Source organism: Adiantum capillus-veneris, chromosome 30, assembly GCF_014529385.1.
Source record: "Adiantum capillus-veneris isolate H3 chromosome 30, ASM1452938v2, whole genome shotgun sequence".
In the NCBI taxonomy this organism is placed as follows: Eukaryota; Viridiplantae; Streptophyta; class Polypodiopsida; order Polypodiales; family Pteridaceae; genus Adiantum; species Adiantum capillus-veneris.
Window position 1 is genome coordinate 43,526,024 of NC_140960.1, and position 72,089 is coordinate 43,598,112.

General features: G+C 42.4%; 2 protein-coding genes and 1 pseudogene across 4 annotated transcripts; 1 reads left to right on the forward strand and 2 right to left on the reverse strand.

The window, feature by feature from the left end:
* Positions 1 to 4,943: 4,943 nt before the first annotated feature.
* On the forward strand, positions 4,944 to 7,205 carry LOC147417863 (uncharacterized). The gene is made up of 2 exons (XM_086506848.1): positions 4,944 to 6,269; positions 6,970 to 7,205. The coding sequence occupies exons 1-2, from the start codon at positions 5,013 to 5,015 to the stop codon at positions 7,063 to 7,065; spliced, it is 1,353 nt and encodes a 450-aa protein (XP_086362974.1). The 5' UTR covers positions 4,944 to 5,012; the 3' UTR covers positions 7,066 to 7,205.
* Positions 7,206 to 10,602: 3,397 nt separating this feature from the next.
* LOC147417864 (Rab3 GTPase-activating protein catalytic subunit) lies at positions 10,603 to 45,357 on the reverse strand. 3 transcript variants are annotated; one of them, XM_086506427.1, is made up of 17 exons: positions 44,958 to 45,357; positions 44,700 to 44,866; positions 44,391 to 44,483; positions 25,608 to 25,708; positions 25,443 to 25,508; positions 25,105 to 25,278; positions 23,995 to 24,098; positions 23,722 to 23,912; positions 23,487 to 23,644; positions 22,807 to 23,196; positions 22,631 to 22,695; positions 22,501 to 22,549; positions 22,236 to 22,386; positions 22,061 to 22,145; positions 11,563 to 11,632; positions 11,341 to 11,484; positions 10,603 to 11,240 (listed from the first exon to the last, which is right to left on the reverse strand). In XM_086506427.1, exons 2-17 carry the CDS (start codon positions 44,758 to 44,760, stop codon positions 10,902 to 10,904), a joined length of 2,241 nt encoding a protein of 746 aa, XP_086362553.1. In that variant the 5' UTR covers positions 44,761 to 44,866; positions 44,958 to 45,357; the 3' UTR covers positions 10,603 to 10,901. The 3 variants fall into 3 exon arrangements, with proteins under 3 accessions (XP_086362553.1, XP_086362554.1, XP_086362555.1); XM_086506428.1 differs by having other exon boundaries at positions 44,700 to 45,357; XM_086506429.1 differs by lacking the exons at positions 25,608 to 25,708; positions 44,391 to 44,483; positions 44,700 to 44,866; positions 44,958 to 45,357 and having other exon boundaries at positions 25,438 to 25,508.
* Positions 45,358 to 56,127: 10,770 nt separating this feature from the next.
* LOC147417865 (guanosine deaminase-like) lies at positions 56,128 to 67,786 on the reverse strand (annotated as a pseudogene).
* Positions 67,787 to 72,089: the final 4,303 nt, after the last annotated feature.

The following is a 72,089-nucleotide window of genomic DNA, read 5'->3' on the forward strand; positions in this document are numbered from 1 at the left end:
TTAGCATGGTAGAGGAGATGAGCATGCATTGAAGCTTGGCTCTTGATTGGATTTGCATCACAAAGCCAAGAGTTGTTGGTGTAGGCCTCCCTTCTCACAAGCTTGGAGTAGGTGGTAAGCTTTCCATTAAAGTTTGAGAAGAAGAGAGAGAGTCTTCTTGCTCCACACATAGAGATTGTGATTGGATGTGTGTGAGCTTCTCTCTTCTCTCTCTATCTTCTTCTAGCCTCTCTCTCTCTCTCTCTCTCTCTCTCTCTCTCTCTCTCTCTCTCTCTCTCTCTCTCTCTCTCTGCTCTCTTGCTATTGGATGCTCACTCCCTGTTGGACCTCCCCAGGCTCAGCCAATGGAAATTAAACAGCATAAGTGATAGCCTTCTGACATGTGTCCCCCTTTCCCCTTTTGTGAGAGCTTTTGCTAATTAATTAATGCAACTAAAGTCTCATTGGACCCCTTTGTCTCTTGGCCAATAGGAATCAGGCAAGCCATTGGGCTGCTAAATGCTCATTGGACCCCTAGGGAGACTGTCCAATAGTCTTCTAGAGATCTTAATTCTTATTGGTTCTTTTATTAAGTGTTTTTAAATTAATTAATCTAGATTCATTCTAGCCTAATTCTCATTGGTCCACTTCCAAGGCCATCCAATAGGATTTGAGTACACCCTTGTGGGCATCTAGGCTAGGGAGCTGACATGTGTCCCTCTTTCCCCTTGTGTACAAAGGAAGCTTGTGTGTGTGTGTGTGTGTGTGTGTGTGTGTGTGTGTGTGTGTGTGTGTGTGAGTTTCTCTCTCATCGCCTGCTTCTTGGGCTCGCCCCCTCCTTTGTAGGGCTTGAGAAAGACTTTTGGGACACACACAAAGCATCCAATTTCCCTAGGCTTTTGACCTTTGGACACAACCTTTGAATTTTGGAACCTTAGCATTTTGGAAGACTTAATAGGCTGAACCTTAGGGTCTTTTAAGCCCATTGTTGCACATTGCTCTTTTGCAGATGCTCCCCCCCCCCCATTTGAATCCCTATTTTTCCTCCTTTGGATCCTTAATGTGGTTGGTCTACCAGCTTAACCAATATTCTAGCTTTTTCTCCCCTAACACTTCACCATATTAAATAATCAGTTTAACATGAGAAAATCATTTAGGAGAATTAGATATTAGTTATTATGACATAGAGTGTCTTGTGCAATAGGCACAACTCATGTATTGACATTGTGGGAGCTTTACACTAATTGATTCCGATAGAGGGATTCCCAAATTGTTTGCCATTGTGTTTGGCATCGTGGAATAGTGTTTTGGCATTGTTTATCTCCTCATTTTTTTGGTGACATTTGATCTAGTTACAAAGGAGACTTTGCTCGATTTTTGCGAGGTTTTATGCACTTTGTGACAGGTGCTAGAGAGTTGTTTTAGCCAAGTTTTGGCTTGTGCCTATGCGGATGGTCAACTTGCTTGCGCTCTCATTGCATATGGTCATGATTAATGCATGATTGGTTCTTGGTTTTTGATAGAGGGTTATGCGCTTTATGTGATGGTTGCCATAATTTTGGTGGCAAGTGTTTGATCAGCTGGTTTTCTTTTGTATTATGTTGAGTGGTTACGCTCTTGCGGACAATGCATTTACACTTTGTGTGGGTTGAACAGTAGACTCATTTTGCGCTCAGTTGTGGCATCTTGCAGTGACTGTCATTGAATACACATGTTGGCATTGAGGTGCTTATCATGAATAGATTGACAAAGACTGCACTAAGTGTTGATACGGATTACAAGGAATAGCTGGTAGATATCACGCAATTATCAGCGACCTTCGGGAGTCTCATGTATGACCTTCTAGTGTTGAGACCCAAAATAGCACCTGCAACTGGGAGTGTTTGTAGTTGACGTTGTCAATCATGCCATGATTGACACTAGCATGATACACGCTATGCAGGTCATTACAGGATACCTGTGGAATAAGCATGCACACTCTAACAGAGATACACGCTCTGCACATTGCTAGAGCCTGCACAATGGCATGGATGTATTTCTCGAGAGCGAGTGGACATAGGTTGAGATCAGATTCTCCCTTTGTATTTTCTACTAGGTCTAGTAGCTCCATTTATTTTCACACCTGCCTTAAGTGGGAGGCTATTGGTGTAAAGGTAGTGTGCCTTACTTTGGGCTAGATACAATGCATGGTTGCCCAATTATCCACTCATCTTATTCATTATAGTACATAGAATATGGGCTCCTCTCATATACTGTGAGGTTGGCTCCACCCACACACAATGCCCATCTTCTTCTTCTGTCTTGCATGCGTGCGTCCTCACACGTGCTCTTTCATCAAGGACTCTCGCTCCATCTCCCTCTCTATTGTTTCTTGTTCCCTACTCACATTCACCAGATAACCTTGACATTGCTCAAACTCTTCAGAGAAAGATAAAGCTTGATACAAATATGACCAATAATCCTCTATGTATTGCTCTCTCATTTTGTATCAACCAAAAATTACTAAATGCTCTTGTGCCCCCCCCCCCCCTTCCCCTTTCCATGGTAGTGTTTTGCACGCTTGACAACACTTGGCATGTAAAGAAAAAATTGTGTTCTTACGAAGATATTACCACTTGTGTTTTCGAGGACGAAAATGCTTCTCCAAGGGGGGAGTAATGTCATGCTAAGGGCAAACCCACGCGAGTAGGACTCGGGCTAAGGGCCGACTGCTAAAGGCAGACATGGAGATTCTATTCAGTGGCCAAGGGCTATATAATGGGGGGTTGGACGGAGAATCTTCATCACACAGCTCCTGGGTCTTACAAGATACCAACTCTACGAGCTTGCACAAAGGTTATTTCGCACGACAATGGTATGACCTAATATCACCTTGACCTAACAAAGTGATCCAAGAGGATTTTAAAGATATTGGTTGGGATGCGAGACCTTGCACTAATACCACTTGTTGGATGTAGGGTTAAAAAATGTAGACAAGGATGAAACATTTGCATGTGGGGTTGGCTTGTTCCCACCCTTCAAGCCCGGTGTACCTTTTTTCCCCGGTTGTTAATAAAATTTTGCGTGCCCCCCCTCCCCCCCCTCAAAAAAAAAAAAGAAAGAAAGAAAGAAAAGAAAAAGAATGCACATGAGTCTTTGAGAAGAATAAGGAGAAGCTCATGGACAAACAACACACAAAATAGTATTACTTTGGTGGCAAAGATACATGATGACCTAGTGTCATGGGCGTACATACCAACTTGGAAAAGAAGCAACCTCATAATAAGGGAAAACAAGTGATGAAATCACGAGGCCTGCCTATAAATGTATAGCTTCAAAGTGTATGATGGGTACACGCATGCATGAATCTTGAGGACAACGGACGTCCAACAAAAATGCATTGATCAATACCCCTAAATTTGAAACCGCCACCTAGGTTGTGGCAACACAACGAGCTAACCATGCAGACGCATGCACTTTGTTGTCCACAAAGCCCAAACAAAACCCTATAAAGTAATTCCTTGCAAGGGAAAGTAAACTAGGACAAAAGAGATAACGCGGACACGTCCCTTTAAAATCGGATGGCCGAGTCTACCTTGCACCTTGTGTGTCTAACTCCTTGCCGTAGATCCCATGACGAGTCTTCATTGAAGACCTCGTGTTCTTTAGTCTTGATGCTTGCCCACCTTCATCCAAGCAATCCATAGTATACATTGGTATGTACATAGCACTGATAGGTTTTACACAATTAAGCGTAGATTCTTATGCTAGGGTGATAGGGGCCTCAAGAGTTAAGCTTCCCTCACTCATCAAAAGAAAATGATTCATGAAGACATGCATAATGCACTTGTACCATATGCACTTGAATAGTTGCATGCTAATTTGGGTGCATTCTTTTGAGGTATTATACACATGAGTGAGTGCACCCACAGGGTGGGATATAAGATATGCATTGACGTTAAACAATGCCTCTAGGTTCAAGTAAGTGACTATCTATCTTTCTTGCTTAATTGCAATGCTACTATAGCATGGTCTCAAACAAAACGAAGGGTCAGTGTCCAAAGAGAGTAACCTGGTCAAAAGTGTCATGATGAACTCCCTCCTTTAACTTGGGGGGTCTTTATCTGCCTCCTTGCACCATAGGCTATTTAATGAGTACTTGGGCAGTATTCCTCATGTACAAGCTCCATGATAAACACCCACTCTCTTACTACTAAAGGAGGAACACCCCCCCCCCCCCCCCCCCACCCCCAAACAAAAACAAAAAAAAACACATACACACACAACAAACAAGTGCCCCATTGCCCACACAACCAGACATCAAATGCACTCTCTCTCTCTCTCTCTCTCTCTCTCTCTCTCTCTCTATATATATATATATATATATATATATATCAAACACACACACTTAAGTGGATATTTCTTTGCCATGTACCCTCAACTTGGAGTACTAGCCAGGACACACACACACACTCTCTCTCTCTCTCTCTCTCTCTCTCTCTCTCAAACACACACACACACACTTGGGTGACTATTTCTTCGCTACGTACCCTCCACTTGGAGTACTAGCCAAGAAGAGTAAGGTCCTTGTCAGACATAGCGAAAACTGAGTTGGACGAATCAATATGGGCGCCATGGTCGAACTACAGTCACATGTCGGTGGATGCACACAACAAAGCTGAGCTGGCTTGCCAACTCATGACGGCTGCTCAAGAATGATGGGCGACCCCCCCACCCCGCCCTCCTCACGTCCAAAGCTGGAATCGCTTTGCTGGTTGGCTGTGCAGGCTATGGATGCCGCGTGTGTGTGACTTGCATCCCGGACTGCCCATCTACGCAAGAGAAAGGACTGCCGCCCTGAGGCTGCCAGCTCAGTCATGGCCGTCGGCCATGTGTGACAGGGGCCTAAATCCCTAAAACGTTTAGGTTTAAAAAAGCCCTAAAACGTTGTACATTTGCAACGTTCCTCTCTCTCTCTCTCTCTCTCGTTAAATATATATCTTGCAAGTTAGGTTTCTTTCAGTAGCGTTCTCCTGTGGGTTCTTCAGATCGCCATGGATGGGTATCGCGATCTCCTCCGTGTGCCTGTTTCTGCAGGTTACTATGCCTCTTCTCGCTACCCAGTTGGTTATAGCGACCCTCTATACTCATATTCTCGTGCTGCCCTGGATGCTTATGCCGGCTATGGAGCCCCCGTCTCCTACCCGCCAGAGCCCGTCCCTCTACCTCAGTACGCTCAATACCCCTCCCCCAGGCGCCGCATGAACCCTAGGCGTCGCCCTCCTCCACAGAACAACAACAAGCGTAGGCCTGCGCCTTCAGAGACCCTCACGCCAAAGAAGAAGTCCTTCAAGAAAACGCAGAAATCGTTGCATGTCGAAAGTTTCTCGTCTAAGGGAGACCTGCGCAAGGGAAAGGCCCCTAGCAAGCTGCAGCAGAAAGATGTGGAGAAGGCCAAATCTCCTGCTTCAACTCTGGCGAAGGAGACCGAGGAGCTTCACAAACTCTTCAGAACTGGGGTAGACAATGGCAAGAAAATAGTGAAACCAGTTGCAAAGCAAGCTGCTGGATCACCGGGCAAGAAGGTGACCTCCAACGGTGTTGGGCAGAAGAGAAAAGCAGATGAGGAGAGGAAAGAGGCTCCCTCCAAGAAGAAGAACAAGGGAAAGAAGAAAAAGAAGAATGCAAAGGGGAAGAAGCAAGAATCGAACAAAGAGGAGAAGCCTGTAGAAACACCTAAGGTAGTGAAGCCAGAACCTGCGCCCTTGACGGATGAGCAGAAGAAGGAGATGGAACTTGCCTTGGAGCTTCAAGTTGCAGCATGCAAGGCTGTTGCGGAGTTTTTGGGGATCCCTGAGAAGGTTGCAGAGCCAGAGGCTGAGAAGAGCGAACCCGCAGAGGCAGCTGGAAATGAGGCCCAAGAAGACACACCCACTACCGATGCTCAAGATGATGCTCTGCCTGCTACAGAGGCCCAAGATAAGCCTGAAGAGGCTCCAAAGCCTCCTGCTTTGACACCTGAAGAGGAGAAAGAGCTGGAAGAGAAAGCGTTCACCTTCTTTTCTAAGACTCTCGAAGAAAATAGTAACCTACGCAATCTTTACCTTGAAAAGAAGGACGCAGGGACATTCGAGTGCTTAGTATGCCACAGTGTTGATGCCGAAACAAGCAAGAAGTTTGCCAATTTGACAGGCCTTGTCATGCATACAAGCATGCGGAGGCAAAAGCGACCAGAGCACCGCGGCTATGGAAAGGCTATTTGTGACATTCTTGGTTGGGAGTCGTTAAGACCAAAGCGTCCTGCGAAACAGGTTAGAAAAAATTCTGAAACTTTTCTTGGCACAAAGTCAACATGTGCTGGTTGCGTGGCAGTGTTAGTATTTTTGTGGTTTGTGACCCTGTTTAGTGGATGTTTTTGAGGCTTTGTTGATATCAGTTTGCCATTTAGTGTAGAAAGATACTAGTTGATTTTTTGTGGGCCAAGACATCCCCCCCCCCCCCCCAAACACACAAATGAACTTACAAGAGACGTTTATAATTGTAAAGTGTATTTTGATTTCTAGCTATGATGAGCTGCTGGTGTCTCAGTCTAGGCACTTAAATTATTAATTATTTTAATGCGAGTATCATGTAGCATTAAATAATCTTTAATTTACCTAGGGCAGTACACATTTGAGGCATGAAATTATTGAATATTGTCTCATTGTGATGATTATGAAGCAATAGATGAAGTTGGGAGGGTAGTTTTTTTCCTAGCTACTGAATACACGAATGCAGTTATTATAAGTGAATTTTGATTATGGAAGATTATTGTCATTCAAAATTTTTATGATGAAGGATGGGCACTGTTGCATAGTTAGTTGATTTTACTTCAGTAATCTGCAGTTTTCTGGTAAAAACTTAAAAATATTCTTCTTTGAAAACTTAAAATTTAAAAGTTAAGAAGTAAAGTAGTATTAAGAAATTATAATATTGAAAAGAATGCTTTATTTTTTGCTTGTTTGGAGCCAGGCTAAAGTTGACGGTGAGGACACAACGGAAGTCGAGGTTGAGAAGGCTGTTGAAGTAACTGAAGAAAAGCAGGATGGAAAAAATGACGACAAGTAGGGATTCATCATTCGACGGAATGTGGGTCTTATTTCCGTGGGTCTTAATTCTTACAACTCCAATTGAACTATGTACGTTGCTTTGGGGATCATTACAAGGTTCTCCGCCCTGCCTAAAAAAGTCCAGGAGACTGCTACTCTTTAAGACCTTGCTATTGAAATCTTCTCAAGCATTGACTGCTATATTTTGTTAGTGTTCTCGTTTGGGGCTTGAGGCTCCTGTTGTGATTTTCTGCTTTTTGTGCTCGCATTGACATTTTGAACCTCGATACTTTTTGAATAGATTCAAGTTTTACTGATCCTGTGTTATTGCTTAATTAGTTCTCTTGGTATCACAGAGCCTTCAACGTTGTATCTTCCTATTTAATTGAAGGTTGTCTGTCGATACCCAGAGAATAGTAGTGCATTGTGAAATACCTCATTAGCGAGGCTCAATGACTGTCTCCATTTTTTCCGGACGCAGCAGATCGAGGAACCATACTCCCAGACCCGTCAAAAGTCTGATCTTAGTATTATTGGGTTTGGTGGACTTTTACTGCTTTTAGGCTCCATGCTTTGGCGGCCTCATTTTGGTCATTGCTTAGATTCTGAAATTTCTATGGTCTTTCACAGCATTCTATGGTTTTGTGCTCTGTGTTAAAAGTGTTGTAGTCAGATTGTTTTGTAGTGCTGTATGGAATTCGACGCATGTAACTTCAGGGCTCTGGTCTCTGGTTTATTATATGTCAGTTCTGTTTGTTCCGAAAATTTGGGGGGTTGCAAGATATTGCGGACTTGAGGCATTGCACTGCTATTTATCTTGCTCTTTCTTTGCAGTTCTTTTGTACTGCAAGACTCTTGAAGTGCTTAGAATTACAACTCTCATTGAAATAATCTGAATTACAGTACGAATGGTTTAGGTCTGCCTCATGGCAGAGAAATGAGTAGTTTACCCTCGTGAATGTTTCAATCCAGTACAGCTGTGCATATGTACGCAGACAGCTGATCACCACTTCAATTTACGGGTCATGGCTCTATGAATGAAATGCTACTTGACAACATGCAATTTTGTGGTTTATCTGGACTCTGTGGGGGCCACTTGCTCCTGGTCTGCGTGTTCCAGAAATGACTGTGTTTTGTGTAGGCATGCTGTTGACTTTGATGTCTATTTTTAGTATTTGCCATAAGCTTTTGAAGTTCTGCTTCAATATGTGGATATGTGGATTTGCACAATGCTGGGTTTTGTTAAAAGTGGGTGCATCTCATTAAAGTCAATGTTTGCTATGAAATGTCCCACAGCTCGGCGAGTGCACGGGTAGCTCTTTGTGGAAGTGGATTCACCTCATTCGATTAATGCATTTATTATGAAATGTTGCAGAGCAGCAGAGCTGTCAAATTCGAACCTACCTGATGATATATACAAATTTAAAAGTAGACAAGTTTTGAGAGTGGAAACTAAGTTGTGGCTATTGTGAAGCATTTTTGCATTATTGGTGGGTCACACCCCTGTTTTACGTCACCCAAATAGTCTCAGCTTTTCCTAAAATCCTTACTATGTTATGAGAACTAAAGAAAATGGTTTATAAAAGCTTTTTTGAAAGCCCGGTTGCATGTCTGAACTATTTTGATTTATTCCCAGTTGATTGGAATTAATAAAGATCGCCTTATATAGGAGGGAATGATGGAAACTGGTTGAATTTCTTTTTGGGAGAGCTAGTAGGTATTGTACTGGGTTTAATTACATTTCATAGGTGGCTTAATTCATTAACCAGAACTATAGCTGGTGTGTATTAAGGAGGCTTGTATTAGAAAACGTGACTTGAGAACTCAGGACCTTAAGCCACAAATGGCCAGAGATGCAAACAAAAGTTCAACACTACGGCACCAAGTGCCAATGTAATATTTTCATGAAGATGTGAGTCTTGGCTGAAGAATGCATTGGGGGAAGGAACATTCGGAAGGAATGATGGAAACCCATTGAATTTGCTTTCAAGAGAGCTAGTAAGTATTGTAGTGGGTTTAATTACATTGGTGGCGTAATTTCATTACCCAGAACTATAGCTGGTCTGCATTAATGGCACGTAGGCGTGAGAATATTCAAGCTTTTAGAAAACATCGACTTGAGAACTGAGGACCTTAACCAAGTGCCAATGTAATATTTTCATGAAGATGGACAAAGAGGTTGAAGGCCTTGGGGGAAGGAACATTTTGAGGTCATGGAAACTTGTTGAATTACCTTTTGGGAGATGTAATGGGTTTAATATTCAAGCTATTAGAAAAAGTTGAATTGAGAACTCAGGACCTTAGCCAAGAATGGTCAGAGATGCATGCAGACAAAACATCAACACCAAGGTACCAAGATGTGACTCTTGGTTGAAGAAGGCCTTGGTCTCTTCTCCATAAGCCGGATTGTCAATGTCAAGGTGAGATCACATTGGTCAAGTGGAAGTATCCACTCGGATAGCAAGGCAAGGTCAGCTTAGCTAGCAATTGTTTAGAATGACTACAGCCATATCATCGCTTTGGTGGTCAAATTACTGCAGTTAATTCAAAGAGACATGTCTGTGAGAATGCGGATTACCCCACTTAGACAAAAAGACTTGCTTCATTGTTGTTGTGTAGCTTGGGATAGAAGGCAAAAAACAAACTTCTACGACACGATTCACTTTAAATTCTAGAGTATAGAGAAAAATTTGAAGTGAGAATCTTTTTCCATTATGAACCTTTGATTTTTAGTTAGTCAGGTTGACCAAATCAAATTTCTAATATTGATTATGTAGTATATTACACGATTAGGTATGCAATACCTTTTATGCCGTAGCCGAGTATCATACCTTCTATCTTGGCTTGATCTTAATTGTTTTGGCCTTTCCTATAGAAGCAAACTCTCCAAATTTATGACCAACCTTTTTGCTTATAACCCTCACAAGGTGTTCTATATGATATTTGGTCAAGAAATTTCTATTTTTGTCAATTGCATTTTTTCTTGATTCGCTATCTCAAGATGTTTTGGAACCCTCTTTTGCATGTGTGTGAGAGAGAGAGAGATGCTAGGGCAATAACTACAACTTTAGTTTTGACTCAAGAAAGTGATGGTATAAGTTGACCATTGCCTCACATTAGACTGTCGTACCTCTTTAAAACTTTATTGGACTTGCATCCCTAGTTTACTCATGTACTTCCCCAGTTCAAGTGATGCATACTTTGTGTATTGTGATACACATTTGTGTGAGCATGGGTAATTTGATGCAGCTAATAAGTGCAACATGAGCCTATGCTAGGATAACTATAGATAGAGAAAAGTCCACAATTAGCTTCTAACAATGGATAATTCATTTTGTTAGAAGACATGACTGTTTTCATTAGAAGCTGACTAAGAAAGGATTGTTTTGGTAACGTTTGAAGGGTTGTATGAATGAAACTGGCAAAAATCAATAAAGAAACCCTCATTGTATGTGTAAAACATTGCGGTAGTAATTAAGAAAATGATGAATGGGTGAGTGGCATGGAAAGACACAGACTAGTTTTCAATTGGAACTATGTCTATGGACAACCACTCCAAAGAAACTCCACTATATCTCAAATCAGAGTTGTTTTCATCACGTTACAATGAATCTCAGCTGTATAATGTATTGTGAAAGAACTTGGCAGTGAACAATGGTGTTCACAAGATATATGTCTTTCCCTTACAATCGACATCACACTTCCAACAAAGGAAAGGATGGATCTTCCAGGAGTGAGAGTCAATCCTGGAATTGTTTTGGTGGCTTGCCTCTTCAATTTCCTCGCATATCATTATGTACATTTGTACGAGGAGAACAAGGCAAAACCACATAACACCATTTTTTTCAGGATAGTTCAAACAACAGTCCATTCACTATCTTGTGCAACCACCCTCCCCTCATCTTCAACAATTGTGGGTACCTGTGAGACTCTCTTTTCAAAAAGCGTTGATTTGGCTTCTAATATGCGCGATAAGAGGGTAAAGCCTTGCTCCGATTTCGCATTGATGGAGCCCTTCTGCTCGTTTACCGACCGCTTTTGTATGCTCCTCTCATTTGCAACCAAATTGTGACAATATTTGCTTCTCTTTTCACTTAGGGGAGCACTCTCATCATTCCGAAAGAAACAAAAAAGCTTTGACACTTGGGCATCCTCTGATGGACATTGTAGCATGGTTTCCATCATTTCATACACCTGCAAGAGTAAAACCAGTTGTTTCTTGAATGCACCCAGACGTGTGGGTGCATGCACACGTGCACACACAAAAGAGAGAACCAAAACCACAATGAAGTACCTCAGACAACTGTTCTAGCTCTTCTGCAGTCATGTCCTTACGACAGGCTGAAGTGACAAAATTCTTGCACTCCAAAAACTGGGCAGAGACAAGTTCTCCCTTCATTGCCATGGATGATTCCGCAATAGCAAATCCTGTCCCCAGCTGTTGGTAATCAAAGTATTCCATGTTAGAATACCAAATGCACAAGATTGTGAAAAGAAGAAAGCTCCATAAACTCACTATGGCTATGAATAGCTGCTCAAAAAGGGATGCTGGCGAGATATCCTCCAGTTCATTCAACGTGCTCTCTCTGCCATGTATTAGCATTGCACAAGAATAGGAGATGATGCTAATGCCAAGACAAATCCACCATGCAGACTGCTTATGAAAACCCAAAATATTGTGTTAAAGTTCTTTCTATCTTTTGTGGTGTGTATGCCCTATCAACTACCTTAATTTGTGCTAATTTTTCCTATGAATGCTTCTTTTAGTGCTACGTTTCATTATGGCTGAGTCTGCCTTGCACCTCTGGAGTTATGGAAGAAACTCAGTACACAGATCTTTGTATTGATGTATGCGTGCATGCATGCGTGTGCGAGTGTAATTGAAGTGTGCTCGTTCGTGGGTGCACGTGCGCGCGTGCGTGCATGTGTGTTCGGGCAGGGAGTCGCGCATAGCAGATTCGATACACACACGCCTCTCACACACACAAACACACAAAAAAAAAGTGTGTGTGTGTGTTTGTGTCTGAGAGAAGAGTCCGAACTCCAACCCTTCGTCCTGCTCCTGCCCTCGGGTGCTGACTGAGTGGTCGCCCTCAGCCTTGCACGCTCTTTCCAGTCCCTCACGTTCCTACTCCAGCCCTTGTGCACCTCCTGTTTTGTTAACTGCCAGTACGCTTCATAGCCTTTGCTTTTTGCACTCTTCTTTTCTGTTGGTCTCGGGTGTGTGGTGTGTGTTACCTTTTGTACTTACTGTACTTACTCGTCGGCCCTCTCAGTATAGATAACATTTTCCTCCTCCTTCGCCACCACAAGCTTCAATTAGCAGATTCCATAGTGGATCATTATCAATGGATTTTTACAGCCCCCTGAGTATAGATAACGTTTTCCTTCTTCTTCACCACCACAAGCTTCAATTAGCAAATTCCATAGTGGATCATTATCAATGGATTTTTGCAGCTCCAGTGGCTCCTTCATAGGAGGTGTTGCGAGCCTGGCAATTATTATTGTCACATGTACATAGCAGCTTGCTATATCTTGGTCATTGGAAATCTCTTGAATGGGATGGTCTTATTGTTGATTTTTCCTTTGCTTTTGGGATTCTCTAAAGCAGCCTTTACTTTTCGTGTGAATCATGCATGGATTACACTTTCTTTGCCAGTATGAGAACAGTCACCTTTGTGTTTCACCTACATACAGACAACCCTCGGTGTTTATTTTAGTTTGTCCCGACAGATTCAGCAATAGATTATTTTCATTTCATGGCAGACAAAGTAGTGTATAAACGCAGGAAACAGATAGGTATCACTTTGATGGACTCGGCGAAAGTCATCAAAGAAAATGTTTATATGAGGATTTTGCGGATGTTAGGATTGCCTCAGAAGGCCAAAAACTTACCACTGAGGTGCTCATTCCGGTTCAAGAACTTATAAATCTGGTTGCCCAGTATGCATTGAATGCAGTGACCTTGTTTGTTTTGGGCAAAATGCCCTCAACACAAGATGTGGGTCAATGGGTTGATTTTCTGCTTAAAACAACAAGTTGTCAAAGGGGGTATATTTTGGTGCGAGGTCTTGTTGGCAAACATGGATGCTCGCGCACAATTGTTGGAAATGTCGCCTTTGTTTTTCAGTATGCAAATGACACATGTATTACGGTGGGCCCTTTTTAAAGATTTTCAAAGTTTGATCTGCCATAGATGTCCAATTTCGGTGAAAATAGTGGGATTTCCTCGTACATGGAAACATTTCCTACATGTACTGGCCGCTCAATTAGGCAAAGTGATATGCCCCCAAATTTGGACGCCAACTCCAATTGATTTTGTGTGCTTTGGGATAGAGATAAACCTACACTCACTGGAATCATGGTCAATTCTGGCGATCCATCGGTGGGAAAAAGTCCATTTAAACTCAAATGGGCAAATTTGGAGGCTCATGTTTTTGTTGTGGTAGATTTGGACACATGCAATCTGAATGCCCAGAGCCTCAACTCCAAGCACCTCTTGCTGCTATTCCTGCATTAGAAATGTTGTTTCTCCTTCTTCCTCATTCATGAAGACAAAGAAGGGGGATCAAATGGAAACTTACAGCCTCAACAAGATAAAGCCAAAAATAAGCTCGTGCAAAATGCACAGTCTAGCTCGAAGATGGACACCAAAGGCAAAGCCAAGTTGGTTGATTCAAATAAACCCCTAAGAAGACAGCAAAGCCTTGAATTCCGCCTACATCAAGAAATTATGTGCCTTCATTAGAAGGAAAAAGTGGTGGACACTTTGTATCTGCTTCTCATGATCACAAAACGCTGGTTGAAGCATGGAATAGAGTGGTCCACTCTTACAAAGATGCCTTGCTTAATACTACGACCTTGTCTTCAAGTTTACACCTCCCTCCTTCACAAGGAATGCATTGCTGGCTGTTGGCATGGATGTAGATGTGCCAATGGGCACCACGGATGTCATTTACATATGCTCAGTTCTGAACGTTCTTCTTGGGATAATATGGTCAGGTCTTCTGGATTTGTGGACCCTCACTCAGTCTACACAGAGTGGTTATACTTTCCCTCATGATGCACACTCAATGTATCCCGCATGGCTGGATCGCTGGTATTTACTGGGTGCTCAACAAAATGATATGTTTGTATGCAAGATGAGGACTGATCATTCCTTTACCCTATCTGAGCATTTTCCTCTTTGGCATCTCCTAATTTCTTTTGATGCATCTCCGCCGAAAACGGTTATTGCATATCAATAATGCATATCTTTCGCATCAAGTCTTCCAAAATATGGTTGAAGCAATGGTTCCTGCTCTTTATCTCTTAGATGTCTATAGATCTAGGTGTTGCTTGGCTTCGTTTTATTATGCGTATTTATGTAGTCATTCAAGATTATAATACATAATACATGCAATGACAAAGAGCCAAGTGCAAGAAGCTAAGGCCGTCAATCACCAACTCCTTGCAGATTCTTGTCACAAAAATACGGAAGCGTAAACTGACTTTTAATTGACTTCAAATACTCAAGAGAATTAGAGAGAGAGAGAGAGAGAGAGAGAGAGAGAGGGAGAGAAAGCTTGACACTTCATTGGGGACCAGAAGATGGGCTGGTCCCCCCCCATAAAGAGATTATCTTTATTACTAAGGGAGAATCTTTACAAGCACAGGAACGGGGCAATTGCCCGTCCTCTATTCTTTCTTTTTTGCTTATGACCGAGAGAGTGCGAAAGCTACTCTCAGAATACTAAGAGGATTTTCCCTCTGCTATGAGATTTTGGGAAGCTCTTGAAAACAAGAGTCTATCTTCCACAAAACTCAACGGAAGCTCTCTAAAATGAGAGTCTACCTTCCGCTAACTGTGTCCCTTTATGCTTAATCATTCCTGCAACAAAATCAAGGAAGAAACACGCAAAATGCACGCACACATGCTTGCTGTAATTTTCTGCACATAACCTGAAAATGTTACCTGAGCACCCTCCAAAGCCGAAATAGAGACCTTTTTCGCGATGGAATCGCACCAAACTTTGTGTACGCGTAGTGTAGGTAGAGAAGAACTAGATTCTATGTATATTTTGCTGAAATTCACCCTAAAAGAGATGATTAGGGACTGGAAACAAGGAATTTATAGCGACCACACTCTACAAAGAGAGTGCCCGCTGTTGCAACTTCTCGCGATGAATCATGAGACTTCACCGAAAGCTGGCTATGGCTATGAGAACCCTTGTTCTAGACAATGGGAGCACGAGGCCACCACATATGTCGCAAGGGGCTGCTCTTGATCTTTGTAGTTGTCAACCTTTAAATTCAGCTTCCCTATGATTGGAGTAGAGTTCGAGTTCTGCCCTTTGAAAGCAGATTGTGATTGAATAGAAACTCCAAAACGGTTGGGCTGTAAATTCAAATCATCGGCTAACTTTGTAGAGATGAAGTTATCTGTACTGCCAGGGTCAAACAGAATAAGAGCGCGCTGGTTGTTGATGCTACCCCATGCTTTCAGAAGAGCTCTTTCTTTTCCATCCTTGGTTGTATTTCCCTGTACATCTGGGACTGCATTGGAAGAGGGTGGTTGCAGAGTTTTAGTAGGACAATCACCCTTCATGTGTCCAACTTGTCCACACTTGAAGCATCTTCCTTCGCTGATGTAGGTTCTCAATTCCGCAGGAGAGAGATATTTCCCTTTCTTGGGCTGATTTGGCTTTGCTTCTGCTTCAGAGGCGGTTCTTTTCTTCTTTTGAGAAGAAGAAGTAGAGGTAGGTTGCTCATGGAGAGCCTTCTGCTTGGCATGATAAGTGCTTTGCTCCATCTTCCTAGAAGTAAGTACCCTTGTCATGTATTCCATCAGCTATACGAGCTGATTCCATAAGTATCTGCAAGTTACCTCGAGGGTAAAGCTTCATAGCCTTTTGCAAGGCTTCATGCAATCCTGCTTCAAACTTGCACATCTTCTCCGAATTGTCAATCTTCTTGAATGGAGTGACTTTCAAGAGAACGTCCCAAAACCTATCCACATAGCGTGGAACAGTTTCGTTCTCTGACTGTGAGAGTCGATCCCATTCTTTCTTTACCTCTTCCTCATAGTCTGGAGGAAGGAACTATGCATAGAACTCCTCCTTGAAAACAATCCAATCTTGGGGTTTGCGATTTTCTAAGATCAGGGTTGACCACCAATTGCTGGCGGTGCCTTTCAGGTACATACTGACATGGCTTGGATCTTTCTTTAAAATTCCCTTCTGCTAATGCAACTTCAAATTGGCGGATGAAAGCCAAAGCTTTGTCATTATCACGCCGTCCATTGTAGGTGTCGAATTTCACATCTTTGTCTCCCGACTTGAATGTTTTCTGCCTGTGGTGTTTCTCCTTATGGTGCTCATTCTTTCTATGCTTAGACTCCTAGTGGACAGGAGTCCTTTCCCTTGAATGCACTTCTTGCTACGACGGATCATCAAGAAACATGTCTTCCGGAGCGACTATGTCATCCAGACACTTCATGAAAGAGAACTGAGGAGAATCAAGAGGATTCTGCTCTTGAACCTTTGGATTAAACCGCTGTTCTCGAGGTTTCCTCTGCCTCTCGTGCATGCGGGAGGTTCCAATTAAAGGATCTTTCCTTGGTTTTGGTGCCTTTGGGTTCTGTGGGATTTCTCCCGATCCCATTGGCACTTTCTCCTTTCCTTTCTCAAGAGTATGGAGAATCTTTTGGACTTCTGGATGGGAGAGAGCTTTTTGCAACTCTACCACCTACTGTTGAAGGAGAGAGAACTCTATCTCACGTCCTCCCATTTCTGCAGTTTGCCAAGAGTCGTCGATCCCTTAAGAAAGAGAGAGATAACCTTGCTCTGATACCACTGTCACAAAAATACGGAAGCGTAAACTGACTTTTAATTGTACTTCAAATACTCAAGAGAATGAGAGAGAGAGAGAGAGAAAGCTTGACACTTCATTGGGGACCAGAAGATGGGCTGGTCCACCCCATAAAGAGATTATCTTTATTACTAAGGGAGAATCTTTACAAGCACAGGAACGGGGCAATTGCCCGTCCTCTATTCTTTCTTTTCTGCTTCTGACTGAGAGAGTGCGAAAGCTACTCTCAAAATACTAAGAGGATTTTCCCTCTGCTATGAGATTTTGGGAAGCTCTCGAAAACAAGAGTCTATCTTCCACAAAACTCAACGGAAGCTCTCTAAAATGAGGGTCTACCTTCCGCTAACCGTGTCCCTTTATGCTTAATCATTCCTGCAACAAAATCAAGGAAGAAACACGCAAAATGCACGCACACATGCTTGCTGTAATTTTATGCACATAACCTGAAAATGTTATCTGAGCACCTTCCAAAGCCGAAATAGAGACCTTTTTCAAGATGGAATCGCACCAAACTTTGTGTACGCGTAGTGTAGGTAGAGAAGAACTAGATTCTATGTGTATTTTGCTGAAATTCACCCTAAAAGAGATGATTAGGGGCTGAAAACAGAGAATTTATAGCCACCACACTCTACGAAGAGAGTGCCCACTGCAACTTCTCGCGATGAAACTTCACCGAGAGTTGGCTATGGCTATGAGAACCCTTGTTCTAGACAATGGGAGCACGAGGCCACCACATATGTCGCAAGGGGCTGCTCTCAAGCTTCCATGGAGGGCTCCAATGCGTAGAGCATACTCACAATAGGGGGGGTAGGAGCACTGCCAACACTGAGAAACAGGGAAGGGGGTGCTCCTAATAGCCATCAGGAAGAGGGGGCGCTAGGAAGAGAGAGAGGGTGAGAGTGAGAGAGGTAGTTTTGCATTGGTAAGTGTGCCACTTGGCACACTTACTTAATAACTTAAAAAACCCTTCAACTTTCACTTTTAAAAGTCCCTAAACTATTAATGAAATGTGCAAATTAACTCACAATTACACACACAGATGCTACTAATGAAATTGTTAGTTGCTCCTCAACGCAATGCCGTACCAGCACTGCTCTAGCATTACCTATCGCACTTGTCCGGCCATTTGGTCCAGCGTAGACAATCTAATATAATTTAATTGACTTATCCTAAGGCCGTAAAATAATTCAGGCCTTAAGATTACTGTTGTTCTAAGGACCCCATCTCATTCCTGTGCTTGCACTAGCGCGCGTAATTTTTCTGAGCCTGAAATCTGAGGCTACTGCTTACCCCTTCATTGAAGAACCGATTTCCCAATCACTAGGTCTTCAGGGTATTTTTTTGCTAGAGTCTCCTTGAGGTGCACTGCCCAAACTTGGGCGCACCTGAGGCCCAAGAACTACTAGATCTATTCTGATGTGTACACAACTAATTAGATAATTCTTTTTCTCGTAAATACATTAATTATTTACAAAGTCTGACATAGTTACAATTCCCGATTGCTTACTCTTTCTAAGCAAGAGACTTTATGTGCTGCTAAAACATCTTTGATGCACAATAACACGTGGAAACTAGAAAACAGAAAGTTAGATTGTGCCAATCTGCTTTCATAGACAAATGCTATTCATCAAAGGAATTCTTCAAGAATTTACATCATTCACGACAAACTATGGCCATTAAAAGATTAAGAATGATTTTGGACAAAGGACCACCACAAGCTTCAATTAGCAAATGCCATAGTGGATCATTATCAATGGATTTTTGCAGCTCCAGTGGCTCCTTCATAGGAGGTGTTGTGAGCCTAGCAATTATTGTTGTCACATGTACATAGTAGCTTTCTATATCTTGGTCATTTAAAATCTCCTGAATGGGATGGTCTTATTGTTGATTTTTCCTTTGCTTTTCGGATTCTCTAAAGCAACCTTTACTTTTCATGATGAATCATGCATGACTACACTTTTTTTTGCCAATATCGTGGAAAAAAGGCTTGGTGAAATTATTGCCTAAACAAGCATTATGTGAATCCTTCTCTTATTGGTGTTCTATTACAATTATGCTGGTCGTTTATAAATTGATGTCGAAAATGCTTGCTACATGCATTAAAGATCATTTGTTTTCCCGCATACATGTAGCTCAGTATGAATTCATTCGTTGTAGACAAATTATGGATAATCGTGCTAATGCCCTCCTCGGCATTCAATCTTCGCCAAAAACACAAATCAAGATGTACTCATCATGCAGGTTGATATTGAAAAAGCCTTTAATATGCTTCATTGGGATTTCATTGCACAAATAATGGAGTGCTCAAGCTTTGGTACTAGAATGCGGTGTGTGGTCTACTTTCTTTATGAACATAGTCAATCTTTGGGTATAGTTCAGGATGTCCTTTGAGTGCCATGTTATATGCTATTGCTACTCATCCTCTAGTGCTTTATTTGGATGCTTTGACGAAAGTTGGTCATTTACATGGATTGGTATTACCATTTGGAAATTATTTCGTGGTGCAAGCTATAACAAACTTGGACACCCCAAGTCTAGATTCTGTCGTGACACAAAAGAGATTCACTTCAAAATACTTCACAATTCAAGAGTCGACATGGCCCGGCGTAGTTCCGTGCCAAAAGAGATTGGCCCCAAAGATTGGTGCCCCTTTCATTATTTCTTTTTATATTAATCTTTGAGCAAAGTACAACGCTCTCAAACTTTGCGCCCAGATGCTCTGAGAAGTGAGACCCTTGGGACTTATTTATTGATACAAGGGGTGCTAAAAGCAGAGCCCCAAAAGTAGTTAAACTCAAAAGCAATGGGTTCCCAAAAGCTACTGGCTTTCAAAGCTGCCAAAAAGCACAGCGCTTTCTGCAGAAATCCGTACAACTGCCACGTCAGCACGATCAACGCAAAGAGGGGGCGTTCGTACAATGCCACACCAGCAGGTCCGTACAGTCCACATCAGCAGTCCGTACACTGTCTGTCCGTACAGTGCCACCTCAATGGGGTCGTGCCACATCACCACTTTGTGACACAAGTGTATGCTGATGATTTCATGTTTTAGCCCAAAAATCAACCAATTGATGTAAGATGTATCATGGATGCCTTACAAATCTATGGGCTGGCTGCTGGTCTTAAGGTCAATTTTTGGAAATCCAAACTCTTGCCACTGCATCAAATGGATTGGCATTCTATAATATGGCCAAGTGAGATTGTCAAGCCTGATCAGATTGTGCAACATCCTGGATATCCTTTAGCTTGGTCAGTTTACGATGCCAAACGATTGGATCGGGTTGAGCATAAATTTATATCCAAATTACATTATTAGAAATTGTCTACCTGGCCATTACATGTACGCCTCAGAATAGTTCACTTCATCTTGATGGCATACATGCAGTTCTTTCTACCGTTGTTACATTGGCCATCTTGTCGTCTTCGTGCTCTCATGTCTCGGATCTTCGAGCAATTTGGTCCACTTGCTCACACAAAAGAGGATTGCAACTACTTTCTATAGATAAAATATGTACTCCAAAATTTTGTGGTGGCCTGAATATGTTGCATATATGCTCTCATGTTCTTGCTACAAAGGCCACGTTGTTGTTATTATTAGTGGAGCTAAAACAGCCCTCGACTTTGATATTTGCTTATTTATGCTCTCATGCGGTTTCTAGACCCGTTTTTGGTCATTGTCAACCTTTACACTAGGATGTGGTTTTTGAAAAACTTGAAGCTACGATTCCAGGTTGCCCCCTTGTTTCTAGTCTTATAGCTTATTGGAAACAAGTAACCAAGCATTCATCTTGGCATGGTTGGGATCGCAATCATGGCAATTCGCTCGGGCTAGAAAGTATACAGTCTTTGATCAGACCTTAGTCCAATGGCCGCCAAGGTAGGCATTTTTCCTCTCCCAAATTTTTTTTGCTTTGATATCAGATGCTGTCGACACTAATGGGAGTGTACTTTCATTTCAGCAACCAGCTATTACTTTTGGCCTTGGTATGCATTATAGACACGCATGGAAGATTATTCGAGATATTGTTGTTTCTAAATCTCCCATTCCACCACTCTTTGTTGAGGATCGACTCTGTGATTGGCATTATGATGGTTCCTCTATGTGTTCTTGATCTGCCCGGAGGGTCAATCACCATTTGCAATCATCCTCCTGGATAGCAAATCATTGCAATATGATATGGAATATGAATAAGAGTACTGCATGGTGGTGCAATAAGGTCATGAATGTTTGGCATGCTAAACTTCCCTTCAAAGAGCGATTGCTCATGTGGAGATATCTCATTGGAGTTCTCCCAACTGGCAAATTTCTTCATACTTGAAGAGTTGCTTCTTCATGATGCGCTCGTTGCACTGCAAAGAATGAGACTATTTCGCATTAGTGTGTATTGCTCTCATACGCATCTGTTTGTTGATTACATCTCTACATGCCTTCGTATTCGTTTCCCCAAGCTATCGTTTGGTCCATATTTCTGGCTTTTTGGAGTGCTTCCACCTTTGCTTCGGCCGTATGCATACTTTTTTGCTTGGGTTCGTTTTTGGGTGCTCTGGACAGTTTGGAGAGCATGGACTCTTCTCATGTTTCAACAGGTACAAGTGGATTACATATTCCTCTTCAAAACCTCTCTTCGTCAATCTCTTAAATTTGCCCATGACTTGGATGAGCTCTCCTCCCTTCAATATGAGCTCTACTTTCATTGTTTCCGATTTCCCACCTGTAATGTTTTCTATGGGTTTTCCTTGTTTTGAGGTTCCAATTAGTAAATTTAAAAAAGAAAATGTGTGCGCGTGCGTGCGTGCGTGCGTCTGTGTGTGTGGGTGTGGATTTATAAAGAAGTGTATGTAATTGTGTGGGAGCATATATTAGTACCGAATTCTACACCCGCTATTGGGCATTGACGATGTTAGTTCGAATGTCGTAGTATTTAGTCAATACTATGCATGATGGAGCTGATGGTTACATTGTGTTGTGTGTGACAACCATGAGTCTCTACTTCACACTTTCCTTAAAGGTGAATCTGGGCTTATCCTGGATTCATCTAGGTATATGCTTATGAAAACCCAAAATAAATAAACTCACTGCAAGTTCTTTATCAAACAACGGAGCTAACGCCAAGACAAACCCACCATGCAGACTACTTATGACAACCTTAAACAATTAGACTTACACTGCGAGCTCTTCATCAAACAATGGAGCCTGCCTTGCCGCAGGAATCGGCCTTGCTGATGACCAGAGCTCCTGCCAAAGGTTACCTACATTGTTGAAAACAACAACAGAATTACCAGCGTCAGAAGACCGAATTTTGAGAAAACCACATTGGCAACTAGCTCTCTACTTCTCACCTTGTGACTGCATTCTTGCACTCAAATAACCTCGACACTCTGTTCCATGCTTGGTTTCTTTCGCTGAGGACTCCAAGCAATGGCTTTGTCTCCAATCTGGCGGAGAGTACCACCTAACAAAATCTTCTAGAATGCATCCAGGATTTGCAGCCTGCAATTGATTGCAAAATTCGATTAAAGAAGACTCCAGGAGAACTAAAAGATATGATACATGTTCAGATTGATGCTAGTCGTACACACGGCCAAAAGGCAAGGGAAGTCTCACTTGAAATGCCTGCATATCTGATAAGAGCTGAGAACAGCCGGCACCAACGCTGAACACCCAGTGATTTTACATGATTAGTTGAATTGTCTCACTCCCACACACATAGAATATGGCAGACTTCTGGACTAACCTTCCCGTACGCAAAACAAGCTGCTCTTTTTCCTCTATTAAATCTTCAGTAAGCACATGTCCTTCCTGCAGGATACATCAGCAAATAATTGGTTTAATGTGATGCTTTTTTGTACAGCAAAAGAATGTATGTCTCGTAACCAGCATGCAAAGAAAGCTCTGAAATGCTAAACATGCCTGCATTTTGGGTGCATATACTTGTTGACCTGTCTCCAACATTGTTAAATCTGGAGCTGGAAAATCCACTCCAAGTCTGACAAACACCTCGCCCTCTTTCCCACAAGCAAACAATCTGGCAGCATCGAGCATTTGATGATGCTCAGCAGAAACTTTACTTTTCAGCATTGCAATAAAGTTACCCAGATCTGTTGCACTCAAGGCGTCGAAGCTCTCAGTACACTCATTTAAGGCATCCAAAAATGATAGGTCTGCAGCATGCCTTTTCTGCCTTGCAACACAACAATTGATGACTTGCAGTTTCTGAAGGATCAGGCAGTATCGCAAATCAGGTTCACCATCGAGTGGAAGCTTAGGAATCGGCATTTCTTCATCCCAGTGGTGGCGCAACTGCAGTGAAACCAATCCCAAACAAGGAACTGAGAGTTTAGCCAAAAGAGATGGACACTTAAATATGTACAAAGGGTATGCTAGATATGAGCTAGGTATGCCCTTGTCAAACACGACAATCCTGCTGATTCTATACAGTATTAGCAGACTCCTTTACTAGAACCTTATAAGAAAGACAACATGAATTACATTACAAAGTTAGACCAAAGATTGAAGGCAATGACATAACAAAAAGAGAACACCTTTGATTCATGTAAATCATAGACCTAACCTACAATAGTCTTGCCTACCTCTAATAAGAGTTTGCACCAGAACTCTGCCATTCTTTGATGAGTCCTTAAGCTGCCCATAATCTCAGCGATATGTGAAACAAAACTTCTGGGGGGTGCCCCATGTATGTCTTCTACTATCTTTGTATGGGAGGCATTGAGATCGTATTGCCGTGTATCTGCAACAGAGCAATACAAAACTCATTCACTACATGGTCCCAATGCATTGAACTCAAACCTTCTTCTCACTGCTTACCAGGCTCAAAGAGCGACTGGACACAAGCCTGCACTTCTTCTTCTCTGGAGGCTTTAGAGTCCTTGCTTTCACGAAGAAGCGAGTTTTTCATAGCTTTCATGCCCGATACCAATGCACCAGCACTCTGGGTGAACTCTTTTTCAGCTTTGATAGAAATCAAATCTTTCACATTGTTTACCGACCTGGCAATCCTGCAATTATCTGTTTCAATACAACTTCGGCAATCACAGTAACCATTTTTGGCACCAAATGCGAGTGCAAAAAAGGACTGACTCAATAACTGCAGCAAGTTTCCTCAACAGTTTTGAAGATGGAACCACAATGAGAGACATGGCCCTTGCGTATGCGTCCTCTTCAACTGGATCCTTCCTTGGACTCTTCATAACACGAATCAAACACAAGTACATAATGCCAACATAGTTTGAGACTTGTTTCTGAAAAGATCAGATGATATAAAGCATTCACCAAGCACACATGAAAACTAACAAGGCAAATCCATCAAGTGTGTTTCAACACCTTCTGCCAAAGTACATTTTGGCTTGCCTGTGGCAAAGGCCTTTGTATTTGGTCATATTTTTAAGCTTTGGAGATAAAATAATGATCGATTGAAGTGGTGATCCCCTAAATCATTGTTGGTTTCTTTTATGCTCAAACTTTGCACTTGAGAAAACCAATGCAAATCATTAACCCTTGCACTCATTTCTTCAACATCTGTCACACTGATCGACCAAGCGATTGAGCTGGGGAGATCCAGACGCCCACGACTGCTGAGGACTACACAGCATCGACGGAGGCTGCATCAGAGGATTCGGATCACTTTGGCCCGACATGCACGACGCCCGGTCAGACTACTGACCATGGAGGAGATTGATGAGATCCGCCAGCGACCAATGCTGGATCTCTTGTGATCTAGATATCCCAGCTAGCTGCTTAGTTCACACCTAGCAGTTTAGGATTCCATAGTATTTTATTTTGTCATTCTGTCATTTCATTTTTGTCATCTTGTTACTTTGACTTTGTATCAGATCCACCACATTGTAACTTTCTGGTCTCATAGGTCACTTTGGCCTTTTGAAGACGTTAATATAACATTTCATTTCATTTCATTTCTTAGATAGTTATATATTTAAATACTTTCACTGGTTCCTTTTGCGCATTTATCAAAGTTATTAACAGCAGGCCATCTTAAATGATTTAACATTTCTTATGCTTGTTTAAACTCTATGAGTGGCTTACTACAAGGTGACCAAGAAGTAAAATCCAGAAGATCATTGTTCCAGGAGTGCTCTGTGCACATGACTGTATGTTGGTTTATGCTCATAATAGCTCTGAGTTGGAACATTCACGTAAGAAATTATTTATTTGGAAGAAAAAAAAACTGACCTCAAGGGCAGGTTGGTCTTGATCAAGACTACCATCGATGCCTGCTAGTTTACTGACATGCGTAAAATTTTGCTTTACACGATCAATTGCCATCATGTAGTACTTCCAAAACTGATGCTCCTCCATCTTATTTGGTACATAATCGAACCTCAAATTTTGAAAATCCTTATCATCCTGCAAAATGAAGAAAACCCACAAAACAAGTCCCCAGCTTCCATTAGTTTATGTGTACCTTCTGAACCACACTCCGGTGCTTCTTGATATTCTTATCAAGGTATGGAAAACCTTCAGAGTGGATGCTTCTGTTATTCCAAAGTGGTCAAACAAACTAACCTCACCTCAAAACATTCAAAAGGCACATCACCAGCATCCTTAAACCACAGAAGATATTTTTTTTCTGGATCCTGTATCATAATTAGATAAGGTGAAGCTACACAACCTTTGAACTCCAATAAGAATTTTTCCATAACAAAAAGAAAAACTTCAAAAAGAGAGAAAAGGACCTTTGAAATGTTCAAAATACACTCATAAAGCTTCTCCTGGAACTGCTGCTCGTTTTCACATTTGATGCTGTGACTCGGTTCATCTGCTGTTTCATCGGATCCTGCCAATCCAAACGTTTTTTTTTTTTTAATAGAAAACTCCTATCAACAAACAGAATAATAACCCCAGACACCTATTCACTTTACAGTGATTTTAAAAAAAGCAGAACAAGAAATGGAAAAATGGGAAGTGAAAAAGCCATATTCTGTCAACACATAGCAATATGAAAGGATTTTTATCATTTTCCTGCCTGACAATGGCCATTTCCTGTCAGTAAAACTATTCTCTATAGCTGTGAGTTGATTATCAAACCTCATATGTGTCAAATTCTGTCAACACAACCAAGGAAAGTACAATGGGCACGCTCTCAAAAAGAAATTGAGCCCTAAACAGTGTCAGGACTTAATGCAAACAGACAAAAATGTGTCCTTACAACCACTAATAGAAGGAAGTCTGATGGTTCCATGACAGGGCAATAAAACAATAATACCACCATTCACCATGAATCTTTCAATCTAAAACCTTGGTGGGCAATCGTGTGTATATGTACAACAAAGGCAGAACCTTTCAATCAGGGAAGCAGAATTCACAAATCGGACATTAAATAGGATATGATATAATACATGCATAGATTAGGTGCATGAGGACAATGTATATGTTAGTGCAGTGGAAGGTTTGGTAACATGGGAGCAGAGAGAGAGAGAGAGAGAGAGAGAGAGAGAGAGAGAGAGAGAGATGAAATGAAATGAAATGTTAAATTAACGTCTTCAAAAGGCCAAAATGACCTATGAGACCAAAAAGTTACAACACGGTGAATCTGATACAATGTCCAAGTACCAAAAATAAAAAGAAAAGGTACCAGGGTAGTTAGGTACGTAGTGTTTGGTACAAATTCGGTTGGTAAGGTACGTAGTACAGAATGGATTGAGTTTTTAGGTACGTAAAAATTTGTACTTTTCTCCACAAAGCCTAAAACTGAGAGTTTTTCATACGTTTATATATGCATTCACCAAGACTTCTACTAAAAGCTAGCAAATCAACAAAAGACCATTGCAAATGCCAAAAACTAGAGTCCACGACTCTAACCGAACAATGAAAACACAAAGCTGAGCTTAGCTAACCAAATATGTCAGATGTCTGCTGTCATGGTCACATAAAACTAAGAGCATCAAAATAAATACACAATGAATCATGATAATCCAAGACTGAAGTCTGAAGTCCTAACTCTAATAAGTAGTAACTACTACAAACCGCACACTGCACTCAAAGCTGGCACCTGCAAGAGAGGAGCACACACCGCACTAAACCTGTATCTCTGCTAAAATCAGTCGCTCTTAGCCACAATAAGGCGTTTTTCGAAAAGAGAGGCCTAATCGGCTGAAATAGAGCTGCCCAACCCTCCCCCCCCCCCCCCCCCCCCCAAAAAAAAAAAAGGTGTACGGATCTATACTGTACGGATAGAATCCGTACGTATGGATGCAACCTTGAAAGGTACCGAGAGAGAGAGAGAGAGAGAGATGAAAAAAAATGAAATGTTATATTAACGTCTTCAAAAGGCCAAAATGATCTATGAGACCAAAAAGTTACAGTGCAGTGAATATGGTACAATGTCTTGAGTACCAAAAATAAAAAAGTACGAAAAAAATGGGTAGTATAGAATCCTAAACTACTACATGTGCACTAAACAGCTAGTTGGAACTGTGTAGGATATGAGTAGGGCGGTGAAAGTAGTGAATGAGGGCTAATACAACACAATGTGAGACCTGATACAAAGGTTGGTACAAGATGAGCAGGGTGTACAATCCTCAGAAGAACATATCACAGGAGATCCATCATCGGTCGTGGTCAAGCCAATCGACATTGAAATCGGAGCATTAAAAGTGTGTCTAGGCTCAATTCAAAGTCATTTAGGCCCCACGCTACACTATATAAGTTGGAGGGTACTAGGAATTTAACTCAAAGGAGGCAAACTGAACACACGGCAGTAAGAGGGCATTCTAGGCACTGACTTCCCGGGTTATTTGGGTCGTTAGTCAACATTTGATAAAGCAAAGAAATAGAAGAAGCGTGTTCGATTTGAAGAAGTACCCAATTCTTCTTCTTCTTCTTCTGACAGTTCTTCTAGCTCTTCAGATCGAGCGAAGAAGACAAAAAAGGTAAAAAGCGAAGCAAGAAACAACGCTTCGGAAAGGGAAGAAAAAGGCGAAGAAGTCTAAATCTCGCCCAGTGAGTGACAGTTCTACAGAGGACTTGTGTACAGATAGTTCAGACTTTGATGACGGAAAATTTTATGCGAACAAGAAGAATTTTTATAAAGCCAACAAGTATGACTTTCTGGAAGATAAAAGCAAGAAAGTTCGAGAATTTAAGGAAGGTGGACAGTCGATCAAATTTGACACTTTTTCAGGATACAAAGATGCTTCGAAGGCTTTGTCTTTTATACAGCAGTTTGACATCGCTTTCGCGAGAGGACGCTACTCAGAGCACTCCAAGATTCGGAGAGCTGCCTCTTATTTTAAGGGGAATGCTCGAACTTGGTGGTCCACGCTTCTTTTAAACAAGATTGTGCCAGTTAAATGGCTGAAATTTAAGAAGATTTTTATTTCTTCTTGGTTGACGCAAGAGTATGAACGCGATCTACGAGCTGCTTGGAACCATCTTTGGATGACCAAGAGAGATACAGTGGATGCTTACTGTGAGAGATTCTGGAGCTCTTTTCTACCCGCCTCTTCATTCAAGAAGATCTCGTTCAGAGAACAGATTGAGCAGTTCACCTTGGGTCTACCTACAGAAATCCAAGATCACTGCTTGGAACAGAAATCAGCTTCAATTCAAGAGTTGATGAGTCATGCGAAGCGGGGCTTTGCCATTCACTCTGGCTGTCTGACCTACCCCACCAATGAGGCCATGACACAACGAGCCGAAAGACTTCAGCGAATGAAAGTAGAAAGAGAAAGAGCAACCCAGAAAAGAAGGATGCACGACCCAAGCTTACTCCTGAGGAGAGAGCTCGCTTCATCAAGGAGGAGAAGTGCTTTGGATGCGGGGAACATGGACATATCTCCGCGAAGTGCCCTAACAAGGCATCGAATGAACAAGATGAAGAAAGGCCAGAAAGTTCTAAAGCAGTTGAGAGACGTGGCAGAAAAGGCAGATAAAAAGCAGAACTGGTACCACATGACGTGCGACCTGAACCGAATCAAATGAATTAAAGTACAAACTTTGCCACTTTTGGGGCAAAGTGAAGGATCAGGAAGCTCTTTTGAAGGAGCCAAGGCCAACTTCTGTTTACTTGGAATTGGCGGCTCGATTTGGAACGATGCTCGACAGGCTGAGGCCACAGGCGGAGGTAGTTCGAGTGGCACCCGGACGGGATGTTGCCATTACACCGAGCATTGGCAAACGTCGTTTGCAATGACATGGGTGTTCAGGGCACGCGAGTGACATTCTACTCGAAATCCCTTGGTACCACAAGAACTAAGCCGTGGTTGACTACCGGGCCGAGAAAGCGACTTCGACAAATGAAGGGCTCAGAGATTGTACTTAATGAACTTCAGTTTTTTTACTCATTCTTTTGGGAGAGAACTAAACAATGGATAAAGGTCGAATATGTTTTGACCTGAACAAAAGAACGCCAAGATTTTTCTCCACACTCATGCCGATTGCTTTTTAGAGGGCCTGAAGATCATACCATTGATTTGATACCTGGAAGCACACCACCGAACCGGCCACCTTACCGTGTGAGCCGAGCACAGAATGAAGAGATTATGAACCAAGTGAAAGACCTTTTGGAAAAGGGTCTTGTCCACCCTAGTACTTCACCGTATTGCTCTCCGATGTTGTTGGTTTTCAAGAAAGACGGATCTTGGAGAATGTGCATCGATTATAGAGCTCTCAACAAAATCACCATCAAGAACAGATTTTCGATTCCTAGGATCGATGATATACTCGACAGATTACAGGGATTCTCGTGCTTTAGCAGGATTGATCTGAAGAGTGGATATCATCAGATCAGAATCGCGCCGAGAGACGTCTACAAGACAGCTTTTCGAATGACTTTTGGGTTATTTGAGTTTTTGGTGATGCCTTTTGGCTTAACCTAATGAGCGCGCGGCGGTGTGTGCAAGTGAAAGAGCACGCGAGGAAGTGCAGTGTGTGTGCAGAGAGGGGAGGCGAAGGCCAGCAGGAGAGAAAGCGCTAGCAGAAGAGAGAGGGCTCACGTTTTTGGGGAAAACTCAATAAGTGAGTTTTGGGTTTTCCCACTTTTATTATGAGTGACCTTTAAAAAATGTGTCCAGGTTCATATTGAACTTGGACAAAGTATAAAAATGTACAAAAAGGGGTGGCCTTTAACCCAACAACCTCCCACTTAAAGGCATAAATGGCGCCTTTAAGCTACGTGACTCCCACCATCTCTATGCATAGATGATGTTGTGCTTTGCGTAAGCACTTAGTGAGAGCATCGGCTGGATTTTGTGATGTATGAACCTTAACCAATGTAATAAGGCCATCCTCAAGCACTTCTCATATGAAGTGATACCGCACATCAATATGCTTTGTGCGTGCATGAAACATGGCATTCTTTGCCAGACATATAGCACTCTGGCTATCACAACCAAGCATAGGTGCCTTGGAAGGCAAGCCAAACTCACTGCATAGGCGTGCTAACCAAATAGCTTCTTTGGAAGCCTCAGTGGCTGAAATATATTCAGCCTCTATAGTAGACAATGCAACAATCTTTTGCAATCTAGAACACCATGAAACAGCACCTCCCGCAAGAGTAAATACATAGCCACTTGTGGATTTCCGTGTATCCACATCACCAGCCATGTCAGAGTCACAAAATCCCTTCAACTCCATTGGTCCTTCGCCATAGCAAGAGGCATTTGTTTTTAGTCCCTTTCAAGTACCTCATAATGGACTTCACTGCATCCCAATGCAACCTGCCTGGATTAGCCATAAACCAGCTCACAACTCCCACTGCATGGGCTATGTCAGGCCTAGTAGCAACCATAGCATACATAAGTGAACCACAAGCTGAAGCATAAGGCACACTTTGCATGTCATTGGCTTCTTCCTTTGACTTGGGACAATCATCCTTGGAGATTTTAACATATGGCTGTAATGGCACACCAAGAGGCTTTGCTTCAGCCATGTTAAATCTGTCCAGCACCTTTTCAATGTACTTTTCTTGCGACAAATACATATGCGCTTGTCTCTTTGCCGTGTAACACGCACTCCAAGTATATGTTCAGCTGCCCCAAGGTCTTTCATTGAAAACGCAGATTTCAACTGCCCTTTAAGAGCATCTACAGTGCTTCTTTTCTTTGCAGCTATCAACATATCGTCTACATAGAGCACAAGAATAATAGGGCTGCCATTCTCATCACGTTTGGTATACAAACATGGCTTCTTTTATAACCATGTTTAAGCATGAAGCGATCAAACTTCTTGTACCACTGTCTACATGATTGTTTCAGCCCATACAAGCTTCTATTGAGCATACATACCAAATGTTCCTTGCCAAGGATGACAAAACCCTCGGGTTGCTTCATGTAAAGCTCTTCTTCCACATCACCATGCAAGAAAGCGGTATGTACATCCATTTGGTCCATTTCCAAATCAAGAGCGGCCACAATGGCAAACAATACACGCAAAGTGGTCATCTTCACAACAGGAGAGAACACTTCCTGAAAGTCTATGTCCTTGGTTTGAATATATCCCTTTGCCACAAGCCTTGCCTTATACTTGGGTTTTGCATCAACAGTTTTGATTTAATATACCCATTTGTTAGGAACAGCCTTCCTTCCTTTGGGCAATTCAACCAAATCCCAAGTATGATTAGCATGCAAAGCTTTAATCTCTTCCTGCATAGCAAGCTCCCACTTGTCGTTGTGCTCACATGTCTTTGCCTCTTTATACGTAAGAGGCTCTCCCTCATCTGTCAACATAATGTAAAGCAAAGAGGGGTCATATCGACTCACAGGCCGTCTTTGACGAATAGACCGCCTCACCCAATGATCCACATTATCCGGCAATGGGTTTACATCAGGTGGCACTACAAAATCATCAACAATGGGCTGCTGTACATCATTTTCAGCACCATTTTCAGCATTGTTTCTTGGCTGCAAATGCCCTTCAGGAGCCTCAATTTGCTGTCCAACATCATCTGGCTCAAACACCATTGGATCATCTACATTTTCAGCCATTCGTGGTGCCTCCTGAGGATCAAAATTAGGCCTAACAGGTGGCTGGTCATGCTGAAATTTCACCCTTTTATGGTCATGCTTTGAGGCACAATTGTTTTGAAGTAGCCTTGCCTCATTAAAAACAACATCCCGACTACGTGTGTACTCCCCCCCATTGTCTGTACGCAAGCATTTTAGCTTTCTACCTGTTTGGGTGGTCACAAATGCATGAAATCTCTTAAACGCAGCAAAGGCTTCATCCTTAGACTTAAGCAAATAAACCCAAATTTTCCTAGAATGATCATCAACAAAGGAGACAAATTACAGGGATTCTCGTGCTTTAGCAGGATTGATCTGAAGAGTGGATATCATCAGATCAGAATCGCGCCGAGAGACATCTACAAGACAGCTTTTCGAATGACTTTTGGGTTATTTGAGTTTTTGGTGATGCCTTTTGGCTTAACCAATGCTCCTGCGATATTTAACCAGATGATGGACAGGATTTTTCGAGAGTACAGGCTATTTGTTGGCACTTTCTTTGACGATATCATTGTTTTCTCCAAGAATGAGGCAGAACACAGAGATCATCTGCTTCAGGTCTTTCAGGCATTACGAGATCACAAGTTAGTGATTAATGCAAAGAAAAGTGAATTTTTCCTACCAGAGATACACTTCTTGGGACACATTGTCTCAACAGCAGGAGTGCAAATGGATCCGGCCAAGATAGAGACTATTCGTGATTGGCCCGACTTGAAGAATGTCCATGAAGTTAGAAGCTTCTTGGGACTATGCTCGTACTACAGGCGGTTCATTCGAAAGTTTGCAGAGGTTGCTGCCCCTTTGCATATCTTGACACAGAAAGGAGTCCCTTTCTCGTGGGGGTCCACAGAGGTGACTGCCTTTCAGACATTGAAAGAGAAATTGACTACGGGACCAGTTTTGACTTTGCCAGACTTGCAGAAGTCATTTGAAGTATATTGTGATGCTTGTGGTCGTAGTCCGGGTGCGGTCTTAATGCAAGAAGGCCATGTCATTGCTTACGAGAGTCGATTGTTCTCAAGGCTGGAGATGACAGCACAAATTTATGAGAAAGAGCTTTTGGCAGTTATCCATGCTCTCACTCAGTGACGGCATTACCTACTCGGAGCGGATTTTACTGTCTTTACAGACCATCAGAGTTTGCGCTACTTCTTGTCACAGAAGCAGCTTTCGGAAAAGCAGATACGGTGGGTGAACATCTTGTCACAGTTTCACTTCCAGATTGTCCATGTGCAGGGACAGAAGAATGTGGTGGCAAATGCTTTGTCTCGGAAGCCATTGGTTCTGGCTATTTCCGCGATACATCATAGGAGCTTCGAGGATATGGTCGACCAGTATGCCACAGATACAGATTTTGCAGACGTTTTCACACGGATACGGGATGGGGAGACAGTAGCGGGATATTCCATTCGGGAAAGGCTACTTGATGAGAAAAACCACGTTGTGCGTTACACAACCATTGAGGGAAAAGGTTATGACTGAATGCCATTGTCCACCTTTTACGGGTCACCGCGGCATTGCTACCACCATGAAAGGGGTAGAGAGATACTTCTTTGGGCCGAGACTCAAAAGGATGTGGAAGAGTTTGTGCGCAGTTGCTTAGTATGCCAAAAGGTCAAGTTTGACAGGCATAAAGCACAGGAATTGTTACAGTCATTTACCCATACCCACCCGCCCCTAGGAAAGTATTGCAATGGATTTCAGTTTTGATCTCCCGAGAACACAGAGTGGTCACAATGATTTTCAGATTACATGGCATGCCTGAGACGATTGTCTCCGACAGAGACCCCAGATTTACGAGTTTGTTTTGGAAGGCAATTTAGGAGAACATTGGCACGCGGTTGCAGTTCTCGTCATCGTTCCACCCGCAGACTGATGGGAAATTTGAGATTGCCAATTCAGTGGTTCTAGATTTATTGAAGTCTTATATCTCGGATCAGAAGACTAAATGGGAAAAGTACCTACCTTTGGTGGAATTTGCCTACAATAACACGATACACTCTTCGACGGGGAAGACGCCATTTGAGATTGTTGAAGGTGCTGCGAAGGTTCCACCCTTCCTAAGCACGAAAGATAAGATCTTTGAAGCGGATGAATATACGCGAGACTTAGATACGGCTTTTGCCAAGGTTCGCGCGACTTTGCAGAAGTCTCAAGAACGACAGAAAAAGGCAACGGATCGCCATCATCGCGACTTGAAATTGAAGGAGGATGATTGGGTGCTCTTACGTTTTGAAAAGGCACGCCTAAGAAAAAAAAAGTGAAAGGAGAGGCTTTTTCCAAAGCTTAGTATGCGATACTACGGCCCTTTCCAAATCACTGAAAAGATAAATGATGTCTCCTTCTGACTAAAACTGCCTAATACTTGGAGGATTCACAATGCATTTCATGTGAGTCTCTTGAAACCTTTTAAAGGTGATGTGCCTGATGATGGGGAGCCTGATGAGCAACCCGAAGTGGAAGAAAACGAGGAGATCCTTGTTCCTGAACAGATTTTGACACATAAGGATACGAAGAAAGGTAAAGTTCGAAGGCGGTTCTTGGTTAAGTTCAAGAACTATCCTTCATTTGATGCGAAGTGTATGGAGGAGGAGGACCTAGCAGATACTCCTCGGATTGTGAAACTTTACCTCGATGCTTTTGGTTTAGCATAGTCTATGTCACAAAGTGATGACGTGGCGGACAGCAGAAACCCTAATTTCTGCCAGAAACCCTAAAATTCCTGCAAACCCTAATTTTTGCCAAAAACCCTAAATTCCGGAAATCGCGGAGGCGGATTATTAAAAAAAATATTTTTTTTTTTATTTTTTATTTTTTGGAAAATGATGAGCGACGCGAATTTTGCTTTTGCTTTTTTTTATTAAAAAAAGAGAAAAGACTCTCTAAGAGAGAGAGAGAACTGATGCTTTTGATTTTAAAAGCTTTTGGGGCTCTGCTTTTGGGCATCCCTTGTAACCTTTAAATTAGTGGTGAGGGCCTCACTTCTCAGGGTATCTGGACGCAGAGTCTGAGAGTGAAACCCTAACCGCTCTCTTGTACTTTGATGATTGATTAATACAAAAAGAAATACCGAAAGGGGCGCCAGTCTTTGGGGCCAATATCTCTAGGCACGGAACTCCGTCGGGCCAGTGCAAATCTATTGTGATCTGTGAATTGTTTTGAAGTGGTTATTTGGTGCTGTCGCGGTTGATTCTTGACTTGGAGTGTCCAAGTTTGTTACAGTGGTATCAGAGCACGGCCGATTTCTCTTCTACGGGAAATCCGATCCCCGAATTTTTTTCCGCGGCACCTATGGCTTCAGGCAATGATCAGTCGACTCCCTCTGCATCTGGAGATGCGGGCTGGGATCACAACGAAGATTCAGGCAGAGAGTATGGCCCGCCTTGGCCTACTTAGGCGGAGCGGCGAGAGATAGAGCGTCGCCAGTTGATCAGCGATGCAACAATGATGATGCTCAATTTTGCCAAGGAAGCGAAGATGGCAAAATATATGAACCAGACCTCTTTGGAAGAGGTACAGATGGAGTGGCAGAGAACCACAACACCACTCCCGAAACCCGCTCTCAAGAAACCTTCTGCCTCCAAGAAATATACGGAGAAGGAACTGGAGAACGTGGTTGATGCACGGATTGCTCAGCTTTTTGACACGCAAAAGAAAGCCAAAAAGCACGGCAAAAAGCAGAAGAAAGGCACTGACTTCCCGAGATATTTGGATCGTCGGTCGACATTCGACAAAGCAAAGAAACGGAAGAAGCGTGTTCGATTTGAAGGAGTACCCAGTTCTTCTTCTTCTTCTTTTGACAGTTCTTCTAGCTCCTCGGATTAGAGCGAAGAAGACAGAAAAAAAGCAAAAAAGCGAAGCAAGACACAAAGCTTCGGAACGGGCAAGAAAAAGGCAAAGAAGGCTACATCTCGCCCAGAGACTGACAATTCTACTGAGGACTCGTCTACAGACAGCTCAGATTCCGATGACGGAAAGTTTTATGCGAACAAGAAGAATTTTTACAAAGCCAACCAGTATGACTTTCTCGAAGATAAAAGCAAGAAAGTCCGAGAGTTTAAGGAAGGTGGCCACTCGATCAAGTTTGATACTTTTCAGGATACTCAGATGCTTCGAAGGCTTTGTCTCTTATACAGCAGTTTGACATCGCTTTCGCGGGAGGACGCTATTCAGAGCACTCCAAGATTCGAAGAGCTGCCTCTTATTTTAAGGGGAATGCTCGCACTTGGTGGTCCACGCTTCTATTAAGCAAGACTGTGCCAGTTACATGGCTGAAATTCAAGAGGCTTTTTATTTCTTCTTGGTTGACTCAAGAGTTTGAGCGAGATATACGAGCTGCTTGGAACCATCTCCGGATGACCAAGAGCGATACAGTGAATTCTTATTGTGAAAGATTCTGGAGCTCTTTTCTACCCGCCTCTTCATTCAAGAAGATCTCGTTCAGAGAACAAATTGAGCGGTTTACCTTGGGTCTACCTACAGAGATCCGAGACCACTGCTTGGAACAGAAGTCAGCTTCTATTCAGGAGTTGATGAGTCATGCGAAGCGGGGCTTTGCCATTCACTCTGGCAGTCTGACCTACCCCACAGATGAAGCCATGACACAACGAGCCGAACAGACTTCTGGGAATGAAAGTAGAATGAAAAAGAGCAACCCAGAGAAAAAAAAAGGATGCACGACCCAAGCTTACTCCTGAGGAGAGAGCTCGCTTCATCAGAGAGGGGAAGTGCTTTGGATGCGGGAAACATGGACATATTTCCGCAAAGTGCCCTGATAAGGCACAGAAAGAACAGAATGATAAAGACGACGACAGGTCTGAGAGTTCGAGAGCAGCTGAGGAATGTGGCAGAAAAGGCAGATAGAAAAGCAGAACTGGTACCACATGGCGTGGGACTTGCACCGAATCAAATGAATGAAAGTACAAACTTTGCCGTTTTTTTTTGGGGCAGAGTGAAGGATCACGAAGCTCTTTTGAAGGAGCCAAGGCCAACTTCTTTTCACTTGGAATTGGCGGCTCGATTTGGAACTGCGCCCGACAGACTGACGCCACAGGCGGAGGTAGTTCGACTGGCACCCGGATGGGATGTTGCCATTACACCGAGCATTGGCAAACTTCGTTTGCAATGACAGGGGTGTTCAGGGCACGTGAGTGACGTTCTACTCGGGATCCCTTGGTACCACAAGAACTACGCCGTGGTTGACTACCGGGCCGAGAAAGCGACTTTGATAAATGAAGGGCTTAGAGATTGTACTTGATGAACTTCAGTTTTCTTACTCATTCTTTTGGGAGAACTGAACGATGGATAAAAGTTGAATATGTTTTGACCTGAAGAAAAGAACACCAAGATTTTTTTTCTCCATGCTCATGCCGATTGCTTTTGAGAGGGCTTGAAGATCATACCATTGATCTGATATCTGGAAGCACGCCACCGAATCGGCCACCTTATCGTGTGAGCCGAGTACAGAATGAAAAGATTATGAACTCAGAGAAAGACCTCTTGGAAAAGGGTCTTGTCCAGCCTAGTACTTCACCGTATTGCTCTCCAGTGTTGTTGGTTTTGAAGAAAGACAGATCTTGGAGAATGTGCATCGATTATAGCACTCTCAACGAAATCACCATCAAGAACAGATTTCCGATTCCTAGGATCGATGATATACTCGACAGGTTACAGGGATCCTCGTGCTTTAGCAGGATTGACTTGAAGAGTGGATATCATCAGATCAAGATAGCACCAGGAGATGTCTACAAGACAGCTTTTCGGACGGCTTTTGGGTTATTTGCGTTTTGGCTTAACCAATGCTCCTGCGACATTTAACCGGATGATGGACAGGATTTTTCGAGAGTACAGGCTATTTGTTGGCACTTTCTTTGACGACATCATTGTTTTCTCCAAGAATGAGGCAGAACACAGAGATCATCTGCTTCAAGTCTTTCAGGCATTACGAGATCACACGTTAGTGATTAATGCAAAGAAAAGTGAATTTTTTTTCCTACCAGAGATACACTTTTTGGGACACATTGTGTCAACAGCAGGAGTGTTAATGGACCCGGCCAAGATAGAGACTATCCGTGATTGGCCCGATTTGAGGAATGTCCATGAAGTTAGAAGCTTCTTGGGACTGTGTTCGTACTACAGGCGGTTCATACGAAAGTTTGCAGAGGTTGCTTCCCCTTTGCATATCTTGACACAGAAAGGAGTACCTTTTTCGTGGGGACCCACAGAGGTGACTGCCTTTCAGACATTGAAAGAGAAATTGACTACGGGACCTATTTTGACTTTGCCGGACTTGCAGAAGTCATTCGAAGTATATTGTGATGCTTGTGGTCGTAGTCTGGGTGCGGTCTTGATGCAAGAAGGCCATGTCATAGCTTACGAGAGCCGTTTGTTCTCTAGGCCGGAGATGACAGCACAGATTTATGAGAAAGAGCTTTTGGCGGTTATCCATGCTCTTACTCAGTGGCGGCATTACCTACTCGGAGCGGATTTTATTGTCTTTACAGACCATCAGAGTTTGCGCTACTTCTTGTCACAGAAGCAGCTTTCGGAAAAGCAGATGCGGTGGGCGAACATCTTGTCATAGTTCCACTTCCAGATTATCCATGTGCAGGGACAGAAGAATGTGGTGGCAGATGCTTTGTCTCGGAAACCGTTGGTTCTGGCTATTTCCGCGATCCATCATAGGAGCTTCGAGGATATGGTCGACTAGTATGCCACAGATACAGGTTTTGCAGATATTTTCACACGGATACGGGATGGGGAGACAGTAGCTGGATACTCCCTTCGGGAAGGCTACTTGATGAAAAAGACTATGTTGTGCGTTACACAGCCGTTGAGGGAAAAGGTTATGACTGATTGCCACTGTCCACCTTTTACGGGTCACCGCGGCATTGCTACCACCATGAAAGGGGTAGAGAGATATTTCTTTTGGCGGAGACTGAAGAAGGATGTGGAAGAGTTTGTGCGCAGTTGCTTGGTATGCCAGAAGGTCAAGTTTGACAGGCATAAGGCACAGGGATTGTTACAGCCTTTACCCATACCCACCCGCCCCTGGGAAAATATTGAAATGGATTTCATTTTTTTTTATCTCCCGAGAATACAGAATGATCACGATGATTTTCCGATTACATGGCACGTCTGAGACGATTGTCTTCGACAGAGACCCCAGATTTATGAGTTTGTTTTGGAAGGCAATTTGGGAGAACATTGGCACGCGGTTGCAGTTCTCGTCATCGTTCCACTTGCAGACTGACGGGCAATTTGAGATTGTCAATTCAGTGATTTTAGATTTATTGAAGTCTTGTATCTCGGATCAGAAGACTCAATGGGAAAAGAACTTACCTTTGGTGGAATTTGCCTACAATAACACGATACACTCTTCGACGGGGAAGACGCCATGTGAGATTGTTGAAACTGCTGCGAAGGTTCCATCCTTCCAGAGCACGAAAGATTAGAAATTTGAAGCGGATGAATATTCGCGAGATTTGGATACGGCTTTTGCCAAGGTTCGCGAGACTTTACAGAAGTCTCAAGAACGACAGAAAAAGGCAGCGGATCGCCATCGTCGCGACTGGAAACTGAAGGAGGATGATTGGGTGCTCTTACTTTTGAGAAGGCACGCCTAAGAAAGAAACAGGGAAAGGAGAGGCTTTTTCCAAAGCTTAGTATGTGATACTACGGACCTTTCCAGATTACTCACAAGATAAATGATGTCTCCTTCCGATTGAAACTGCCAGATACTTGGAGGATTCACAATGCATTGCATGTGAGTCTCTTGAAACCTATTAAGGGTGATGTGCCTGATGATGGGGAGCCCGATGAGCAACCCAAAGTGGAAGAAAACGAGGAGATCCTTGTTCCTGAACAGATTTTGGCACATAATGATACGAAGAAAGGTAAAGTCCGAAGGCGGTTCTTGGTTAAGTTCAAGAACTTTCCTGCATTTGATGCGAAGTGGATGGAGGAGGAGGACCTAGCAGATACTCCTCGGATTGTGAAACTTTACCTCGATGCTTTTGGTTTAGCATAGTCTACTCCAAATGGAACCCAGAATTCAGCTTGGCCGAAGATCTGGTGCAGTGGGATGCACAAGAGGGGAGTTACTCCACTCCTTTGTCAACAGATGCCTCGATTTTGATACTAAAGTCACTGATGTCTCTTTGAGCTTCAGGGATACTGAGAGCTGACAGTATTCTGCTGGATGACTTTATGAAATGGAATTCCTGATTATGATACTGATTTGTTCTTGACTTCTTGTGAGTGCAGGAACTGATAGCCGAAATGACTGCAGCATTTTGGTCTACTTGATCTCGAATAGACATGGTTGCAATAGGGGTTAGTCAATCGGACATCGATGAGGTCCCGATTGGACCTAGATGTGATTGCTAGCTACATTGCCGATAAATCATGGTCTAAGATCCGAATGAATGTTGAATGTCATGTGATGTCCTGTGATGTCTGGTGATGTCCTGTGATGTCATGTGATGTGACTGTCGATTTTGTACATGTGCTAGATGTGTGTTCCTAGTACGTAGGTACTAACAGTCAGTGTCTGCTAAGACGGTTTATGGCTTTTGTCGGTTTTGCAGGTGTAATCGCGGTCGATTACAATGCTTTCAAGAGGGGGGAATGTCACAAAGTGATGACGTGGCGGACAGCAGAAACCCTAATTTCTGCCAGAAACCCTAAAATTCCTGCAAACCCTAATTTTTGCCAAAAACCCTAAATTCCGGAAATCGCGGAGGCGGATTATTAAAAAAAATAAATTTATTTATTTTATTTTTTTTTTGGAAAATGATGAGCGACGCGAATTTTGCTTTTGCTTTTTTTTATTAAAAAAAGAGAAAAGACTCTCTAAGAGAGAGAGAGAACTGATGCTTTTGATTTTAAAAGCTTTTGGGGCTCTGCTTTTGGGCATCCCTTGTAACCTTTAAATTAGTGGTGAGGGCCTCACTTCTCAGGGCATCTGGACGCAGAGTCTGAGAGTGAAACCCTAACCGCTCTCTTGTACTTTGATGATTGATTAATACAAAAAGAAATACCGAAAGGGGCGCCAGTCTTTGGGGCCAATATCTCTAGGCACAGAACTCCGTCGGGCCAGTGCAAATCTATTGTGATCTGTGAATTGTTTTGAAGTGGTTATTTGGTGCTGTCGCGGTTGATTCTTGACTTGGAGTGTCCAAGTTTGTTACAGTCTACTCCAAATGGAACCCAGAATTCAGCTTGGCTGGAGATCTGGTGCAGTGGGATGCACAAGAGGGGCGTCACTCCTCTCCTTTGTCAACAGATGCCTTGATTTAGATACTAAAGTCACTGATATCTCTTTGAGCTTCAAAGATACTGAGAGTTGACAGTATTCTGCTAGATGACTTTATGAAATGGAATTCCTGATTATGATACTAATTTTTTCTTGACTTCTTTTAAGTGCAGGAATTGATAGACGAAATGACTGCAGCATTTTGATCTGATTCATCTCGAATAGACATGGTTGCAATAGGGGTTAGTCAATCGGACATCGATGAGGTCCCGATTGGATCTAGATGCGATTGATAGCTACATTGCCGATAAATCATGGTCTAAGATCCGAATGAATGTTGAATGTCATGTGATGTCTAGTGATGTCCTGTGATGTGACTGTAGATTGGTACATGTGCTAGATGTGTGTTCCTAGTATGTAAGTACTAACATTCAGTGTCTGCTAAGATGGTTTATGGCCTCTGTCTGTTTTGCAGGCGTAATCGAGGGCGATTACAATGCTTTCAAGAGGGGGGTATGTCACAAAGTGATGACGTGTCTGCCCGGGAGCCGAAACCAAGACTGCTGTCTGCTGCTGAAAAACCCTAATTCTGCAAACCCTAACCCTAAAACCTGCAAACCCTAAAATCTACCAAAAACCCTAACCCTAACCCTAGCAGCAGAGCTGATTTTACGTGATGATGACGTGGAAAAATTTCCGGATTTTGCGGTAGTTTTTCAGCTTTTGAGCAACAGCAGTTTTGTTGCTTTTCTCTACGCACTTTGTGTGTGAGAGAGAGAAAAAGACATTGCTTTATTTAATTGAAAGCTCTAGAGAGAGAGCTTGTGAGAGAAAAAGAGTTGCTTTTTTATCTGAAGCTTTTGGGGCTTTGCTTTTGGCATCCCTTGTAAACTTTAAATAAACGGTGAGGGCTCACACTCTGCAGAAGCATCTGGACACAGAGTCTGAGAGTGACCCTAACCGCTCTCTTGTACTTTGAACATTGATTAATACATAAAGAAATATCGAAAGGGGCGTCAGTCTTTGGGCCAATATCTCTAGGCACGGAACTCCGCCGGGCCAGTGCAAGTCTATTGTGATCTCTGAATTGTTTTGAAGTGGTTATTTGGTGCTGTCGTGATTGATTCTTGACTTAGAGTGTCCAAGTCTGTTACAACACCTCATTTGGGGACATTCCTACTTGAAATCTCGCCAATCCACCCTTTCGGCCCGGTTTAGCATCCAATACATCCACCATACGAGGTATCCATCTTTTTGCACTTTATTTGCGGTAATACTGGTTTTTCTCTGTTTTCAGCCTCCCATAGGTTGGCAGACATGAGACCTACCTCTATCTACCTCCTGCAGCATCCAAGCAGCTAGCCTCTTATGTACAAGCACGCTGACATTCATTGTACAACAACGTTTTCAGCCCCTCACATGTGGTTATCGAAGCGACAACTGGCTGACATTGCCGTTTGTGCATTGGATTCGATTACCTATTGACAAGCACCTTCCGGTGGTGGTCAGTGGAGTCTACCTGTGTCTGCTACAGCTTGCAATACCCTCTACTTTGGCTCGATCTCTCTTATAGACCTGTAACTCTTGGGTCCATTCATTACAGTTCAGCATCAACGGTCGTTGACTCCAAAGGGGATACAACTTGTGCATTACGTTGGAGATACCTATGCCACCACAAGAGCAGCATGGCATCGTCATCTACTCATGCTTTGTACCTACTTTTCCAGCTGGGGAGAAGTTGGATGAGACTAACTACAACATTTGGAAAACAAAGATCAAAACCATCTTATCCTTCCTCAAGCTATGGCTTTGGCTCAACCAACATAACCACAACATACATTTTGGCACCGCTGAATCAGGAAACGGGTAGAACGACTGAAACGTTTTGGCAATGGCTGAAACTCCTCTTATGAAACAGGTCAAGAAAAGAACAAAGAAGAAACACTTTATTTGTATTTCTTCTCTCTGTAGACACTCAAACAAGTTGATTTCAAATGATGATTTACACTAAATGTTGACACTCAGTTTTGAAATACATTTTCTGATTCATGTTTCGAGCATAGTATTTTCCGGACCGGTCTGATGGGAACCATACTACCGGACCCCTCCAAGTCCAATTGACGTATGATTGTGTTTTTTGGACTTCCCCAACGATTAAAAAGAACACTATCTACTATGAGACTTACTAATGATCGTCATTGGCATGTACGATGATAAATGATCTTGGATTGAGCTAGAATCTAAAGTCTCCATGGTGTTTCATTGCATTCTATAATTTTTTGCTCTTCTTTATGTAGGCTGTTTTTATATGGAATCCAACGTATAAAATCCTTGAGGGGTTTGATCCGTGCTTCCATACCCACCGGAGTCCAACGTATGGTTGCCGTATGGAAAAACTATGGTTTCAAGTGCAAATGCCTAAGTTCAAGTTTGAATATATCTATCTCGTTTTGTAGAGCGCTTCCTAATTGATGGATTGCTTACATGATGCATCTCATGCTTCTATTTGAAAACTTAAAGTTGAAACTTTTAGTTGATACATCTCATGCTATACATGTATGCACCCTATATGTATGTATGGTATTTCAAACAGGCATTTCGGGTCCCTGTTTCGTTTACCCTTTTGCCAAGCATGATACATTTCACCCTGAACAACCTCAGAAATATCTTCCACAAGGTCTTTAACACAGCATGAGCGGTGGGATCGAGGGCATAGAACTAGTCACAAAAAACGTGGCACTCGTGATCCATTCAATGGGTCTGAGTTTACTTTGTTCTGCGGCGGGTTACTTTACAAGTTTGTGAAATGGATTGGGGGGGGGCATCGCGGAGGTCACGAGTTTGAAACTGGGTCAGAATGGACAGCAGTCAACACCGATGACTATTTTTCCACCCTCCAATTGCCTCAAGATCCACGCTTTCCATGGACACCGTCGATCCCATGGCTATCCTCTGTGTGTGTGTGTGTGTGTGTGTGTGTGTGTGTGTGTGTGTGTGTGTGTGTGTGTGTGTGTGTGTGTGTGTGTGTGTGTGCGCGCGCGCGCATCAGCTGAATGTTTTTAGCTACTCTCCACAGCTGAGTAGTTCTGGGCTTTTCCCCTTGTATATGATCCTTTCAGTGGGTTTTCCTCGCTTTGAGGTTTCCCACTAGTAAATTAATCAAATCGATTTACAAAAAAAAAAAAAAAGTGTGTGTGTGTGTGTTACACATATACATACGCACACACACAATCCAGCAAGAAGTAAATGTGTATGCATACTTGTTGGTGAGACAGATCTTCCAAAATCTGTCTTGAACTCTTCCTTGATTTCTGTCAGCAAACGCTCAGCTTTTGTGGCAGCATTATGAATTGCTGCAAAACAGATTTTAGGAGGCTTTAAGTAATAACACCAAACTGCATCTTATATTAGCTGCACACTTGAACCAAAAAGGCTCAGATTGCATGTTCAAATTGTGAGGAAAATTGATGGTGCTTTGAGCAGTTGCTTATTATGCAGTTCAGAGGCCAATACGAAGAACTATGAAAAGCTACGAGCGTGAAGGATATTACAAATCAACTTGTACTTACCATTCTTAGCTCTGGAAAGAAATGAGGACTCCATCACCATTCTCCGCGAACAATGACCCATGTGCAACCATCCATTAATGGGTGCAACAAAGTATCACGATATAAAATCAACGTCTTCCCAAGCAAGTGTCATGAGCGTCATGCAATACAGTTCCCTCAATCAATCTCTGCTTGGTGCAGCATCCAAAACCAATATGAGTGATTTTATAGCACCTGCTGAGTTACCAGACTATGTATGATTGTATTGCATTCATTCACCTGCTGCGTGACTGGAGTATGGCGATGGATTTGGAGCCAAAATGGCAGTTTGGATCACCAATGCATACCGTGGATAGCAAGCGGATAAGATCTCTGCTCACTGAAGGTGGGCTATTTTAAAAGCGATGAGAAAATCTGTAGACAGCTACCATAGCAGGTTAGGGAGCAGGGTTTAAGCAGAAGGAAAAAACGCAGAAGCAGAACCACATGGATAAGCAGAAAAAGGCGCTGCTTTGTATAGTGTTTTGGGGAGCACAAACCGACGCGATTCCCTCAGGATGGGGGGCAAGCACACATACGCATAGCACGGAAAGGGGGAGATGGAAACAAAGGAAATGGTCGTGTGCAGGCTCGGCCGGCGAGAGCGAGAGGGAAGAGAACGGGCTTTGAAAAATTGAAGGGAGGACCAGGACCTGGTTGTAATAGTCCCTTCTTTTGAATTTTACTGGCATTCAGTACGACACCGATAAATTAATCAAAGGTTTACCATTCAAATATAACTCACTTTTTTCTTGTTTTTAACACACACTCTCTCTCTCTCTCTCTCTCCATTTCCCTCTTGAATAACAAGTCTTGAGTTCAACTCTCCTCGTCGTATAGATCTTTAAGGTCTCTTGGGATTGTTTCCTACCACGTAAAAGTTATCTTCTTCTCTCCTCTGTGTGTGTGTGTGTGTGTCTCGACAATATCTTTAAAACACAATGGGAGGGTGTATCTTGAGGAAATTTCAGCTCGTGTCTAGCGAAAACCTTGCGATGACCTTACGTTTTTTGCTTTTTCCCTTTTGAGTACACACACACATATATGTATGTATGTATATTCACACACACACATCTCTCTCTTTCTCACTCGGGCTTTGGCTAATTATCATCAAGGAGGATGGCTTCTTGACTATAGTCATTCGAAGGTCCATACCTCTTGTCTTGCCAAGTAAAAGAGCGTGTAGCAAATGGTTTATCAAGCTGTCCAAGAATTCAAAAATTTGTAGGCACACTCAAGCTCTTCGTTTAGATTAAAAAAAGTTTTGCGCTTAGAGTCTGTATGCAAATGTTATGCCTATTTAGTGTCTATAGGCCCTTAGATTGTTTCTAAGTGTTGTTGCACCAATCCTATTCTCATAAGCAACTGAGCATGCAAGGTATATTGCATCTAAACTAACATAATATGGCGAAAGGGAGAGCCCTTTACACGTGCTGAAATCTGTGACATAAAGGTTAAACTCCAAAACTGAAAGAAGCCGCTATGCACGCGCTAAAGAGGAAGAGAGAAAGAGAGAGAGGCTGTCGAAGGCGACCGACTGTACCAGTGTTCATGAAAGCTATGGCTACAAAATCAGTGATCCAATTTTCATAAAATTTCTAAGTCTCATTGTTTTTAATTTTTAGGTCAAATTTCACCAATGTTGATATGTCAGGTCATGAGAGGGGTCAAAGTTATGCATGAAACTCCAACAAACGGTTTCTAAGAAAAGATAGAGTTTGCCAAAAATACATTCTAAAGCAGCCCATGGACCTAAGAATAAGAAATGAATGACAATTTACGGTTTTTATCCCAAATTTGACCTAGATTATTTTTAAAAATTTGTGAAAATGTTGCATTTGACATGCCCTCTATGGTAAAACCACCCTTCTAAGTCCACTAGTGGTGTCACAGAGTCTACAAATTCTACTCCAATGAGGCTCAAATTGTTTCTAAACGAGCCTATTTGCAGACTTTTATAAATGTATAGGTCCCTAAAGCCCTTATGAGTCCTTGGTCCACTGCACATAGCAAAAATTGGGCTTATTTCAAAAATGATCACAGCTCAAATCCTTTTAAATGAGTTACTCTTTTCAGACTTCAAGGTTACTAATGCATTATAAAGGGCCCCTAGAATGAAGGTTACTAGTGCGTTCTAAGGGCCCCTATAATTTCATTTCTCACTCTATACCAAAAATTGACCACTCTTTTTACAAACGATCGAAGCAATAGAGGGTAGAATTTTGGTAACATACACTACTCAAAGCATCCCAAAGATGTGCTTGAAGCACCCGAAAGCTTTCCAGGGCTGTACAATAAAACTTGCCAATGAAGATAAAAAACAATCGAAATATTACATTACATAATATTTCTTATGTGTTTTCTTACATGGTAGAAAAGATAAAATGTAAACCCTAACTTATCTTACACTAATTTTCTACTTACCATACTTCTAATCAATGGCAATCTTTGAGATCGTCAATCTCAAGAAGTAAACCTTAACAAGCAAACACACAAACTCAACAAGAAAACAAACACTCAATGATCAGGGAAATCTGTTTATGTCCTTTCTCACAGCTCTAGGTCATCACACCATTTTGGCACTCGAACGGACTCAAAATGTAACGAGGTAAGTCTCTTTTCACATTAAAGTTATTGACCTTTATACCGAGGACATTCTAAATGGCTAGTGGCCGGCTCACATGGACCTTTACAATTATCATGACATCATTACAATGTAGGGAATTGACTGCTACTTTGGAATCAGGATTTACATAGAGTATCACTACACTAGCTTGGAAAATTAATAGAGTAAAAGTGTGGTGTCCAACTACGTGTCCCGCTAGGTGGAGGCCCGTTTGGTCAATCCTCAAACAACTGCCTTGAAAAATCTATTAGCCTTGCTAATTAATATTGTCTGTGAAACTTCATAAGGTACCATCGAATCTCGAACTATGCCAATACTTGAGAAGATTGTGTCTAATCTGCAACCCTTTGTGCAGACTGCTTGGCGAGTCCAAAGCTTTTTTGAGGAAGAAAGTGGAAAAAAGACTTGCAATTCCCTCATATTTTGGAACTTTTCAAAAATTTAAAAACCTTACTATGCTTTCACTTACTTCTGTGACTTTTATCCGAGCTTGTTGAGATTGTGCTTGAAAGAGAAGTTAAAGGGGGGGACTGGCCACCCTCCCTTAACCCTTTTGAAATTGAACCCTAGACCTTGGTTTGAGCCACCATGGGTGGTCACAATGGGAAAAGAAGAAGCTTTTGGTTCCAGTAGCACTATCAACAGCGGCAGCGCCGGGGGGGGGGGTTAGAAGTGCTTGTTCTGCTCACCACAACCCTCAAAACTCCACGCGACTGTGTCAAATTTCCTTTCCCTCTACAACATGAGTGCAATGAGCTCAAAAGTGTTCCCTTTGGTGCTCCTCGCGGGGTCCTTCGTTTTGTGCTAAGCGGGCCTTCTCACATGGCCTTCGTCCAAGAGAGAGCGTAATTTTTTCCCAAAATTAGCTCCATGCCCCTTCCTTGCCAAACACAGCTCTGATACCAATATGAGACAAGGGGGAGTTTGAACCTACACTCTTTGCCCATCCATTGTCTCTATATAGGCACCCCCAAGACATTCAAATGTTCCCTCCTGGCCTCAGGCCCTTGGCCTAACACGAAGAGACAATATTAGCGTACAATTTTTCTAGATGTATAAAAAAACAACCAACACTATATTTATTGATCAATTTTTCAAAGATGACGGATTCTAGAGCTGCAAGGAACGTGATAGGAATTTGGTAAGACCAAAAAAAAGAGAATAGATACCATTCCCTCCTCAAAGAACTAAACACCATATATTTTTCTTAGTCGAGATGCAAGTCACAAAAAGAGACCAAAGATTTAGAACAATAAAAAAAGACAAGTAGGTGTATTCTAGAGCTAGCAGGACCACATCCTCCCCTAACAAATATATAGTATCCTATTTGATTTTAGTATGAAAAAAGAAAGCCTTCAAATTATGAGAGAAGAAAAGGAAAGAGCCATGCTTAAGAAAAGATACTAGTGCTTTTCAAGGTTCGGATTTTAGCACCAACCAGCCAATGATAGACTCAAAGAAATAAGAGGCTTTCTCAAGTTTCTTAATAGTGGACTTATTTCTTTTCCATATAATGTGGATATAGAATTCTTATAAACTAAATCATAATAAAGTTGTAAGGCCAAGGGTAAGCTAGATGGGCAGGGCCCTAGTGGGAACTGTGCATGAGGGCTCTCAACCCGCTCTACTAAGAGGTCTGGGCAGGTTGGGTGGAGCAAACTCTTTCCATTACTCTCTTGTCCTTAAACAAGTATTAGAGCTTTATCTGAAAAGTTACTAGGCTTGGGTTTTGCATGCATGCAGAGAGGAGGGTCATGGAGAGAAGGGTGAGCCGAGCACTATGCAAAAAGGAACCGTTGCATGCAACAGGCTCCCTCGATAAGATTTGAACAAAACTTTTCAAGCTCAAGCTTGTTGGCTGCACAAGGAGGAGGGTAGCAATGCATGTTTCTTTGTGGTGATGTGAAGGGAGCCATGTAGGATCCAATCTCTCTCTGTTTCTCCTTGCACACTTGCTGCCCTCTACCATCACTATATACAAAGAAGGTTTTTTTAATTCAAACTCACATCATGGGCCTTTAGGCCACCTTGTTTTGGGTATTTGGGGGTGGGCAAGTCCCTATTCCCCCGCACAATCATCACAGTGGTACCAAGATCAAACAAGGATTTTGAATTTCAAACTCCAATTTACAAAAAAATTTAGATTTGCAAAAAATTATCAAAGTCTACACACAGTTTTTTAGCAAAATTGTGGCAATCACAATCTAAAAAATCTTAAAGCTTTCTATTAATCTTCAACAACATTCGGATGGGATTTTCCCTCATCAAGTAGGAAGAGGAACTAAATGCTGGTGTTTGGGAGTATTCAACAAAGATTTTAGAGAGCTAGCTACTTCAGCCCATTCCAATGGCTATTTTGTTGGAATTCTAAAGCAATCAATGTTGTTACCATCAAATCATCTAGTACAGGTTTGATTCTGGCATGAACAACATAAATTGAATCTGCGCCTTGGATTTGGCAAATCATATCAAGGTATGGAATTGATTTGGCAAGCCCAAACAATCTTTTGGTTTTTTTTTGCAGTTTCTTGTCGCTTCTCACGAAGCGGTTAGTTTTTACTAGGTATTATCTTTTCTTCTCAGTCTAGCACTACAGCATGAATGTAGACTATATATGCATCATTTGTTTGACTTTGAGCGTCTTGAAGTTGATGCATTTGCTTCTAGGTCACCATCTGTTACACTCATAGAGGGTGCTCCTATGGCAACATGCATAAATGATACCATAGAGCTGCTTGATTTGCAAGAGTTTGGGCATTACAATCATGCATGTTTGTCATAGAAACAAATTCTATAAGATTGAAGGAAAATGTTACCGAGTTATCTGATTTGGTAGTGCAATGTAACATTTAATGGCCTAGTAACTTGTGTGTAGTGGAAAATAGCATGAACATAGTGAGCATTTCATTAGAATATATTCCTAATGAGCATAACAAGAGTGCTTGGGTGGAGAGAGCAACAAAAAGCATAATACCTAGTTGGATAGGCATGAACAATACTTCAAAAGAAAGAGAATTTAAGCTTTTGACAACAATTGAGGACCGGATTTAGATGGAGCCGGTCCCCCCCTCCAAAAGGCTTTGTATATATAGGTTTCTCCCATCAAGGGAGACATTTTACAATACAATTCTTTGTGTTCCTTCAATAACTAGCTAGTGCAATGAAGATGGAAGCTTCAAGAACTAAGCAAAACACTTATAAAACACAACATCAATTCCCTCACGGTCTTAGACCCAAGACCTCACACACCTTCGAAGATGGTGAGAGCTAGCGGAGTATGAGAGTAGATTGAGAGGAAGAAGGAGTAGTCTTACAAGAAACATGTACATCTCCTCACATAATCACTCATATTAGCTTCACATAGCTTAGTAATTAGCATGGTAGAGGAGATGAGCATGCATTGAAGCTTGACTCTTGGTTGGATTTGCATCACAAAGCCAACTAGAGTTGTTGGTGTAGGCCTCCCTTCTCCAAGCTTGGAGTAGATGATAAGCTTTCCATTAAAGCTTGAGAAGGAGAGAGAGAGAGTCTTCTTGCTTCACACATGAGCTAGTGTGAATGTGTATGGAGTAATGCCTTTGAAAAATCAGCCCCCCCTCTCTCTTGGTTGACCCCTCTTGCTAAATCCTCTTGCTGGCACCTCATTGGACCTCTCAAGGCTTAGCCAATAGGATTTAAGAAGCATAAGCGATAGTCTTCTGACATGTGTCCCCCTTTCCCCTTTTGTGAGAGCTTTACGTGATTAATTAATGCAACTAAACTCTCATATGACCCCTTTGTCTCCTGGCCAATAGGAATCAGGCAAGCCATTGGCCTGCTAAATGCTCATTGGACCCCTTGGGAGACTGTCCAACAGTCTTCTAGAGATCTTAATTCTTATTGGTTCTTTTCTTAAGTGTTTTTAAATGTATTAAAGCTAGATTTACTCTAGCCTAATTCTCATTGGTCCACCTCCATGGCCATCCAATAGGATTTGAGTGCACCTTGTGGGCATCTGGGCTACAGAGCTGACATGTGTCCCTCATTCCCTTTGTGTAAAGGAAGCTTGTGAGTGTGTGTGTGTGTGTGTGTGTGTGTGTGTGTGTGTGTGTGTATGTGTGTGTGTTTCTCTCTCATTCCCTACTTACTGGGCTCGCCCCCTCTTATGTAGGAATCACGAAGACTTTTTTGTACACACACAAAGCATCCAATTTTTCTAAGCTTGACCATTGGACCCAACCTTTGATTTTTGGAACCTTAGAATTTTGGAAGTCTTAATGGGCTGAACCTTAGGGTCTTTAAAGCCCATTGTTTCACATTGCTCTTTTGCAGATGCCGCCCCCTTTGGAACCCTATTTTCCCTTCTTTGGATTCCTACTGTGGCCGGTCTGCCATCTTAACCAATATTCTAGCTTTTTCTCCCCTGGAATTTCCCCATATTAAATGATCGGTTTAACATGAAAAAATCATTTAGGAGAATTAGATATTAGTTAGTATGACATTACCTCTCTCTTGAAATCATAGTCGTCCTCGACTAGGGTAGAGAAGATAAAGCCTATTCATTAGTCCTTTTTCTAGCGGGTAGAGGATCCCTATCTTACCCTACGACATCATTTCAGAATGGATGACTAATCCATTTGGCGCTTGAGAGCCTAAGCTGCTGCAAGCATGTCTGCACATTAGACCTATCAATCTTCCATAGTAGAGTGACAAGTTCTACTTGGTGTTTGGGAGACTACTTAACACTTGTGCACAATAAAGAAAAAGAGAGTCTTATAAGACAAAAACTTTGTTCATTTTAAACATTTGTACATTTGCTTACTCTAGGGAAGCATTGTAAGCATTGACAAGGTTTAGGTTATCCTTTAATTGTATGCCTTGCATCCATCTAACATCTTCAAAAAGATAATTCTTAAACTTAATAAGATATTGTCGGCAGATAGTCTTGCCGCCTCTTAATACCTTGTCTTCATGTCGGAGAATGGACTTAGGCTGTAGCACCTCTTCTTGGTCCTCGACCTCCGGTAGGTCTTCAATAGTTGGTTCTTGAGGTGGCTCTCCTTTGTAAGGCTTTAGTAGGCTCACATGGAAATCATTGTGTATGAGCCAATGGCTCAGCAACTTGAGTTGATTGGCCATCTCATTGATTGGTCTAAGACTTTGGAAGGGACCGGAGTACCTTTAGCATAGTACTTTTGGTGTCCCGTAGGATTCTTGCCGGTCGTGTGCCTTAATCGAGCCTTGGGAAATTTAAGTAGACCCAATCATTTTATTTAAAGGCTTGGGCTCTTCTGTGCTTATCAGTAGGATCCTTTTGCCTTTGCTGTGGGGAAAGATATCATCCTGAATCTTTTGGAAAGCTTCTTGTAGGTCTCGGATAGACTCATCTGCAACAAAGATCTTCCCGTGTACCTTAAGTAGTAGGGGACTTTTTGATTTTCCCTCAATTACCTCGAAAGGTGCTTTTCTCGTGGAAGTATGTACAACGTTATTGTAGGCATACTCCACTAAGGGTAAGTACTTCTCCCGTTGGGACCTTTAATCTACTTTTGTTACATAGGCTTTTAGTAGATCAAGAATTGTTAGGCTAGCTATTTCACTTTGGCCATCCATTTGCGGGTGATAGGCCGAAGAGAAATTTAGCCTTGTCCCTAAATTCTCAAAGAGACCCTTCAAAAAATTACTGGTCATTCTAGGATCTCTATCCGACACTATGGACATTGGCAAGCCATGGTACTTGAGGATTTGTGAAATGAAGAGAGTTGCCATTTGATGGGCTTTGATAGTCTTTTTGACAGGTATAAAATGAGCTTGTTTGCTGAACCTGTCTACTATCATCCATATTCCTGTATTTCCATGGATAGACTTAGGCAATCCAAAGATAAAATCCATAAATATGCTCTACCAAGGTGAATTAGGGATTGGCAAAGGTTGAAGAAATGAAGGTTGCTTCCCTCTATCAAACTTTGTCTTTTGGCATACCACACATTTAGAAACATACTCTTGTATGTTTGCTTTCATGGTAGGCCAATAGAAATATGTTTCGATCCCTTTTAGGGTAGACTAAATCCATCTGTGCCCCACATAAGGAGGAGCATGAGATTCATACATTACTTTCTCACATAGTGAGTTAGTAACGCATAGTCTATTGCCATAGAGAAGATAACCATCTTGTAAAGTAAATGGTTCCTCTTTCTTCCTAATGCAAGGGCTAAAATCACATCTCTAAAATCAAAATCAATAGCGTACTCATCTATCATAGAAGATAGATCATTGTGAGTTGCTATAGAAACCGCATTCACTCTCAGCCGTCTTGAGAGTGCATCGGCTATTTGATTATGCTTGCCAGCAATGTGAGCAATATGAAAATGAAATTGCAAAAGGAAATTTGCCCACCTCATTTGTTTGTCTGAGAGCTTGGTCTGCATCATGAAGTACTTAAGACTTTGGTCATCCGTCCGTAGAATGAAAGGAGTCCCCATTAAATAGTGCTTCCATGAGTCTAAGGCATGTAGAACCGCGAGGAGTTCTTTTTCATATATGCCTAGAGCTTGCTCAATAGGGTTGAGCCTTCCACTTTCATTGGCTATGGCGTGCCCTTCTTGGAGCTGTTTTGCTTCAAGGCAATCACCACAAGCATCACATTGGACCTCAAATGGCTTGGAGAGATCCAGCAGTGTAAGCACAGGTTGAGAATAAGCTTTTTTTAAAGCTTTTTGAAAGCATTGTTCTCCTTGGCAGACCATGTATACCTAATGTTTTTCTTTGTTAGGTCATGTAATGGTCCCGCAATTTGTGAAAACTTTTCTATGAAGCGTCTATAGTATGCACACATACCTATGTAGCTTCTTAGTTCATGAAGATTCCTTGGTTTAGGCCATCCTTTTATTACCTCTAACTTTGATGGATCCATCTTGAGAGATAATGTGACCTAAATACTAAATCTTTTGTAAGAAAAACTCACATTTTCTTTCGATTAACATAAAGTTTATTCTCTCTTAAGACTTGAAATATTTACCTGGAGGTATTGCTTGGTTCGTCTAGTGAATTAGATTAGATGATAATATCATTAAAGAACACTCCAGTAAAGGTTTGGTGAGGCTTGAATAGCTTCTCCATCAAGCGGTTGAATGTGGCTGGTGCCTTGGTCAAGCCAAAAGGCATGACAATGTATTCGTAAAGACCAAACGTAGTGCAAAATGTGGTCTTTACAATGTCTTGATCAACTAACCTTATTTGATGATAGCCACTTTTTTGGTCAATCCTAATGAAGTAGGTGGACCCTTGTAGCTTATCAAATAGGTCTTCTACCTGTGGAACGGGAAACCTATTTTTGATAGTGATCCTATTTAGTGCTCTATAGTTGACACACATACGATATGTGTTGTCTTTCTCTTGCACTAATAACACAGGTTAGCAAAATGGAGATGAGCTAGGCCTAACCATGCCCTTTTCAACTAACTCATGCACTTGCCACATAATCTCCTCTTCTTGAACTTGAGAAACTCTATAAGGAGGTTTATTAGGCGGTGAACTTCTTCGGATAAGTTCAATTGCATGGTCATCAGTGCCTCGTTTAGGAAGTAGTTCACAAGGGATGTAGTCAATAAAAACATCTTGAAACCCCTTGAGAAAATTGGATAACTCTAATTTCTTGTGATCTTTTATATTTTGTTTTGCTAAAGCATTAGGTTCATTTTGAGAATATTTAACAAAAATCATGTACACGGAAATAGAGCTTCTTATTGACTTATTGAAAGCTTGTGTATGTTCAATGGGTATGGTGTTACCCATTTCCTTAGCATCTATGTACATATCTTTTTCCCTGTACTTAAAGTAGATTTTCCTTTCAGGGTATTTAACATTGGCAGCCATGCGATCAAACCATGGTGCCCCTATGATTAAATCCTCGTGCTTGAGAGGAGAGATAAAGAAGTCCTCTTTGTCCACATAGCTTTGGACATGGAGCCTCAATTTCCGATTAAGGGAGTGACTGAAGCTTCTTGCCCCTTGAAAGCACCATCTGCGGGTAGGACATCTCCCATCTCATAGGCTTGGATGCCTAGCTTGGTGGCCAACTCTATGGATATGAATTTGTGAGTAGAACCAGGGTCAAAGAGAATAAAAGCATCATGTTCTCTTACCTGTTGGGCTGCAAAGCTACGGGGGATGACGCCTGAGAGGTGCCATGGCGAGGAGAAGGTGCACGGCTTATAGAGAACGAGAGTGAGATGGTGAGAGAGAGACTCGATAGAGCACTAAAAACAAACTCACGCCATATCATTAAAAAAAAAAGGCTACATTTATAGGAGAATACGTTCCATGCATAACTGAATCTTTAACTGAGGTTTCCATGCATGACATAGAGTGTGTACCCACGAGGCTTAGACGCATAAGGGCTTGCATACCCAACAACCCCCCCTCAAGCCCAAACTACTGACTATGGACTTGATACAGACCATGGCAGAGTCCAATCACCTGAAACCATGAGTAAAAGTCCCCCCCTTGACTATAGCATAGGTGTATGTGTGTGTACTTCCCTCAAACAACTATCAGTGTGAGACATAACAAAACCCGACCAAACAACAAAGGGTGGTCTTACCACTTTATTTGTGGTAGTGTCTATAACCCGTACAAAAGGGACATGACTATGATTGACAACTGACAAAATAAAACAAAGCTTTGACAAAATATAGATGATGATATAAACAAAATCATGGCAGAACTATGTGACTGAATAGGTAAAACTAATTTTGAACTCAGCATATTGTTGCTTGAGCAGGTTCTGGAGAAGTTGTCGATCTTTTATGTCATATGTGAATCTGCAAAAGAGATTGAAGATGAAGAATACTGTCGAGCATGATTCGTTCGAGTATCTTTAAACACCTTTTCTGCAATGAATTCATCAAAGCCAATTGCAATGGTTGCTTCAACTTAGCTTCATAGATCAGCGGCTTGATTTGAGAAAGATGTATAGCACCAAAATACATCGGTTAAGTCTCACATAAAACATACATCCACAGTTGACAACTCGATGCGTTGGAGCTTTTTACATGCCTCTTGAATGGCTGTGACCTTTGCATGAGCTGTTGGATCCATGTATTTAAGGACCATGTTGTGACAGCTAACAACAATCTCATCCTTCAACATCACCACTGCACCAAAAGATCCTTGTTGGACGGGAGAGACTCACACACCCATGAAGTGCATGCAAACACTACCTAGATCAACATAATGTCAATCGAGGACACAGATGACACGATAGGCACACAGAGGAAATCTCTTAAGCTTGTCAGGTTGAGACCATCCTACACATACAACACTCAGGAAGGCCAACTAAACCACAATCAAGAACCTCACTGCTCTCAACTACACCACCTAGCCACATACACACATACGAAAGGTAACTCACCTAATCATGCTAGATTCGTACGAAACTTAAGGAACACCATCCCCTCACTAGGATACACCTGTCCCTAAGCTTCTACACTCAAAACCCTCACTCTAAACCCGTCTGCGGAAAACGTGTAGGATGATAGAGCTGAATTTCGAAAGTGCCCGAAACTGAAATTTATGAGTACCTATGCGTAGCTTATGTCGCCACGATTCTATAGACTACTAGCACGCAGAAAACAGACATCGTTTGATACACTTACGGCCACAAATAGCTCGTAGATGCGTCGGCGTGTGCGCGTCGTCTCGCGTGGAATGCTTGGCGTTGTCGCGTAGCTCTCCTCGAGCCTACCGCAATGGTGCAGTCGGATCTCCAATGTGTTGAGCGAGCCGGGCGTAGCGGGACGATGAAGCTCACACTCACTCTCTTTCTCTCTCACACACAGTAGACGGCAGCGCTAAGTTTGATTATGATTAAAAGTCTTTTTTACAAAATGACCTAGGTACCTTATATACTAAGGCTACCTTAGGTTTGACCAAAATTGGGGTTGAAAGGGTCAAATGGCTTTGTATTTACAATCTGGAAGTGCCATTGCACCCCGGCTTCTGAAACTAGAATAACTACTCATTTCAAATGACGTTTATAGCCATAATCCGCAGCATTTCATAACTCGCAAAAGATAAGACTTTGGTATGAAACTTGAGTTATGTTGTGTTGTTGACCCAGCGGTCAACATTCCCCCCTTCCGCGTTCATGTCGTCCCCGACATGACCTGATTGTCGATGGCGATGTGGTCTTTGCTGTCGTTTTGTTGTTGGAAAGAAAGTATAGGCTATAGCCTTTGCAGTAGCTTGTCTTGTTCGTCCAATCCGATGTACATAGTCTTCTCATGATTCAGGAAAATCATAATTGATGACGAACTTTATGTCTTTCACATCCACGCTCCGAGCTGCAGCATCTGTTTCTGTCATTATATGTCTATTGCCAGATCTAAATTCAAAAAGAACCCAATGTCGTTTAACTTGACTCTTATCATCATGGATAGAGAAAGCTCCATCCATCACTTGCTCCAACAAATCTGTCAATTCGGAGTATTTGTGATTCTCAGAAACAACTTCTACAATCTGTAGAATTGAGTGATTGGCTTTCTACTCTTGTGAGCCAATGACAACTTTGTAAGGACTTCTTTAGGCCAAGTTGCACTCCAATGCAAAGTCTGTCCTTATGTCTGCTCTTTGTCATTGGGGACTTCTTTGTTCCTGTGCAATCATGTTGTCAGTGTTGTCTGCAGCTTTGTCATTGTAGGCCATTCTTCGACTCGCCATTGAGGAGAAGTATGCTATGATCTGAAATTGGTGCTCCAATTCATATGTCAATTGATTTGAGTAGCATTTCATTATTGTTGATGTAGAAGGAATATGTACAAGAGGATGGTGATAGGTGTCCTAAGATTAGGGTCCAAATCCTGGATGACCAAAGGGAAAAAACCTGGTGGGAAAAAAAATGCCTTTGGTATACGCTCTTATTGGAGTTGAGCAGTTGAATGTGAAGTACATGTTCATGAAAGGTGAGTGCTTGGGTGAAACACAGAAAGAGTGCCTGATGCAAGTGCCAATTATGGGACACTCTATATGCATATGAGAAATTTGTCAACAAAAGCATGCAATGTGAAAGAAGGAGATGATGGGCGTTCGAGGAATAAATGTAGCACATGTGACATCAAACGATGTCTCAATAGCTTCCACCTTTCCAAGAAGGGTTTTCGATGTAGAAGTTTCTCCACTCGTATCTCACTGTGCGCAGTACGTGAGTGTCTTTTGGACCTTCTCCTTCGCTTCACCAGACGTAAGTACTTAGACTTTGACTCTTTTGCTCACCTATACCAGCATGAGTGACACAACGTAAATATGCTCAACTCTTCTAGCTTGAGCAGTACCTAGAATAGCTAACACGCTTAGACCACAGAGAATATTACTTGAAGCTTTGGGACTAACACCTCACTCATTTTGTGGCGTAGCTACTCGACTCTGACTTGTATGACTTGTCGGTTGCATGTTGACACTGCTTTGTGACAAGTTCTTCGGCTGTTGTAGTGGCTGCTGAGACATACTTCGTGCAGTTTCATCGTTTTCCTGTACCTTCTTCTCCTTGTAGTGCTCAGGCCTCTCGTCAGTCTTTTCTTCATGTGGATTATGGTTTTTTTTAAAAAATTTCTTAATAATAAACAAAGAAAATCTTAAAAAAAACTTAACAAAAGAAAAATCGTTCAAATAGAAATCTAAATGCTATGTACACTATACACATGTCCGTAGGGGCTCATAACAGTTTTGTTGTTCTTCTTTGGGACCTATTTCTTTGCGATTATTGGCTGTTTTGTTGTTGGCTCTCGTTTGGGAACCCATACTTGCCCGTGCTTCGTTTGTGTTTGAAGAGACTCCTTTGGGATTCACCTTTTTGTTGTGTGAGTCAACAGTGGTCTTTGCTTCAGCCCTTGTACGCTTGGTTGGTGATGGGATTCAGGCTCTGAAAGTTGATACTGTGGTTGTTTTGGAATCCAAATGAATTCCTGACTTTTTTGTGCTTGAATCAACTTCTTTATAACCCAAACCTGAGTTGTGAAAGCTTGCGACTTTGTGATATTCTTACCCATTCGTGCATGCTTTCCTTGCTTTTGTTTTGGTGTTGGATCTTGTGATTTGTCATTAGAGATCTTTGTCTTCTTGATCCATATCTGTTTTTGGCCAATCTGGCTTTTTGGTATCCAGATTTGTCGAGCTTTTTGGCTTTGACTTGTTGTACTGTTCTTTTGACCTGTCATGGTTGTTGCTGAAGGGGTTGGTGATAGTGATGGCCTGAGTTGATGATAGGGGATGTCGTAAGATTCATCACTATCGCTACTATCCTCGACAAGGTTGACTTCTTGTACTTTCCCTTGATTTTTTGGCTGGTATTGGAAAGTTACTGTCTGTTTGCTCGTGGGTGGTAGTTTCTTGGAGGACTTTTCTAGCCCATTGATTAGAGCATTGTTAGCTCGTTGCTCTGGTCGTATTCCTCCTAGCTGAGTCTTTGCATCCTTATTAGGAGCCATGTATGAGGATGATTGTGGTGGCTGTGTCTTCACCGAGGACTTCGGAATCCACTTTTGATGCACTTTATTCGTGTAGCGATGACGTTGATTCCCGCGTCGTTGATCTTCTTGAAGCTCGAAGTGTTCTACAGAGTCATAGAACTCGTCGTCTTCTTCATCTTTTGATTCTCCACATTTCTTTGTTTGCTCCTTATTTCGAGAGCTTGTTGATGTTTCGTTCTCTTCGTTTTCCTGGATTACACTCACTGCAAAATAAGGAACGACATCATAGCCATTTTCATCACAAAAATTTGTTGTGGGAGCATCCTCCACGGCGCACACGTCCAGAGTAGCCAAGATGTGTTCCCATCCAAAAGGCTCTAGCTCTTCTTCAGGAAATGGTTCTGGGATATAGTCCATATCCTCTATAACCCGTTCTAGGATACATTCCTCACGTTTCAAGCTACCACATTGTGAAGCTCCACACATCCACAGTTCTTTAGGCTTACCTAACCAAGCTGGAAGTTCTGATCCTGCAACTGTGGCGGAATCCCCTACCGGTGTTCTCGTCACATCCCTATAGCTATGGTCCCTCAAGTTTATCTTTGTTATGGTTTCCATATGTCTCAGGTATATATGGTCATAACCCCAATCTTGGACCATTTTCAACTGTCGCATGAATGGTCTTCCCAGAATGATTTCATAGTTGTTCTTCTTGCCAAAGTCAACAACAGCAAAAGTGTGTTCATATTCAATGCCACAAGAAGTAACAAATACTTTTTCTAGCAGTCCTATGGGCTTTTCCTTGTGTCCGTCTGCAAGCTGCAGGGTCATTCGTGTGGATCTCAAGGCAGGTTTTCCCCATTTTTTCCAAACCTCTTTGGTTGCAATGGCCACACCAGCTCCACTATCAAGGATTGCCATGGTTTTTACATCATTGAATTCCAAAGGAAGGGTGGTGTTTCCATCTTCTCCCTCGTAATACTCGCCTAACTTGTTTAATGGCACTGGCCTAGTATTTAGTTGAGGCATTTCAAGCTCTTTGATGCTTTCTGCGATTTGAATCATTGGGGTTTTTACACCAAATTTCTCTAGACATTTACCCACATTAGCTCACATGTTTGGTCGTATTCTGAGCAACTTAGCTAACATTATTGTACAGGTGACTGGGGTAGATAGAATATCTACTAGCCCCTTTGAATCGATGGCTTTGTTGGGAGACAGTCTCTGTGATGGGACTGCAACCACATCTGACTTGGTCTCGTACTCTCCCATGTAGGATGGTAGTGTTCTTAGCGAATGGGGTTGACTATCCATAGATTGTACAGATCCTTTGTCTCCCCAATACGATCGCACGTCTAGATTCATTTGAGATCCAGTCTCAAATTCCTCTATTGGTGGTAGAAACACTCCTCGTTCATCACCAGTCTTGTCTACTCGTCTTCTTAGGTCATCGGCTTCATTGGCCTCTCTGACTTGTTTCCACAATTCGTCAAAACCATCTATCTCTTTACAATCCTCAGGTATAGCTTGGTGAAATCCCTCGGAAGAGTTATCAGTGGTATTCAATACTATCCCTGGTTCTATTGCTGGGTCTTTGAGGTTTGTTCTGTGCTCATGACTAGAATCTGGCTCTTTTAGTTCCTGGTTTGGTGGGATTACTTGTGTTGGCATGACGCGGATCACATCCTCAGGTTTTGCAACTGGTGGTTCTAGTAAAGATTGGGCTGTTTGAATCATTTTCGTGCACATTTCCAACCTTTGCTTTTCTAACTCCGCATAGGGATATGTCATCCACCTCTGTTCTTGGGTTTGGTTGTTTTTGAGCCTCACATCATAGGCTTTCAAGAGGGCATCTAATGTCTCATTAACCTTCTCTACCAACACAGATCCTCCTGAACTAGCACTTCTCGGTTTCTCATCCGTGGATGGTTCTTCTAGAGGTTTAACCATCTGTGTAAGAGAAGGTGCCTCCTTTTCCTCATGTTGTTTTATCTTCTCCTCAGCTTCGGTAAGCTTCTCAGCTAGGGATTTTTGCTCTCGTTCCCTGCGTGCTTTCATCCTAGTCTTTCTAGCTTTCCAACTATTTTGTTTGCTCTTGGTTTTCTGACTAGGTGCGTCTGTCTTTGGTCCATCATCTGTCTTTGGACTAGTGTCACTTTCCATGTTCTTTGTCTCTGGATTATCATCAGCTTTCTTTTGAGCTTGCGCTCTCGTAACCACTTGAACTGGTACGACATTTTCATTTTCTGAGCGACTAGGGAGCTGAACAATCCCTGATACATTTGTCGTGATTTTCCTGAGTTGGGTTTGGTTTTTTCGGGCAATCGGGGATCAAGTGAGTGATGCCACACTCAAGACAATAGGCATTTACTTCAGTGATCTCCGTATGAGGACATTGTTTGACCAAGTGGTTGTCACGACTTTTGTGACAATCTATCTCTGGTTGAGGAGATTCTTTTAGCATTTCCTCTTGGCTATAAGCAAGCTTTGACCTAGATAATCCGTTATTTGCAATGAATCGCAATGTCCTTTCATCCATTTCATACCTTCTTTCTTTCGACTGAAACCCAGGAGGTGGAGGTTGTACCGGCCGCACCACTCCATGTGTTTCTCTCACATTTTGTTGCTCCGAAGGGTAGTACTCACTTTGGTTGGTATACCACATTGTAGCTGGTACTGGCGTTGGTTTATTTGATGCTTCCATCATTGGCATGTATCTCATGTCTACCGGCATTCTAGCACCTAGCAACGGAGGTTGTTGTCCTAAGACAAGCTGTGTCCTTAAAACTCCTACTGTTCCTGGAGCATTCCCCGTAATGTATCTAGGTGGAATAGGTGCTTCTGGAACAGGTTGTACATACCTCTCCCTAGCATTTTCCATGCTATAATAGCACTCTTCCTCCGTATGGTTCGTCCATTTTCTCTCAATTTCACACCACTTCGGCTCTCCCGAATAAGACCTTACAAGCGGAATCAACCTCTTGACCAAGTCGTCGATAAGCTTTTCTTGATCAATAGGTGCCGTTGGCTTGGCAATGGACTCACTTATCTGTGAAACACTGTGCTGAGAGGATGTGTCATCTCCTTCACTCTTTAAGTCCTTTTCTTTGTATGCCTCACAGTTATCCACTAGATAAAGAGCTTCTTTGATCAACTCGTTTAGCGTCATCCTCCTTATCATATGCAGATCCTTTTGAAGGCCCGCATGTCTCATTCCCTGGATAAAGATCAGCATCAGTCGTGCTTGCTTAGGTAATTCCGCTCTCGGACAGAGCTTAACATATCTCTTGAGTCGTAATGATGCTTTGCGTACTGATTCATTCTCTTTCTGTTTGAATCTATGGATTTGCGAGACCGTGTTGTGAGCAATGGCTTTTGGCGAGAATTCTTCAATAAACTCGTCAAACAGCTCATCTAGGGTCTCAAAATCCCATTTTTCCATCGAGTCGAACCATGTAGCTGCATCATCTTCTAGAGTCAATCCAAATCCTGCAAACTGTGTCACAAAATCTGAAACTTCCTCTACTCTAATCACTCTTCTAAAAGCTGCTACGTGATCTCTCGGATCTTTATCTCCGGAGTATTTTCTGTTTACCCATTTCTGGACTTGGGATGGTCTAACTCGTCGATTGTCTACAAGTCTAACCAGAGACTCTCCCAATCCTTCTCTCGTTATCGCTCTTGAAGGGAATCCTGGTGGCTCTCTTCTTGGAATTCCTATAGGAATTCTCGTGTTTGGTGGAGGCATTTGTGGTCCTTCATTGACCAAATATCCACCTCTTTCTAGTACAGTCTGTGGATTTGTGCTTTCTACAACTCTGTATTCTCGTCCATACTTGTCGACAACTATAGATCTTCATTGACAATCGACTCCATATGTGTAGACATATAAGAGCTTGTAATCCGTTATCTCTTCTAGGTATGGATCTGAGCACCTATAAAGATTGACCTCATTGTCGTCAATGTATCTATATAGTCCTTCACTCTCATGACCAATCATCCAGACTCTCTCAACAAGATGGGTCTTTACCAATTGCAAGTTTGGAAGATCCATTGTGGGAGGATATTCCTCTATCGTCGGGATCTCCAAGCTTGTGTAAGCTGCGTTTGAATCTAGGGTAGACATGATTTCTGGGCTTAAGAGCTTTTTCTTGGTTTAAGTAGATTTAGTCCACTGTGTTCAAGTGCTTTGGTTAGGGAAAAGTCGAAACTATGTCCAAAACCGCAACCGTTTCGTCACAATTCTCGCAAATTGTCGCTTTTAGACACCCCTGACTTCCAGATGAATTTTGAGGCCTCAAACGATGTTTTTTTTCAAAGTTGAACTAAATGGTTGTCGTCGGCATACATTTAGTTTAAGTTTTGCCCTAAGATCTGTAGAGCCGCTCTCAGGCTACGTTTCGATATAAAAACTTTTCGGATCCGATACCGTTTGTGAAAGTTATGGCCAAAACAGTGAAATGCAGTTTTAGAATGGAAGAAGATTTGGGATCTCTGTGACACTGTGAACACTTCTGTGTGGTTACAAGCACAGTTGAACCCTAAAACTGGCCTAGAGACATCCTACGCATAGTATGTCTATATGCTCAGAATTTAACAAAATTTGGTCCAGAGACTCCCCTTAAGTCCAGCAACACAATGGTATGCTCAGATTTTAATTTGGACCTAAAAATGGCCTTGAGACATCCTACGCATAGGATGTCTTTTTGCTCAGAATGACTTGAAATTTTCACCCCAGCTTCTCCTTGATGTGCTAATCACAGTGGTGTGTTCATAAGTTGGTTTGGAGTCCTAAATCAAGCTGGATACATCCTACGCGTAGGATGTCTTTTTGCTCTGTTTCAGCTCAAACTTGCACTGTAGCTTCCCCTTGATGTGCTTAACTCACATCTATTTTTACTTTTTGATTCTGACACCTATAGGTTGGTCAAATGATCAAGAATCTGTTTCAAAAGCCTGATGTCTGTTCTGATGAATTCCTAAGTCAAATCAACTCCAATTTGGATCAAAATTGACTAAGAGGCTTGCCTAAGGCTATATGACAGCATGGTATGGTCACAGTAAAATTTTGGTTTCAGAATTATGCCTTAGACATCCTACGCGTAGGATGTCTAACTGCTCAGAATTACCCCAAATTTGAACCACAGACTCTCCTTAAGGTGCTGATCACAGTGGTATGCTCAAAATTAAGTTTGGAGTGCAAAATCACATATATGACATCCTACGCGTAGGATGTTTTTTTGGTCTGTTTGACCCCAGACTTGTCCCACAGCTTCCCCTTGATGTCAGTAACCCAGTGGTATGCTTAGATTTTGGTTTGGATTTCAAAAGTCCCAACTTTTAGCTGTTCTTGCCTTTTTCAGTCACAAGTGTTAAAGTCCGCTTTGAACCTAATTTTCTCACCCAAATGAGTTGAAAACTCTCACATGCATTCAATACAACATTTAGAACATGCCTTTGGAGTCATCCTACGGTTTGGTCTCAAAAATTATGCCTTGGGCACAATTTGGGTAGGATGTTTGGTAATTCTCGTCTTTTGGCTTTGATCTGTCAAAATTTGGTCAAATTTCCACTTTCCAGGTGAAAATATGGTAAAACCTACCTTCTGAACACACTGGTCACCTTAGATTTTCCAAAAAGTGCACAGATCACCCTGTAGACATCCTACGCGTAGGATGTCTACTGCTGATTTTTTCAGACTGAAGTGTCCCTGATGCTTCCTTATGCTCTCAGTAAGTGCAAGTATGCTTCACAATTGCAAAAACATGCAAAAATCACTCAATTAAGCCTTTGCTGAATTTTGCGTTTTCTGACTCCGCCTTTTGGCTTTTGGTCAACAAAAATAGGGAAAAACACTCAAGTCAATATGTTACTAGGGTAAAACCTACCCTCTGAACCCAACTGGTGCAGTCAAAATTTTCAAATTTGGTCTCCAGAACCCCCTTGAGACATCCTACGCATAGGATGTCTATGTTTACAGATTTGCAGGTTTTCTTCACAGAACCCTTGCAAATGCTCCTTTATATGCACAGCATCAGTCAGTCATACAAAAATATCCACAAAACATTGTTTAATGCATTTTTATCCTCAAAAGCACACTTTTCCGTGATTTCAAATGCAATCAAGCACTTTAGCAAATAATTCAATATTGAATAGCTCTAGATCAGGATCGGATCACTTACCTAAAGCTACTCCTAAAAATCATATGGGGTTTTGCATCTATGAGTAGAAAAACGCTTCACTGCCACACACGGACTAGTAAACGCTTTTATCACCTCACAAATCACTCGACCACCAACAACTACTCTAATCCACAGATCCTAACTAAACCTATCTAGTCGCAGACCCTCGGCAAGACACACGCTTCCTAGCTATCCACTTGATCGCGGAATATCCTCTTCCGGATCCACTTAAGAAAAACGCTTTCTTTAGCCAAAACTAAATCAAGCAACCATCACACGAGTGTTAGTAGGAAACCTACTTAGGTCCTTGTGTCCCCGGCAGCAGCGCCAATGTTGGACGGGAGCGACTCACACACCCATGAAGTGCATGCAAACACTACCTAGATCAACATAATGTCAATCAAGGACACAGATGACACGATAGGCACACGGAGGAGATCTCTTAAGCTTGTCAGGCTGAGACCATCCTACACATACAACACTCAGGAAGGCCAACTAAACCACAATCAAGAACCTTACTGCTCACAACTACACCACCTAGCCACATACACACATACAAAAGGTAACTCACCTAATCATGCCAGATTCCTACGAAACTTAAGGATCACCATCCCCTCACTAGGATACACCTGTCCCTAAGCTTCTACACTCAAAATCCTCACTCTAAACCCATCTGCGGAAAACGCGTAGGATGACAGAGCTGAATTTTGAAAGTGCCCGAAATTGAAATTTATGAGTACCTATGCGTAGCTTACGTCGCCACGATTCTATAGACTACTAGCACGCAGAAAACAGACATCGTTTGATACACTTACGGCCACAAATAGCTCGTAGATGCGTCAGCGTGTGCGCTTCGTCTCACGTGGAATGCTTGGCGTCGTCGCGTAGCTCTCCTCGAGCCTACAACAATGGTGCAGTCGGATCTCCAATGTGTTGACCGAGCCGGGCATAGCGGGAGGATGAAGCTCACACTCACTCTCTTTCTCTCTCACACATAGTAGACGGCAGCGCTAAGTTTGATTATGATTAAAAGTCTTTTTTACAAAATGACCTAGGTACCTTATATACTAAGGCTACCTTAGGTTTAACCAAAATTGGGGTTGAAAGGGTCAAATGGCTTTGTATTTACAATCTGGAAGTGCCATTGCACCCCGGCTTCTGAAACTAGAATAACTACTCATTTCAAATGACGTTTATAGCCATAATCCGCAGCATTTCATAACTCGCAAAAGATAAGACTTTGGTACGAAACTTGAGTTATGTTGTGTTGTTGACCATGCGGTCAACAATCCTCCATGGCCGCAGTTCACACCTTCATAGGCTTCCTGATTGCAATCCCTGTCTTGAACCTCCTCATGATGAACAACAAAGGTTGAGGCAACAATATCATCCACGACTCCACTTAGAAGAAGAGAAAAAAGAACTTTTATAGTCGCTTTGCTCCTAGTACTTGCAACTCACAGAGGCTCGTATGAATGGCCTTATGTGTGAATTATCACACCGTGTGGGAATCCTTGCTTCAATAGGAGATGTTTTAATTCAAATGTTCTACAAATAATGAGTTTGCAGAACATAACGAAAGTCGATGATGGTGTTTTGAGCAGCCTCCTGGAAAGACATCAACGTGTGAACCCCTTTTCTCGGCTTTTGTAGTATCGCTTCTATAGTGCCACACTCTCCTCCACAATATGGCCCTCCTAGTCTGAAGCACTGCGTGTCTGAAGTTTTTCTTTATGTGTCGATCTCAACCTCCACATTAGCAGCCCCAAATGGCTTGGCTCTCAAGCGCCTTTGAACTTTCTCTTCTATCCCCAACATGGCTCTGATACCATATCCTGGGCTGCGAAGCTATGGGGGATGCCGCCTGAGAGGTGCCATTGCGAGGAGAAGGTGCACGGCTTACAGAGAACGAGAGAGATGGAGAGAGAGAGAGACTTGATAGAGCAATAAAAACAAACTCACGCCATATCATTGAAAAAAAAAGGCTACATATATAGGAGAATACGTTCCATGCATAGCTCAATCTTTAACTGAGGTTTCCATGCATGACATAGAGTGTGTACCCACGAGGCTTAGACGCACAAGGGCTTGCATACCCAACATTACCTTCCCCAAGCATGTCATATAGGAGATCCTTTGTGGTGAGCTTCTCTTCTTGGAGTTCGACCAAGGTAGCTCTAGGAGGCTCATGGAGAGTGTTCTTTTGGGGACAAGCGCGGTACGCATGCCCTTGCTCGCTGCACTTGAAATAATGGTTATCCTTGCGATAATGCTCAAGCTCTTCAGGAGAGAGTTTGTTTTTGCCTTTGTAAACTCCCTTCTCCTTAGCTTTGTTGTTATTGGAATTTCCCTTAGGAGACTTTTGGACATTGTCCTTCCCCTTAGGCTCATTGGAACCCTTGTTTTTGGTGGGCTTAGAATTTCTCTTAGCCCCTGTTTGGAAATTGATTCGATAAGCCACCATAGTATGTGTATAACCGTAGTTATGGTGCGTGGCCTTTGGGAGTTGACATACTCCACCATTTCTTCAGTTAAGCCCGCACAAAATTTTTGTTTTTGCTCCCCAAATTCCATCTTTTTGAAGACAGTGGCTTTGAGATGTAAGTCCAAAAACTTATCTACATATTTGTGAATGGATTCGTAGGGAGAGAGCTTCAAGCCTCGCCATTTGGTGAGTACTTTGTCTTTGGCATCTGTGGCCAAAAACTGCTTCATGATGGAAGCTCTTAAAGCTTTCCATGTTTGTGGAGCTTCACCGTTGGCCCGTAGGCTAGAGCACCATTGCCTGACAGACTTTTGAAAATGCATAGCTACATGGCGTAGCTTAGAGGACTCCGTGAAGCCCTCATCTCCAAACGACGCATCAAATTTTTGGATAAAGGCAAAGACTTTGTCCGTAGCACCAAAGGTGCCATCGTAGGTAAAAAAGAGATGCTCTTTCCTCCCTCTTTGAACTTCTTGAGCTTGGATGGCCTCTTCCACGAGGCATAGAATTTCCTATGGCCTCTTCTTTTTGATGGGTCAAAAGTTGCACCATCGATTTCTTTAGAAGATGAAGAATTTGAGGAAGATGGAGAAGAGGGTGACCTTTTTCTCGCCTTGGTCCTCCTTGTCTGCACCGTCACTTTCTTCATAAGAGGAAGAGGATGAAGAAGATGGAGAAGAGGGTGACCTCTTTCTCGCCTTTTTCTTCTCTTGCTTTTTGTAATCCCTCTTTGAATTATGGTGTGGAGAAGTGTGCGATGGTCTTCTCCATTTAGGAGGTGATGGAGAGCGTTTTGCCCACCGTCTTCATGGAGCCATCTCCATCGAGGTGGCAGGAGACTCACTTCTTTCTCGTTCCTTCGGTGGGGGCTCTTGAGTTCTCCTTTGAGAAGGAGATGCGTCATCAAGAAGAAATTTTTTGAGCCCTTCGTATGGATCCTCTTCTTCTTCCCGAATCGGAGAGAGGCCTCGTTTGGAAGTCTCACAAGGAGGCTTTCTAGGTACTCTCTTGTCATGGTGGGGAGCTTGGAGAATCCCATAAGTATGAAGCTGCTTGCACTTCACTTTGGGGGGATGGATTGCCCATGGCTTGTTGAAGCCTAGAAACAAGGTAGGGGCATCATTAGTAGCCTGCTGATTAGCAAAATCAAAGCTATGAACATTAATTTCACTCTCTTTACTATTGTCAGCCATTCTAACATTTTTTAGGTGTACTTTGGTACTTCAAGCCCTAGTTGCTACTGCTCTTTATCCCTTTAGAAAAGCACTCAAGCTACTTTACCCGTGGCTTGAATACCATTAATTGCAAGGAATAGAAGAGAGGGTCTTTCAATACCAAAATAACACCGGCTCCAGTCAAGCTTCTAATAGCTCAATAGTGGTTAAGCCGTAGGCAAGCCCCGTAGGACTCCACTATCAAGACCATAGCTCTCAATGGTGATGCCCCACTATCTGCACGAAGGCAGGCGCATTGCAAGGCTGAAAAATCCCTATTCTACTCACTCAATTGCCATTAATAACACCAACCATTTATAGCTAGCTTGAGGACCTCCCTTCTTGAGCAAGAAAAGAGAAACCTTGGGCTCTGATACCAATGTAACATTGTTAAGGCGGTTACGCCGCTAGCGGAAGCTAAATAGCGAGAACTCAACCAACAACAGAATTTGTCAGACGAGGACGAAGCTTGACCCGCAGGCGCATGGAAACAACTAGGTGGGTGTCAAATCACCTACTCGACCTTCTAATGACAATCACTACTAAGGAAATCAAATCTAAGTTCTAGAATACGCAAGTGACTGAAATTTGTACTACGAACGAATGCTATACGAAACAGGATCTAGAATCATTGAATCGATCTCAAACTCAAGGGGAAGTCTATACACTAGGTAAGAACAACACCCTAAAGACTTGAACTGCAAAATCAACCTATAATCACTCCGTGCGGTAAACGCGTATGAAGACAGGCCGAAAAATACAGGTGACCGAAACTTGACCCCGATAGTACTAATGTGTAGCTCTACTCGTTGTGGTTCTATAGATATGCTGCACGCTCCATTCCGACACACGAGTTGGAAGAAAACTCACACCGAAGCTCGTAGGAACTTACCACACATAGAAGCCGATAGCGCGCACTCTTGGTATCTGTGCGTAGCTCTCGCCGTTGCTAACACAATGGCAATGTCGCTTCTCCAATGGCGGCTCCGTAGCTCGCGTAGCATGTAGATAAGACTCTCTCTCTCTCTCACTCTCTCTCAGACACAGTCACGGCGCTCAAAAACTCACTTTGATTAATAAAACTGAATCCCCTTAGGTTACAAAACTTTGGCTTATATACCTCAGCCTTGGAGGTGAGAACATCTCTAACTAATTACATCAGCAAGTGAAATTACTTCGGAATTACAAGCTGGAAACTCAATTGAGTCCCGTTACTTAATGAATGGCTCAAATCAAAATTAATGTCGGAAAGACATTTATTACAATCAATGGTTACAAAATGATGAGTGTGAGCAAAAATGTGGGTGTGATCCTCTGCTGGCTCAACACTCCCCCCCTCCGCGTTCATGTCGTCCCTGACATGACTTTTATGCTTGGTCAATAAAGTCCTGTCGTCTTGAGCATCTGCAAATGTGATTCGTATCGTAGGTTGCCGATGGTCAAGGTTGGGCCGAATATTTTACTCTCGTGGGTGAAAAAGCCGGTGTGGAAAGCTTCTTCGAATGTTTGCATGTGGAAGCTAGGCAAAAACATAATCCTCTGGTATAGGAGGTGCAACACTTTTGGAGAAGGCTACAATGAAAGATTGTACATCATATCAGTCACCGTGTCGGCCGTCGATAGTAGACTCGAGGTCGTGGCTTTATCTGGCCCGAACACTTCACTGCAAGCTAAGAGAGTCCTGCAAATTTTCTTGAGCATCTGACACGAAAGGTCAGGAGAGCCAGTAAAGAGCTGTGGAGTGATCTGTACCTCTACTTTCTCTTCATCCATTGCTGTCAATGTGGCTTTCCCATCCTTCTGAATGGAGGTTGCCAACTCATACACTCTTCTTGTATCTACACCTGATGGTCTCGAGGTGAAGAATCTGTGCAAGTCTGCCCTTTCTAGGTACCTGCTGATGTTCTCTGACCTGCTATAATCCACCAATTCTTGTGGGATCATCGGTATATCCACCGCTTGCCCTTGAGGATCTCTGAAAGTCCCCTGGTAGATCTTTATTCCCTCTTGTTCCAGTACTGCTTCTTCCACCCAAGTTTTGGTTGGCTTGAGGGTTTCTGCTGGAATGTCAAAGGGTTCCGCTTCTGCAAGAGCATCTTTGATTGTCAGTCTTTTTCTCTTCGTTGCCGATAACTTGGCGGAATCCATGGATCCTGTAACTCCAATTTCAAAAGTTAGCGTCTTTTTAGTACTGAAAGCCGAAATGAAGCTTTTAACTATCCAAATGACTTGAAAATTGAAACATGAGCTATTCAGGGCTTAAGGATGCAAGGTAGGTGAAAAAATATGCAAACTGGGCACAAAATCATGCTTGAGACATCATACGCGTATGATGTCTTTTGTGTCAAAATGACTTCATATTGGTTGTGCTTGTAGCTGATAGTGTATACATGAGTATCATATGCTTGGATTTGAGTTTGGA

Coding starts and splice junctions, on each gene's coding strand:
- LOC147417864 (XM_086506427.1), bottom strand. CDS start 44,760: ATGGGTCATTGTTCGCGGAGAATGGTGATGGAGTCCTCATTTCTTTCC. Junction 44,484..44,699: donor TCTTTCCAGAGCTAAGAATG/GTAAGTACAAGT, acceptor TCTGTTTTGCAG/CAATTCATAATGCTGCCACA. Junction 24,099..25,104: donor AAGACCAACCTGCCCTTGAG/GTCAGTTTTTTT, acceptor CGTGTTATGAAG/AGTCCAAGGAAGGATCCAGT.
- LOC147417863 (XM_086506848.1), top strand. CDS start 5,013: ATGGATGGGTATCGCGATCTCCTCCGTGTGCCTGTTTCTGCAGGTTAC. Junction 6,270..6,969: donor CAAAGCGTCCTGCGAAACAG/GTTAGAAAAAAT, acceptor GTTTGGAGCCAG/GCTAAAGTTGACGGTGAGGA.